This window comes from Pipistrellus kuhlii, unplaced genomic scaffold (assembly GCF_014108245.1).
Source record: "Pipistrellus kuhlii isolate mPipKuh1 unplaced genomic scaffold, mPipKuh1.p scaffold_m20_p_5, whole genome shotgun sequence".
Taxonomy (NCBI): Eukaryota; Metazoa; Chordata; class Mammalia; order Chiroptera; family Vespertilionidae; genus Pipistrellus; species Pipistrellus kuhlii.
Genome location: NW_023425551.1, coordinates 25,877,545 through 25,949,633, shown reverse-complemented (window position 1 = coordinate 25,949,633; position 72,089 = coordinate 25,877,545). Strand labels below are relative to the sequence as shown.

Here is a 72,089-nt window from a genome sequence, read left to right as displayed (position 1 = left end):
GGAAAGAAATATCAGCGTTGAACACTGACATGTCAGACATGTTCTGGAAACATGTTTGGACCGGTTCTTTCACTAGTTAAAAATATCAGGCTCATTCTGGAAAAAGAGAAAAATACAAATAATATAGTGAGTCCCCCCCCACCCCCAACTCTGACAAATTCTAGAATTCATGCCTTACATGAACATTTTTAAAGTGAAGTGACAGATTAATTGCCACTTTTATAATTTTAGAAACTTCATTTCATTTCAAATGTTTTGGCAGGCAAAACTATTTGGTGCCTAAAACAGCATGGTCAGTTTCCTCTGCCTTAAATGCGAACCTGCCTTCACTCCTCTTGTCTCCTCACTGCCTTCTTCTCTTCATAGCAAGGCTTCTTTCAAGAAATCTATTATTCTCTCCTTTCTATTCACTTCTCAACTTGTAGCAACTTGGCGCTCTTTGCCACAACTGCATGAAAGTCACCAACCCTAGTCCTGTCCATTATGAGGAACACTTGGAGCCATTTGTCATGTGGCTACTGGCTCTTTACAACTCCTCCTCTGCCTTCTGTGACACCCCTCACTATGGCTGCCATCCCTGCTGGTTCTCCTCTTACTCCACTAAACACACCTCCCTTTACTGACAATTCTCCTTCTGCTCTCTCTTTACAAGTCTGCTCCCCAAGGTCCATCCTCAGCCCTTGTGTTTCTAATTCCAACACAGTCATGTTGGTGAGTTCAAATGGGTCCACAGCCTCAACCACAGCCCAGGGCTTTTTCTTCCCGCTGGTCCCCTTTCCCACCTTTATGCAACTGGGACACACCTCAAGACAAACAGTGTTGATTTCTACATATTAGATACAGGGTAAGGACCAAGGATGGATGGATGGATGGGTGGATGGATGGATGCACATATCTGATATACAGAAGAGGTTGTTTTGTTCTTAACTCTGCTTGGGATCAAAGGCTGGGTTCCTGAAGAGAAGCCTGAATTACATTCAGTCTTTGAAATGCAGTATCTTCTACCCACCCTGTGAAGTCAATATTATCTTTATCCTCAGTTAAATCTATGTAGACACAAGGTGGATAAATGTTTCTAATCCAGGACTTTCGGATTATTAAATTTATGTTGTTGCTCGGTCATATGGTAACTCTATTCTTAAATTTTTGAGGAACCACCATCATGTTTTCGATAGTGGTTGTACCAGTTTAGGGTCCCACCATCAGTGAATGAGGATTCCTTCTTATTCACAACCTCTCCAACTCTTGTTATCATTTGTCTTATTGACAATAGCCATCCTAAAAGGTGTGAAGTGGTATTATACAACTGTACAATTGAAACTTATATACTGTTTTAATCAATGTCACCCCAATAAATTTAATAAAAAACAAATATAAAATTAAAAACAGACATCAAGAAATTTAAAAATTGTAAGAAGGCACATTTTTTTCTTAGAAAAATGAGAAAGGGGAATAAATTTTCACAATTGACTTAAAAAGAGGTGAATATGTGGACAGAAAGATAAAGAAAACTTTCTCTCATACATATTTCTTATATGGATAGTTTTAAGGATTGAAGTGATTCAGGTCTTAAACCAAAATACATATTTAACAAAATATTATATCAAAAAAAATCTATGTTGTTTGCTGCTATATTATATTGCCCCATACAAAGGGTGAGGGAACCATTCTTTCCCACTTTTAAAGGGAATACTCTGGAAGGGTTGTCACCCCCAAGGCTCCACGGCACCAGAGGGTGAGGCTGTGTGAAGGGCTTGTCATGACCCAGGTCTGCAGCAGAGGCAGCTAAGTAGGGCTGGGTGCTGGGGGGCCTGCAGGGGGAGAGAGGTTGGTTCTATCTCAGGAGTAGCTAGGTGACCAAAGGACAGAGAAGTTCAGCCAAGCCTGGACTACGAAGTCACATCTTAACTTACTAGACAAGACTCCCTGGGGATGCCAAGCTATCGTCACAGGAAGACTGTTCAGGGGACCTGGAGGCCCACATGAGTTTGAAGCAAAACTCAGGGAAAAAACAGTTTTCCACACAAAGTTTTGCCTTAGAAAACAGTGACTTCGGAAGAGGTCATGAAATTTATATGACTAGAAATATCGGTATAATTTTCTTGCTTTATTGAAATAAATAAATCATGTTTTAGAATGTGATGACTCCTCTCTTTTCAGCTGCAATGTTTAATTTTGTAAGTACCCTTTCCAGGGTGTTGAGAGGAAGTACAACTGAAAAGCTATTAAGATGTTATCAGACGTTATCAATTCATGACACAAAAGTATGTCACATACATGAGTGAGAAGGATAACCTGAAATAATTACAAATAGATTTTTTGCTCACAGAAAGCTCAAAACAAGCTCTTGTGACAAATGGCCTGCTTTTACTGTACAGTTGAATAAGTGAAAGGAATTAATTCATGGTCTGAAAACACATCCCAGCAGTGCTCAAGGGACGGTATCTCAATAGACATCTGGAGAAGCCACTGATTAATTAATAGACTAATTAATCAGACAGCTGTACTCTTAGGAGAGAATTTAATTGTTTGGATTAATAACCCTACTAATTAATCGTAGAAATCAACAACCTTACAGTTGAGAAAATGCTTATTTTTCTAAAGACCCATCTGTATGATAAATATCCTTCCCAAATATTCCCTGGCTAACCAGACCAGGGCATCCCAGATGCTCAGGGCCATCAGGAATCCAGGTGAGCCCAGCCAGTGTTGCTCCTGGTTGAGCATTGACTTGTGAACCAGGAAGTTACAGTTTGATTGCCTGTCAAGACACAAGCCCAGGTTGTGGGCTCGATCCCCAGTTGATGACTAGCATCATTGATATTCCTCTCTCTCTCATTATTGATGTTTTTATCACTCTCTTCCTCTCCCTTCCTCTCTGAAATCAATGAAAATATTCTTTTTTTTAAAGAATCCAGGTGAATTTTCAGATGAGCCATTCTGGCATAAAGGGGAAAGTCCTCAGATTGGGCTTTATTTGAAGCAGGTGACACCAAAATGTAAGCCATTTCCTAGAAATAAGGCTCTGAATGAATTTAAAGAAAGATCAGCACCAATTGGTGTGATTGGTCCATGTGACATTTTTCAAAATAAAATAAAAGCAGACATACCCTTCTTCCATATGATCTATCTAACAGATAAAGCAGAAATGTACAAATATTAGTAAATGGTCATGTTTGTGAAGTGAATAAGACAATTTATAATTTAAAAAATGTTATTTTATAAAATGTAAGTGATTATAGTAAATCTAAGTGATGTTTATAAATCATTTTTATAACATTTAGGTGTTTTGGATAATAGCTTAATAATTGGGGAATGGGCAAAAACTGATTATTCAAAAAGAAGTTTTAAATGACATTCTTAGAGCAAATGATAATTCCATTTTTTTTTTCCTGGAAAATGCATGTTTAGAGAATGAACATTCATTTCCAAGAGTCACTTGCACACAAACCAAAATTTTGCCAAAGCAGCACCTATGGTCATAATCAAATAATAGTAAGTTTAATAACTAGGCAACTAGAAATATACTTTGTATTAATGTTTAAAGTTATGTTAAGTTATATAATAAAAGGCTAATGTGCAAATTGTCCCCTCAACCAGGAGTTCCACAGGAAGTTCGACCAGTGGGCGGGGCCAACCAGCCAGCCAACTGCCCAAGCCCCTCCCCTAACCCCTCCCCACCCCCAGCCCAGCCTGATCAGCCCAATCAGTGTGAGCCGGCTGGACCCCACCCATGCACAAACTCATGCACTGGGCCTCTGGAACAAGTGCCGCCTTGGGTGGAAGAGGGGGCCTTTAAACATGGTTGCTGCATGTTTGTCACAGCTTGTCATTTTCCAAAACTGTCACGGGGATCCTTATAACCTTATTCTAAGCACAGGAGGTCAAATTAGTAAGAATCTCCTATTTCTGCTTAATAAAAAGCCCCTTTTCCATGGAAAGGTAGCAACACATTACCCAGATAGATGACTGAATTGAGTATGTGCTATTATAGAATGCTGATTGCTATACTTTGAACTGTAAAATGTAAGCTGGTCACAAACAGTGTGTCCAAACTTTGCATTAGAGTCACTCCATGAGCTCAAATAGACTTCCTATTTCTGAATTTTGTTCTTGGTAAAGAAGAATTGAACAGAAAAAACGACGACTGCGAAATCAAACAGTAGCTGGCCCCTCCAAAGGGGTGTGACCCCCCCCCCCCCCCCCCCCCCGCCCCCAGTTCAGCAAACTCTGAGCTCTGGCCAGTGCTAGGCCCACGCCAGGCCCACCCAGGCAGGAGCTCACATTCTGTGGAGCTACACCGCCCCACCCAAAGAATGTTAAAGAAACAACCCCCCCCCCCCCCCCCTTCATATGAGGAAATAGCTAACGGCCATTTAAGAGATAAGTGTAATCTCCCACTCCTGGAAAATCCTAACGAGATATTTAGGACCATTAAGCCATCACGATTCTGGCTTCAACTTCAAATAAACAGGATAAATAAACCCTCCCTTCTCTGCATTTTTAATTTAGCAAAGCCTTTATACACCCTCTCAGAGCAAGTGAATCTCACATTTGCATCTTATTTGAAATGTGCTGGCATTCTGCTTGATTTTTTAACTGCAGTTTGGCAGCCCTGAACCATCTATATATTTGGAAATGGAAGCAATATCTGCTCTGAGTTTCTAATTCCGGGCCCACATACACATACATATGTATGCACACATTTAAAGTATCTGATGAATATATTATTGCTGGGATTAGTCAGGGGTAGGAGCCCGAGACAATGCCAGGTCAGTATCCAGTAATATCACTAGTTCTCATTTACTGAGCGCTGTGTTTTAGGCACTGGCATTTATAGCATATTTAATTCCCAGAGCACTAATAACAATTGCTAACATCTACTTAGCACTTTCCCTGTGCCTGGCTTTATTTTCAGAATTGTGATACTGTATACTGCACATCAAGTCTTATTATAATACGCTGTAGCAGCTCTGGAACTCATACCCAGGTAGCTGGGCATCAATGTCTAAGGCTTGTAACTGCTACACTTACCTGCCCTTCTAAGAAGTGCTACTGTTACCCCAGGCACCGATGGGGGCCGGGGGCTTGGAGAGACTGGCTAGCTGGCCCACGTTCACACAGTGCACAACCGGCCAAGCCGGGCTCAGACCCGGGTCATGTGGCTCCGGCTCCCAATCCTTTATGCCTCGTGGTATAATGGCCACACTAGATGTGTCTCCATGGCATATGTGAGAAAGGAAAGCTTGGTCTTAGAGAAGCGAAGATGGAGAAAAGTGGGAAATGTTCAGAGTATGAGGATCATATTATCAAAGTCCTTTGATGATATGAATAAGTTACTGCCCAAAATTTTCAAGTGGGTACTGTTACTACTAATGTCAAGGTAATAGGAACAAAACAGAAGGTGTGATCAGCCACCCAACAGGGCTCTCAGAGAATCATGCCTGTATTTCCATGAATTGACTTACTAGATGAAATGAGCATAAAGACATCTAAGGATAAAACACCCACATGCCACATTCTGTAAGTTAAGTGATTGATCCTTACAAGTAACCGAAGTATATTATCTTGATAAACAAACTATAGATCTTCCAAAATCTGTTTCAAAATCACATCACAGAATAAGACTACATGACATTTTATTAAGGGAACTGAAATGATTGCCTGAAACCAATGTTATTCACGTTGTATATTTATCCAAAATAACTGAAAGCAAATTACATACCTATGTTCCAAGTCCTACCAAGATTTATTAATTAGCATATAACGATGCCTCTTAATAGACGAGGGAAATGTAAAGCAACTTGATTCTGGCCTTTGCTCCTCATCTTCTATTTCCTCACATTATTTTTATGTCACCTTAATTTCTTTGCTTCTGTTTATAAACCCTATATAAGCCCAAGTACCTCCTATTGTAAGAAATCTATAGAGACAGGTTTAAACTTAAAGGCTGGAAAAAGCAGACCCACAATTTATTTTGAAAAAGACAAAGCTTCAAACTTTGAAAGTTTCCAGGTAGTAGAGCATCCTTCGGGGAGATGAAGCCTCAGGGTCCAGCTCTATTTGTCACTATAACGTTAGAGGTAAAACAGAGGCGGGATAAGTTCTAGGAACTTAAAGAACAAAATAAGTACCGTATTTTTCGGACCATAAGACGCTCCGGACCATAAGACGCACCAGTTTTTAGAGAAGGGAAATGAAGAAAAAAAGATTCTGAAACAAATAGTGTCCTAAAATATTTTATGTGCATTAAAACCCAACATCACAGTCATAAACACATGTAATCAACCCTGTAAAGTAAACAGCAGCATTTAGAACCATTTTAGAGCCGGGCAAGCACACAGAGACCACACAGAGCCGGGCAAGTAAAAAAACTTTTTTTTTAAAGTATATGTGTAGGCTATATTTGGACCATAAGACGCAGGGACTTTTTCCCCCCACTTCTGGGGGGAAAAAAGTGCGTCTTATGGTCCGAAAAATACGGTAATTGCTCTGGTGCATGGGGAAGGACAAACTATGTCAGACAGTGGAAGGTCAAACCAAAAGAGGAAAAGTCCTACCGAGTTTATAAAGTGCTACCATAGAAAAAGTACCAACTGTACATAAATTCAGTGGCCTGTAGATGTACTGCTGTTGGTATAGAAATATATTCATTGTGACATGAGTGCCAACCATCTCCTAACTCAACTTATTTTATAAAATTTTAGATGTATTATACTGCATGACATTTTCCCAGAGCAGTATATCTTCAAGAGTTATTAAAAAATATTTTTAGCAAGAATTTGGGTTGCTGCAGGCGCTGAGAATACAGTGGTGAAAAAGACAGGAGCCTTACCTTTCTGAAGCTCACCGTCTAGCAGGGAAGACAAGCATTAAACAAGTAAATGCACAAACAGATAAACACTCTAAAACTCCTTGACTAAATCTAGAACAAGAATAACATTCATTTTATCAGCATTAACTTTACAATCAGCTTTGCAGGAAAGCAGTTATTCTCAAAGTTTATAATAACATATAAAGCTGCAGGTGAAAAGATAAAAACTATGAACAACAAATACATAACTATCAACAAGTGAATCTAAAAACCAAGGAAATTAAAAAAAAATCTGATGAACAATATTTACTGTTGAATATAATAGAATCAGAGATATGGAAGGGAAGTGAACTGACGATTCTCGGGGAAGAGACTGAACATAAAGTGTGCACCTATGGATGAGGACAACTAGGGGTGAGGAAAGGGCAGAGGGTGGGGTGGGAACCTGGTGGAGGGGAGCAATGGGGGGTGGGGGGAGAGGAACATTTGTAATAATATGAACAATAAAGATTTATTTAAAAAAAAAAAGCTGCAGGTGAAAAGCCATGGAGTTGTGTCAACAAAATTTATGTACTAATAATTGATTATTAGTTCTCAACCTTTTGATTTTTTTTCTTACAACCTATAAGGGAAATGGAAAGGCAAGGAGCAAAAAAAAATGGCAAAATGCTAATGTATTTCTTCATTTTGGCTTTTATTTCATTAGTTTTGTTGCTGTAGGTTCTTTTCTATACCCCTTGTATCATTTTATTTATCTCATTTACCTATTTATATTATTATAATATAAATTATAAAAGCTAATATTTTATATATATATATACATATACATGTGTATATGTGTGTATATATACATATATGTGTATATATACATATGTATGTGTATATATATATGCGCGCGCGCACACACACACACACACACACACACACACACACACATATATATATATATATATATATATATATATATATATATATATAATTGATTTCAGAGAGAAAGGGAGAGGGAGAGATATTGTAGAAACATCAATGATGAGAGAGGATCATTGATTGGCTGCCTCCAACATGTCCCCTACTAGGGATCAGGCACATGACACTGTCTTGCCCCCTGACCAGGAATGGAACCATGGCTTCCTGGTTCATAGTTCAATATTCAACCACTGAACTTCACAGGCCAGGCTAATAGCAAAAATGTTAGCCACCATTATTATCAGAGTATGGAGGAAATTACTTTTTAGAAATCAGGCAGAAATATTTTAACAATTCCATTCCTCAATCTCTGTACACAGTCACAGAACTACCACCATTAACAAAGGTATTTCTTCTCTAGTTGGTTTCCCTTGTGAAAGGCATAAGAATTTTTATTAAATATTTACCTAACAGTGAAATTTCACAAGATTTGATCATTTTGAATGTATGTCCACAAGAGCTTTCCTCCACTCTTTTACGATAAGTAAAATATTTTTGTTTCCAAAGCTTTCCAAATACACTCATGCTGACAAGTTGGTTTGTGATGAGATGAGACTAGGCAGTTTGCCCGTAATTGGAGACATTTTGCCAACAAGTGAGAGGCTGCCAGAAGAAGAGGCGACAGTGCTCTGAGTAGGAGCGTATGATCCCTATGTAAATATCGTCGCTTTCTGCCCTTTCCAAGGCGTGATGCAAGCCCACATGACTGGCAGATGCCTTAATTAACCCTGGCGCCCATGATGGCCATCCTTAAGGACGGCTGCGACCTCAGCTCCGAGCTAATCTCTTCCCACCGTGTTCTTCGAGGTGACCCATTTCTTTTTGCCATGAACACATTGTTCAGGATTGAGACGGCAAGAAAATTTGACTTAAATCACCTTTCTTCTTATAGTCCTTTGACAGGATTTATGTCAACACTGAATGTTTACTTTTTCATGAGCCGATCTTAGCATCCATGGTGTGAACATGTATACATGTATATGTTCAAACTGAGATAGCCTTAGGATTTAAGAAAATCAAAGTTCTCAAGGGAAACAGAAGAAAAAATAAACAAATTAGTCTACATCAAATGAAAAAGTGGTGTAACAAAATAAAAGACAACCCACTTAACAGGAAGACATATTAGCCAATGATACATCTGATAAGAGGTTCATACCCAAGATTTACAAATAACTTACACAACTCAACACCAAAACAAACAAACAATCCATTTAAAAAGTGGGCAAAGGACCTGAGTGACACTTCTCCAAAGAGGACATACAGAGGGCCAATCCTACCTAATAAGGAGGGAATATGCTAATTGACTGCCCCACCCTCAAAGATAGCAGTGCCCACAGCCACAAGATGGCGGTGCCCAGTCCCCTCAGCCCCATTGGGGTAGTAGGCATGCAGTCTTGTTGTGTGCCTGCTTCCAGAATCTCCCCAGTTCCCTCAGTCCCCCCAGCCACCCACGGCTGGCCTGACATGCAGGCAAGCCTTATATGGTGGCTGTCCAGCCACCCAGCGCCACCCAGGACTGCCCAAGGCTCAGGTAACCAGGGCCAGCTGAGGCTTGAGTTGCCGACAGTGGCAGCAGCAGAGGTGTGATGGGGTGTCACCTTCCCCTCATCGCCGGGTCACCTTCTGCCCTTGAGGGCTCCCAGACTGTGAGAGGGGACAGACCGAGCTGATGGATCCCACATCTAGTGCATGAATTTTCATGCACCAGGCTTCTAGTAGACATATAAAAAACAACAACAACAAAAAAAAAAACTGTTCAGCTGAGATAGGTTTGGCTCAGTGGATAGAGCATCGGTCTGCGGACTGAGGGGTCCCAGGTTCAATTCCGGGCAAGGGCATGTACATTGGTTGTGGGCACATCCCCAGTGGGGGGTGTGCAGGAGGCAGCTGGTCGATGTTTCTCACTCATTGACATTTCTAGCCCTCTATCACTCTCTCTTCCTCTCTGTGGAAAATAAATAAAATATATTTAAAAAACAAACAAGCAAACAAAAAAACCTGTTCATTATCACTAATTATCAGAGAAATGCAAATTAAAGCCACAATGAGATATCAAGTCACACCTGTCAGAATGGGTGTCATCAGTTAATCAACAAATAACTGTTAGAAAGAATATGGAGCAAAGGAAAACTTCCTGAACTGCTGGTACAGCTGATTGGTGCAGCCACTATGGAAAACAGTATGGAGGCCCCTCAAAAAAATTAAAAAATGGAACTGCTGTTATAACCCAGCAATTCCACTTGTGGGAATATATCTTAAAAATCCTGAAACATTAATTCAAATGAATATATGCATCCCTATGTTCAGTGCAGCATTATTTAGCCAAGATGTGGAAGCAGTCCCAGTGCCCATCAGTAGCTGAGTGAATAAAAACACTTTGGTATATTTACACAATGGACTATTACTTGGCCATAAAAAAAGAAGAAAATCTTACCATTTGGGACAACATGGTTGGACCTGGAGAGTATTATGCTAAGCAAAATGAGCCAGTCGGAGAAAAACAAGTATCACATGCTCTCTTATGTGTGGAATCTAATGAACAAAATAAACTGATGAACAAAATAGATCCAAAGATATAGAAGCATGGAACAGACTGGAATCTCAGAGTAAATGCAGGAAAGGGAGGTGGGTGAGAAGTGATCAACCAAAGAACTTGTATGCATATATGCATATAAACCATGACAGAGACAACAGGGTAGTGAAGGCATGTGGCAAGGGGCAGGGGCAGGCCAGAAGGGGTCAATGGGGAAAATAGGGGGACATATGTAATACTTCCAACAATAAAGATTTAAAAAGAGATAACACACAAGTTACATTTTGTTAGGCCCTAACATGGCTAATCTAATTAGTTGTCTGACACACTCCAAGTGAAAAAAAAATGTGTCCTCATTTACTTATTCCAAGAAGGTATATTGCACTAACATATTATGTATATAATTGTAATGCATGTAGTAATTCATCAGTGATAAGATTCTGTATAGAATCAGGAGAACAAATACCAGACAAAGATGTTCTCACATTGCCTGGCATGGTCATTAGCCAGCAATAAGGCTCATTGTCCAGCAATAAGGAGAGGAGTGTGGGCCAGGCCCCTGGTAAATCAAGGCTCAGGCAGCTTCTGGCTAGGGGACCACTGTCTAAGACTAGTGCATCTTCCGATAAGAAACATGAACTGTGAAGAGTTAAAGATGCAGTGGATCAAATTACATAGTTTAAAAAATTCCTTTATCAATATAACTTAAAAACAAAGAACAATTCTTGAATAAACAAAAGGAAATACTCAGAAATGTCTTATGATGCCCTCCATAAAAGTGTGCTGAAACACTTCAGGGGTTTGAGGTGGGTTGTGTCTTAGTAATCATGGAAGTAATACATGCTCAGTATTAATATTCACTAATAAGAGAAAAAATAATAAAAATGCCTAGAATCACACCAAGAAGAATTTCCCTAGATGTATACACTGTATAAATTTTCACTAACATTATTTACTCCTTGACATATTTTAGAGTATTTTTAAGATTTTTTTTAACTTGGGAAAATAATTGAACATATAAGAGGCTTATCTTTTATTTGTCAAAAAAAAAATCAACTAGACTTTTCTCTAATAAATTTCTTTCTGGTAAATTGCCAATGTTCTGTGGATTTTTTTAAAATTCCACTTTCTTACATAATTATCAGGTAGCTCATTGGAATCCTTCCATAGATTTCCCCTGCTCTTCATTTTACCACTCTGCAGTGCAGAATGGCAATAGGTTATGAACTATTTTATGAGCAGGTTTTTATTTCAGTATAGAGCCGATGGTTCCTGCATAAAAATGACCTGTAACCTTTGGGGCCTATCTCCCAAGTCATTATGCATGTGATTTAATGTGCTGGCCCGGCATATTAGAGTCAGCTAAATACATGGACTGTGTGTGTGTCAGCTCTTTCTCATAAACACTAATGTTGGACTTCCGCTTTCAATGCAATTGGCCTACAATGACAACTGATTGTAGGGAAAACAAAGAGGGATTTCTTGTGATGGATCCTTAATAGGTTTTAAATAATAAAAATCAGAACGGGAGAAGCACAAAAGCATAGCAATTCCATTCCCCTTGTTTAGAATATAACCAGAATTCTCACATTAATTCTATGTTCTGTGTTTAAATTTTAGTTCATTGAGCCTTACTGATTAGACCAGAGACTCCTTGTAGTAATTCTTTCAATATCTAACTAACTATATCATTGGATGTAGAAACCATTCCTTTCAGAGCCCTGTGGAGGCATCTGGAGAAACAGCTGCTCAGCTTCACGTTGGAGAAATATTCATGTAATGAAATGTTTATGTTTAAAACTAGATATCAATTTTATACATCCTGTTTTTAGTTAATGAATGGGTATGTTACTTTAAGAAATCATTAAGTATTTTAATGTTTACTCATATTTTCATTTTGCATAACAAGATTTTCTCAGAGGCGGGTACCGCCCAGATCCCAGCGCACCTCATCCGCCTGCAGCAACGGGGTTTCCTAGCACCTGCCACAACAGCGGTGCAGCTGCACACACCAGCGCCGCAGGCAGCGGGCACCAGGACCCTTTCCCACAGACAGCTGCTGCTGCTGCTGGGCCTTTGGACGCAGCGCTGATCCAATCCGAAGCCTCACTCCCAGGTTAGGGCTCTGCACCTTAGACGTTCGAGGATGCACTTTCATAGTTTTAAAAATTAAAACTATACACTTGCCATACCAACTGCAGAGAGGAGAAGCCAGAATGATTGCTGTGCTCACTCCTGCTTTTAGTTTAGTCCAGGGGGGCACCTACGGATGCTCTTCTTTTTTACTTATTATTATTTTTAAATATATTTTTATTTACTTCAGAGATGAAGGGAGAGGGAGGGAGAGAGAGGGAGGGGGGGGGGAGAGAGAGAGAGAGAGAGAGAGAGAGAGAGAGAGAGAGAGAGAGAGAGAGAGAGAAATCAGTGATGAGAGAGAATCATTGACAGGCTGTCTCCTACACGTCCACACTTGAGATCGAGCCTGCAACTCCCTATTAGTGGTTAAGGTTACACTATGGTTCTTGCTATAAAAATATTAAGAACTAGGTACTAGATTTACATATATATTCAGTTACTACAATACATGCTTTTTAAAAAATAATTCATCAAGATCAAATACAACCTTCCTATTTTTCTTACTGAAAATGACTACTATGAGTCATATTAATGATGTATCTAGGGATTTTAAATGTAAATATAGACTTAATTTTTCATTCAAAATCACTTTTTTGTCAACCCTTTCCTTACTGGGAATCAAACTGTGCCCTGACTGGGAATCAAACTGTGACCTCCTGGTTCCCAGGCCGATGCTCAACCACTGAGCCACACCAGCTGGGCTCCTCTTCTTTATAGAGCATTGCAGCTGCTTGCTGCTGAGAGGTCCTGGGGAGGACAGAAGACCAGGCACTTTGCTAAAACCCTATACCACCTTCAGAATCACAGCTGATTGGGCCTGTGGCAATTTTTGTGAGCATGTTTCTATGTGCTCAGTGCATATATAAAGGTCACATTAGAATCTTAGACATAAAACTAACTTTGGCCAACTCAGCACTCAGACAGGACCTCTCTCAGCTCCCACCCACTGAGCCTACTCACTTAACTGCAACCACACAGCTCCTTTCCTTAAACTAAAAGTCATCTCTCTCTTTCTGCCTCAGGTCGATGTCTCTCCCTCCACCTGTTCTTGGGCCCCATCCATCCCCCTTTCTCAGGAGTCTCTTCTCTGGAGGATCTATCTGCTCATTCCTTCTCCCACATCCTATCTTCAGCCCTCTACTTGATCCAAACGTAACCTGCCTTCAAAAGAAAATGAGACTCCCCAGTAGGGGGCATGCAGGAGGCAGCCGCTCAAAATTCTCACCATTGATGTTCTATATCTCTATCCTTCTCCCTTCCTCTCTCTCTAAAAATCAGTTTTTAAAAATATAAAGCAGACGAGCAATGAACTTCTTCTGATGTTCAATAAACTAAGTGCACAGCACTCTCCTGTCCTTCCTTATTCTCTCAGCTGTACATGACTCCATGAAACAGGCTTTGTCAATGTCTTCCAACTTCTCTTCATTGTATGACACTGTCGGAGGCTTTGCCTTACATTGATTTAACAGAGCTATTATTCTGCTAGATTGGACTTCTGTCATAGTGTATGTGATGCCAGAACAGAACCCTCATCCGTTTATTCTTTCTCTATTATTGGTTAAGGTTACACTATGGTTCTTGCTATAAAAATATTAAGAACTAGATACTAGATTTACATATATATTCAGTTACTACATGCTTTTTAAAAAATAATTCATCAAGATCAAATACAACCTTCCTATTTTTCTTACTGAAAATGACTACTATGAGTCATATTAATGATGTATCTAGGGATTTTAAATGTAAATATAGACTTAATTTTTCATTCAAAATCACTTTTTTGTCAACCCTTTCCTTACACCTCCAAAATCCAGGAAATGTGCCAAGATTTTCATAACACATATTTACTTATTCTGCAAATGTACTTGGAAGAAGATTAAAGTCTAGGAAAATAAAAGCAGATGAGTAGGACTTGTGGGCTAAAAGAGATATATATTCGATTCGTTTTATTGTCAGTTCCAAGAAAGGGAGAGAGAAAAAGGAAGGAAGGAATAAAGAAGGAAGGGAAGAAGAGAGGAAGGGAAATATAGATCAATAATTTGAGGTAATGATTTTAATGTTTCTCAAAACTATGCCATAATCAATTATATCTAACAAATTATTAAATGACCTTCTTTGTCTTAGCATGTATATAAATACTACCTTATTTTGTATTTGGTAGGGACAATGAAATAATTTTCTACAGGAAATATTTCTAATAAAGACATTGAAATTTAATCAAGATAAGAACTATTGAAAGTTATAGTTTGTTATGTATCTGAGTTTGGTTATTGATTCATTAAATGTATACAATATATTAGATTATCTCACCCAAATGTCTACTATAAAAGGTATTTGACCCCTGAATTCCTCAACTTAGATGTCATGGAGAATATTCATAGTCAGTAGTAAGCCCTGTAAATTGATATGATGCTATCTATTGGATTTTCTAATTTAAAAAATTTTTAAGTTTATCAATTACTTAAGACAAGAAGAATCAATTTATGCAATAAAGATTATTTTAATTGGGTTCAAAAATCTCAAAATGTTAATTTTTCTCTCAGAATCTATAAGGTGATTTCAAGTGATAATTTTAATATTCTTTATAGAACAAAAGCAATTAAAATCAGTGTAATAAAATGTTTGCAGTAAAGCACCTAATATGTGTGGTGTGCTTAATATGTGGTACCACTAAGACTCACAACAAATCATTTTATAAACCTAAGGACACCAGGATAACAGAGGTGAAGTGAATTTCCTAAGGTACTCCAATTCCTTGAGCCTTGGTTTCCTTGCCTGTAAATAAATCAGCAACAGCAATTACTTTATTGGTTTATGATAAGGATAAAATGGAATCTGAATATAATGTGCTCCCACCATTTGGTATTTTTTTTATCAAGCCCATCTAGTAATGAGAAGTTTGGGGGGGTCCCTTCTCCCTAACCCCAAGGTCACCCTCTCTCTGGTGTACCACACATACTTGCCTCACAAGAAATGGGAGCCTTAAAAGCCCCCAAAGACATTTAGAAACTCCAAATGCTATAACAGAGTTCTAATATTTAAAGGCCAAATAGAAAATTTTGAGTTGATACTTGGAATTCTAATTACAATATGTAATATCTCTTATGTCAGTGAGAACAAACACTTGCTTCCAAGACTAGGCAGATGTATTGGTATTTTTTAATTAGAAAATTTGTTAAAAATTAAAGTACTCAGCCCTGGCTGGTGTGGCTCAGTTGGCTGAGCATCGTCCAATGGACCAAGAGGCTGCTAGTTCAATTCCAGGTCAGGGCACATGCCTAGGTTTAGGACTTGATTCCCAGTAGGTAGCTAATGTTTCTCGCTCCCTCTCCATTCCCCCCTCTCTCTAAAATCAATAAAAACATATGTTTAAAAATTCAAATGCCCAAATAAATTATCATTTCATAAGAGAAAGTGTTAAGTAATATTTAAATCATGTTAATAGTATTTTATAGAATTAATTCAATCTTCATGAGTCAGAAATATCCATGTTACATAGAAAACTGTAAGCTAACCATAAGCAATTTGTATTGTGTGATTACGGGGAAAATTATGTCAGAAACCACTCTCCAGTAGAAAATAATGTTGCCACAGCCTTAACTAGGAAGAGAATTAAAAGGAACTCTTACTCTGAGTCCAAGGAAGCTACAGGTAAAATTACTAAGACATAGTTATCAACAAAGTAGAGGACAGAAGGTGATATGAGATGGGCTGTTGAAACTTCCTTGTAATTCCATAGGCAAGCATATTTCATGGAACCAAATGCATGCATTTTCATATTCAATCATGTGTGAAGTCAGGGTGGAGGACAACAGATGGAGAACTATAGTCAATTCTGATTGGCAGCCAGATGTGCCATTGCCACCATGTGCACACGAGCTAATGTGGTGCCCATTCCTGGGTGGCGCACTTGCAGAGTGTGAGCCCAGGACATTTCAGCTAGCAAACCACTTAAGATGCATTCAAAGAAGAAATGAGCCACCTTCTGCAGACAACTGCAAGCAAGGTCAGAAAATACCAGCATCCAAATGTGTAGCACAGTTTCCGGAGATGAGCAAGGAGCTCTCAGGTGGGCTATTTTTTAGTAGTGAGGATGATGGGCACTGGAGGATCCGGATTGAGAAGTAATTCAGAAAAGTCTGCCTAGAGAACTGTGGTAGAAGGAAGGTGTGTTGGGAGTGTCGGTGAAGGGGTTGAGCAAAATAAAAAAAGGGAGGAAAAGAGAGACAACTCATGGACATGGACAACAGTGTGGTGATCGCTGGGGTTGGGGTTGGGAGTGGAGGTGGAAGAGGGCATAGAGAGAATGGTGATGGGAAAAATAAAATAATAAAATAAAATTAAAATGTCCGCCTAAAAAAAGTTGAAAGTTTACCTTGTATTTACTTAGTTTTATTTTTATGTGTAAAAATAAATCTTGAATATCTATATATAAAAAGTCTAAGACAGCTGTCAATAAGTTGAAAATAAACATCTTAGTTAAAAAGAGTATTTTACAATAGTCACACTGGCCACATACTGGTGTCTTGCAGTGGTCGGCAAACTCAGTCAAGAGAGCCAAATGTCAACAGTACAACAATTGAAGTTTCTTTTGAGAGCCAAATTTTTTAAACTTAAACTTCTTCTAACACCACTTCTTCAAAATAGACTCGCCCCAGGTCATGGTATTTTGTGGAAGAGTCACACTCAAGGGGCCAAAGAGTCACATGTGGCTCGAGAGCCGCAGTTTGCCGACCACAGCCCTAGAGCATCTTAGACTTGATGGAATGCTATTGTATATGGTTAAAACCTAGTCTCCTGACCCTCAAGTATCCCCTCTTTCATCATAAACCCCACTCTCATTAATCTGCTGCTCTCATTTCTTAATTTACGCTCATTTTATTTGGTCCTGTGTTCAATTTGCCCCCATAAAATATAAAGGTTAACAAGACTATTAAAAGACATACTGCTGAGATTCAAATTCCAGCTTTTCTGGTGACTAGTTGTGTGGCTTGGGGTAAATTACCAAAAATCTGTCTTTCCCTCAGTGTCCTTATCTGTGGAATGAGCACAATGACCACACCTGCCTCGCAGGGTTGTTGTGAAGATTAAATACATGTAATGTGCTTTCAACAGTGCTTGCCATGTATGGATATACTTTTTAGTGTTGTTCTAGAATCAATTCAATAATGTAAGCTTTTTTTTCTTAACATATCTTGAAAACAATTTTAGTTCATGAGTCACAAATCTCTCTTCACATTTTATCCCTACCTACCAATGCTGCCTAATTGATATGTAGTAAGAACTCCTGTTCCTCCAACACAAGCTCCTCCTCTAGGGTTATCTTACATGTTATTTTGTTCAGTTCCCACAAGACCTCTGGGAGAGGGTATTATTAACCTGAATTTTCAGGTGGCAAAACAAAGAATTTTGTAACCAGCCTAGAGTCACTCACTCAGCCAGGTGTGGGGTGCTGAGATTGCATCCAGGTTTTTGTTGCTCCTAAACTTAAATGTTCTTCCCTCTTATCCACATAATTCACACACATCAGGAGATGAAAATCATATAATCACTGTACAGTTGCAAGTTTCCTCTTAGGTCAAGCAACTATAATTCTCAGCAGCTCTGTGGGATTCAAACCTGGGTCTGAACAAATTTTATTTTTTAACTACTCTACTTTTTTTTTTTTTTTTTTTTGCCTTTCTATTGCTAGAAGGTAGAAATAAACTTCAGGAAAGAAGTAATTATTTCCAGGGACAAAATCCGGGGTCACATATTTACTTTAATATATCTAAAAGGAAGTTTGTGTAAAATACAATCTAAGAGGGAAGTTAATGTTTGTATACGTCAGGCTTTCAAAATATCTTTGAATTTCATCTAACAGTACCCCATATGCTAGCATCTATGTGATAAATACATTAATCACAACTTGATTAGTTTTAATTGCAGAAATAGATTGATCTTTTCTTAACTTTATCACAGGAATAGATGGTATGCCTCTTACAATTCATATTAAGAAAATATGACCAAAACAAAATCGCAATTCAAATAGTGTGTCATTTGAGTATTTTGGTGTGCCTTCACAAATTACAATGTTCAATACATTTATGCCAAAGAAAACCTAAAGGAATATGTAAATTTATCTTATAAATTATTTACATTTATGGCTTTATATAAAAGAAAACAGCAGAGAGTACCTAAGTAACAAAGAAAACCACACCCCAATGTGAACTTCTGATAAAGAAAAGCTTGGTTTCCCGGGTCTTGGGGTGAAAGGCCTGCTCTCTCCTCCACAAGGTCACAGCGGTCCTGCACGTCCCCTGAAACCAGGAAATGACCTGGAAGAGCCCACTCTGCCGCTTTCAGCGTGTAGGCTCCTTCGGTGTGTGAGAACTTCTATCCAATCCTTCATTCAAGGTGAACCAAAGATAGGTTTATAGTTACTCATGTGGAAAATATCACAATAAATAATAATATAAGAAAAAACTGTGTTTTGCATACTCACAACTGTACATCTACTTTTGCCTCACCTTGTATTATTGAGCCCCCACAAAGTGTCAGAAAATATACAAGGAACCATAGAAGACATGTGGGAACCAATACCAGTGGGGAGGAGGGACAAACCATGTGGATTCATAGTTTCCTGCAGGTCACAGTACAAAAACTAGACAATGTCACTGACTTACTTCTAAACAACATGAGGTTCTCCAAATACTGCCTGTTTCCCAGGGTGTGTTCGGTCCTGCTGTTCTCTGGACACTTTTATAGAGGAGAGAGTAAAGGTGTAAAACAAAAGTGGCTTAGCTACTCACCAGGAAAACCAAGGCTGGATTCAGGGCTTCTGATTGAGAAGTCAAGATTTAGAAAAAGTCAAATGCATATTCTTCACTCAAAATGGTTATTTTTGCAAATGCTCTTATGTAGATTAATTTCTAAAATAAGGTTAAATTGAGCACAATGGATGTTTAAAAAAAAAAAAAGCACACTGAATATATACAATTCACAATCGGCACTCTTTATTCAAACGAGAAACAGATGAGATTCCACAGACATCCTGTTAAAGATACATGGATATATTTTAAAGTAGAGGAGGTTGGCCAAAAAAGTGTCCATAATTACATGAATGCACTCTGTCCTCAGAGTAACGCTAGAAGAGGGAAGAGTAATTTTTTCATTTAAACTTGTTCAAGATTCCTCTTTTAAATTAAAAAAATCCTCAGTGGGAAAGCATATGGCCTGGAATGAGACTAGAAGGTATTCATTTGCCAGGTTCAGATGAAAGACTTTTCAAAAGCTGCCTTATGTGATTTTACTAATGATCTTTTATCATCCTATTCTTTATCACACTAACACTCCTTAGCTGGAGTCTCTACTGCATTCATTGCATTTCACCATTTTAAAAAATACATTTCAGCCCTGGCCGGGTGGCTCAGCTGGTTGGAGCATCATCCCTTATATCAAAAGCTTGTATTCCATCCCCAGTAGAGGCACATATGGGAAGCAACAAATCTATGTTTCTCACATCAGTGTCTGTCTGTCTGTCTGTCTGTCTCTCTCTCTCTCTCCCCCCACCCCTTCCTCTCTTTAAAATTAATAAAAACATATCCTCCAGCGAGGATTAGAAAAAACAAACACATTTTAGTACTACCCACCAATCACTAACTTTTCTAAATATGCTTGACAGATCAAGGAAGACTTTAAGACTTTTTTATTCAAATATAGTTGGTATACAATATTATATTAGTTTCAGCTGTACAATATAATGATTTGACATTTATATACCATACAATGTGATCATCACACTGTCTATTAATCATCTGTTACCATGCCAACTTGTCACAATGTTACTTCCTATATTCACCGTTAGCACCCATCCTCCAAACCCTTTCCTTTGGGAACCATGAGTTTAATCTTTGATATGAGTCTGTTTTGTTTTGTTTTGTTTGTTCATTAGTTTCTTGGTTTAATATAAATTAAACCAAATAGTATTTGTCTTCCTCTGTCTTATTTCATTTAGCATATCGTCTAGACCCATCCATGTTGTTGCAAATAGCAAGATTTCTTTTATGTTGTTGTTGCTGAGTAGTATTCTTTTGTATGTATGCACCACATCTTCTTCATCCATTTATTGATGGACACGAGTTGCTTCCATATCATGGCTATTATAAATAATGGTGAAATGAATATAGGAACACAGGAACATATAGTCTTTACAAATTAGTGTTTTTCATTCTCTTTAAATATATACCCAGGAGTGGAATTGCTGGGTGGTATGGTAGTTCTACTTTTAGTTCTTTTAGGAATCTCCATACTGCTCCCCATAGTAGCAGTTCCACCAGCGGTGCACAAAGATTCCCTTTTCTCCATATCCTGATCAACACTTAGTTCTTGTCTTTTCTATAACAGCCATTCTGACTGGTGTGAGGTGGTATCTCATCCTGGTTCTGATTTGCATTTCTCTGATGATTGGTGATAGGGAATATCTTTTCATTTGTCTATTGACCATCTATATGACTTCTTTGGAGAAGTGTCTCTTCATGTCCTCAGCCCATTTTTTTGCAGATCAAGGAAGACTTGAAGCCTAAGCTTTTAGAGCTGAAAGATTGGGTTTTTAGCTCCAGCAGAGCCCTGCAGTTGCTGGGGGCTTTTGTTTATGAGCAAAAGTGTTCTAACACTACATCTAGGAAAATCATGGATCTAAGGTGAAATCAAGGCCAGCCTAGAAGATATGGGTTTTTTGAAGATGCCACAGATACCTTTAGGTATACTTTCTAGGATCTGATATCGGACAAAAATATTATCGTGAACATGTCACAATCTCTTGGCTCCTTGGTACCTTACCTACTTACTTTCTGAGTCAGATGTGCTTATTCTCAGGTCCCTTTTCATTTCTAAAATTCAAATTTTTGCATATTTCTTTATAATACTTATTCTACATTTCCTTGCTTTAAATGTACTTTCCTCTCGTCTTTAGTGGGAATAAAATCAGCCATTCATAATCACTGAAACATATCACAATGCCATTTTTACATCACCCAAAACACTAATATAGAACTTTTTTTTAGAATATATTTTATTAATTTTTTACAGAAGAAGGTAGAGGGATAATAGTTAGAAACATCAATGAGAGAGAGACATCAATCAGCTGCCTCCTGCACACCCCCCACTGGGGATGTGCCTGCAACCAAGGTATATGCCTTTGACAGGAATTGAACCTGAGACCTATCAGTCTGCAGGCAGATGCTCTATCCACTGAGCCAAACTGGTTTTGGCATATAAAACTTCTTTAAAAGTAATGTTTTTGGGCTGCTTATCAAGTGCTAATTATTTTACTAAGCATTTATAATAATTATTCCTTTTGCTGAAGGTCCTAAAGCCAGAAAGTGGTAAGGCTGGGACTGACTCTAGTAGACCCTGGATCTAATGACTCCTGAGATGGAGAATCGGGGGCTGAGGAACCACAGCAGCACTGCATGTGGAGAAACTCCGCCTATGACCCTGCCTACCACCTAATACTAGTACTAGTATATCCACACACACACACACACACACCCACTGTGGTGGGCCAGGATTACTGGTACAGAATCTCATACTATCGATATCACCCTCAGGTACTCTTTTAGTCGGAAGTGGGGTGGAGGGAAGAGGGAGAAAGCCACAACATATACATATGTAACCATCACATAAAAGCATCTAAGTACACATCATAATGATTTATTTGGATTCTGCAAGCAGTGTGGGAAGTCTTGTATTTTCCTTTCTTTTGAGTTAGAACCTTAATTTCCCAGGCTAACCATAATGCTACAGAGCTGTAAACATTTATATATCATCCACTTAAACAACGCACAGGCTGTACCCCATTCATCCAATGTAAACGATCACAAAAGAGGCCAAGGTGGAACCGCTGTGAACGCCGTAACATTTATTGAAGAATGAACATGTTTGCCAGTCACAGGGCTGCACGGGCACACATTGCATGGTCCATAATGCTGTTCCAATTAGGCTTTTCAGAGTGCCTTCTCATACAATCCTTTTCAAAACAATAACCGAAGGGGGGCGGGAGGGTCCATTGTAATTGCATTTACAAAATCAAACCTGCAGTTTTCACTAGGAATGACTCTGTGCTGGGCTACTTGGATGTACACGTGTTGGTTATACAGGGCCATGCACACATTTCTGTATAGGCAGAAATGCTCAAGGAATAATGGTTTTACAAACCCAAAAAGGATCTTAAATACTGTCAAGCTTAGGGGACAGGGTGACAACTGCAATGAACAGTAGAATTCCTAACATTTGTCCCAATCAAATACTACCTTGCCCATAACACATGCAATACAGCATTTCATTTTTGAAATAATAAGGGAAAATTTGTCATGTTACAGAATACATCGAGAAAAAACATTTGTCATCTTAAGTGATGCTTAAAAAGTGACTTCTTTTTGTTCCAATGAAAGAAATGCTGGTCAACTTGTCAAAAAAAAAAATACCACCCAGCTCACACATGTAAAATTTAACCCCCCATTTTCCTCTAAAAGTTATCTTTTAACAACAACAAATAAATATTTATTTTCAGGAATTAAAAACATTTAAAAGAAACATCTATTTTAATAACTGAAAATGTTACGTTGTTCATGTTTCTAAACTACTTTTTTTTTTCTTTTAAGGAAATATCTACTATAATGATCATGGAGTAGAAAGTTATTTGATTTTTTTTCTCCTTAGAAGTAAATATAAAGCTGAATGGGATTTTATAATCAAAGAATCTGAACAGTGTAAAATATCTGTGTAGGAATGTCTAATTGATGATCATTGAGGCTGCATAGAGTAAAATTAGAAATTCTAAAAGAGAAAGAAAGCCTAGTTGATTTGCTCTGCTCTGCAAAATCTATTTTGTGTCATTTAATACAGCAACTACATGGCTCTATTCTAAGCACAGGGTGTCAGCTAATCTCTCCTAAGGATTCCCTGTTACTTGGCCCTTGGTCTGAATGGAGAACTGGTGATGTAAGGTCAGGCTTAGCTCATTTCTGTGTATCTCTCTGGATATTATATGCTACTCTTTATTCCTTTTTTATTTACTTTGAAATTCAGAACTCTTCCACCAACATGGTGTTATGGCACCTAATCAAGTATTACTGGTACAAAGTTACATAAACCAAATATTCTGTCCAAAATGTAATGTTCTTGAATCTCTCCTTTTGTTCTTCCTCAGCACCCAGGCAAGGGACCTGTTTCCGGCAGTGAGACTCTCACGAGAGAACCATCTCGGTTTCTGGCAGGTGCTTCCCAGGCCCTGGCACATCTGGTTTCTCTTCACATAGAAGCGTTTGCTGTTTATCATCATCTGCTTCATATCTTGACTGACTTTAGCCAGAAGCAGTGATTGGGGGCTTCCCCTTTGCACCCCTAATTTGTAAATCAAGTCACAAAAAATCACAGGGAAATGCATATCTACTATTCACTAATTTGCACACCAGACTTATAAGTCTAAAGCTGTTTTAAAAAGAGGAAGATTAGCTAAATACTTTCATATGTGTCTATGTGACTATCTCCCAGACTTGACAAGGGCGGGCCGCATGAATTCTTTCATACAATCAGTAAACATTTACAAAACTCCTACTGTGAAGGGCCACTGTAACTTTTTCTTTTATCCTCCTAAAAGAAAGCAAAGGGGCCTTATCCAGGGGGTTTGAGGCAGCAATAATTACAGGTCAATTTATATTTGAGTTTTCTGGTCCGTTTTAAGGTAACTGGTAGCAAAGAAGGAAAGAGAGAGAGGCACTCAGCACCTACCATGTGCTACAAGCTGAGCAAAGGACTGTGTGAGTGTAGGCTGCAGAACTTTAAGCCTCTTAAGCTCTACAGGATGTATTTATTTTTCCCATTTTACGGACAAGCATAAAAGGCTGTGATGAATTTAATAATTGTTCAAGATCATTCCTTGCTATCTACAGTTTATGTTCTTGGATCCACCACAGACAAAACAGCTATGAATGTGATCTTGACTTTGAACTAAGACCTGAGGAATTCCAAAGTAAAAACCCAATTCTTACTGTTCTTGTTGCTTTCACAACACCAGGGTGCTATGCATCTCCCTGGACTGAGAAACTGCTTGAGTGCATCTATTCTACACTGCTGAAAAGTCCTTTGGTAACTATGCATTCCCTAGACCAAGAAAAAAATCTTTCTGAATAAAATCTTTCTTCCCTCCCCCAACAAACTTGGTTCTAAAATGAACTTGAAGTGAACTTTGCCATACTCCTCCAAATTCCTCAGTATTATGATGTAAAAGTCAGTAATTAATCTCCCTTGATGTTCTAGGAAAAAATAAATTAAGATAACCCTTTAGTTTTGATAACACTTGTCCCTCAGCTACTTTTTTTACATAAAAAAAATTTAAGGGCATCATAAATGTTAAATTTAAAAGAAAAACACTGGTGGTGGGAGGGGAGAATAACTCCTCCTAAGAGCAATTATTGCCAGATACAATTCATGGCAAGGTGACTACCCTTCTTTGACCTTCTCTTACCTCATCTTGATTTAATGCAAAGGAATTAATGAAATACTGCTCTGCTTAAAGTCTTCTTCCTCTGGTTTTAGGTAAAAAACAATCTTTAAAATCTATCAGCTATTTCACGTTCTAAGTTGTGAGTCTTAAATTAGGTAGAGGACTGTTATTTTCAAACTCTAATAGCAAACACACAGAGAAGACTTAAATTTGTCAAGATAAGTGAGGTTGGACATCACACAAATAGAAGAAAAACAAAAACAAAAACTTGAAAAGTCCCATTTTTGGTTGCATTACGTTGGACCATAATGCCCACAGTGAAAACAATAGATTTTTCAAAAATTAGGGCCCTTTTTAGCATCAGTTCAGCAAACGCATGTAAATGTATGTCTGTGAAATAAATCCGCCACAGGTGCTGCACCTGGAAATGAGGTCTCCAACAGGAAGCCATTTATTATCATAATAAATTATATCTGTGACCTGCAGAGATCCCCTGACACACTCCTTTTGAAGTATAGCTTGTTGCCCTGGCCAGTGCAAGTAGTCCCAAGCACCAAAAGGTCACCAGTTCAATTCCTGGTCAGGGCACACACCCAGGTTGCAGGTTTGATCCCAGGTCGGGGTGTGTGTGGGAAGCCAATGATAGATGTTCTTCTCTCAAATTGATATTTCTCTCTCTCTTTCTCTCCCCCCCACCCTTTCCTTTCTTCTCTCTCTAAAATCAATTTTTAAAAATAGCTTGTTAATCTTAAAGACTCTAGTTCACTTGAAGAACAATGACTGAAGTTTGGAGTATAATTCTTATAAAACTGCAAGCTATGTATGTTTAAAAGAAAATTTGGACATACATTTAGAGCTTAATTTCCTGAAATTTGTAGTGAAGAATGAGACTGAATTTATCTAGTATCTAAATTAATCTCTAGAAGTAGCTAGACCATGTAAACCTTCTATTTTTTAAAGCAGTACTGTGATGGAATCTCCCTTCCCTGCCCACCCCATTCCTCGGGACCAGATGCATACCAGGAAGAAATGAATGTAGGTTTCTTTCCCTTTGCGTGTTTCCAGCTCTGGAGCATCACCACCCTGCTGCAAACCTGCATCTCACTTTTCAGTAGGAAGGTTCTGCTCAGCTCCTCTCAAGAGCTGCCTGACTTGAGAGCTTGTTGCATGTCTATATCTTTTTTAAATTATTGGTCCTACCAACGTGGAAAATAAAACTGCCAATATCCAAAGGCAAGAACAAAAGGAATAAAAAAAAACAACAACACCCAGAGCCATCTTAATTTCCTCCTCCCACCTCATCCTGCTCTCCATCTTGGCTGCAGACAGGGTTCTTAACTCCCACCTCCTTGCCCCCACAGACCTGAGGTCAGACCCCGGGGGCGCAGGGTGAGGTGAGACAAGGCACCGGTCGTGGCAGTGTCCACTGAATGAAGAGAACCAGCCACCAAGGCCAGAGCTGGTCTTGCTCAGTGAGTGTCAGAGTAGGGCAGTCTATTGGCCCTAAATCTGAACTTCAGCCAGGTTAAAAATTTTTTTAAAAGTTAGAAAACATCGGCTTCCTTTGGTGATGTGCCTTAATTAGTCAGCTTTATAAATGTACCTCTATATATGAAATGACCATAGAAAGTACCTTAAAATAAGAATTCCTTCACCAAACTATCCTATATAGAATTTATAAGCATCCTAACCTATAAAAACATGGTCCTATATAAAATGGGGGGGGGGGGGAGTATGTTAAAATACAAAATTAAAGCTACTATTCTCAAGTTACAGGTTAATTTCAAAATGATGTAATTACTAGCGAATGCCAGAAACCTGCTTCTTGTCTAGTGTTACACTTAAAATTAATTCCCCAAAACCTTAGCCAAACTAATTTATTTTCATCAAGAGCTCATAGAATAGAGGGAAGATTCCAAAATATGCATAAGACTGTATCTCACAATGATGTGTCCTTTACAAATGAACTTGGCACTTCTTAATGTGTGATCTTTCACTGCCTCATGTCTAGCTATTTGTAGGTTAGTTACCCAGTGTACTGATTATTCCAGAATTTTTCCAAACAAAATTTAAGCTGATGAGTGTTTCCAGGGTCATCATCCATTTCCCTTTTTGAAAGAAGTTCCTAAATATGCCCTTTTCCAGTCTTCAGGCACCTCATCAGTCCTCCACGAGTTCCCAAAAATGATATCTAGCGGTTCTGTGATGACTTCGGCCAATTCATTAAGTACTCTAGGATGCCAGCCAATGGGACCTGTGGATTTGAACATAGGGGGGTTATTTGAAGTTCTCCTTTACCCATTCTTCCCCTAGTTCAGCATGGATTCCTGCTCCTATTTTTAAGCCATACTAATCCTTTTCTGGTTACCACCTGGACTTTTTTGAAAAACAGCTCTAAGGTCTGCTTTTTCTCTACGCATTTTCTCTTTGAAGCTAATCAACAAAAAAATATATTTTATTCTGTTCAAGCCCATTTTTCTCGAGTTTTGTTTTCGAGAGGTCTGTTCCTTTTTCCTTTTAGGTTGCTTGTCAGACAAAATAGTAACACAAAATTACATAAACTTGTATCTTGCCTTCCTAAACCAGCACTCAATGCTATACCTCAGCATCCTCACTAATCGAGTAACAGTCAACACGCTGTGAAACCTGCTAAAGGCTACTCGCCTCGGGCTCAGAGGGTGCATATCAATTAACCTGTACCTGCAAGTGCTAATTCAAAATGCACCTTCCAAAATGAAACCAACTCACAATCATCTTTTATCATAATCACATGGATTATGCAGAAACAGTAACTTTTTCACATATGCATTTAAAAAGCATGGTTGCACAAGTGCTGGGAAAAGATTAAGAAGGATTTCTTCCAAAGCAGAACCTTGTAGAATGCAACCTTGTGTGGTCATCTGTGTCAGTGTTCTGGGATTGAGATTACACTAATTGTCGGCAAACTCTGATAGGTGTTGACCATGTTAACCCCTTCACTGTCACAATGATTCCTCTGAAAGCGAAAGACAGCAACAGATTAGAGTTTCCTGCCCATCTGTCACAGCCATGCCCCATGCCAAGACGCCCCTGACAGCTCTGACATGGACAAAGGAGAGGAAGAAAGGAGAGGATGAAGGAAGAGAGGACACCCGAGTCTTTCCCAAGATTCTGACAGGACAAGCAAATTGTGCTGGTAGATTCAACTGTTCTCTCTCTGGGTTTTTGTTTTTATTTTTAATTGGAAATGCTTTTGGAAAAGGTGGGACCAATTTTGCTTTCTTTTGTTTTTCTAGCCTGCATCTTTCCTACCTGCCACCAGTTTTGTGCTTTATAAAAATAACTCGTATTCCAGGCATCAGTACAAAGATTCTTTAAAACACACACACACACACACACACACACACACACACACACACATACACACACACAATTGTATACATTTCTCAAGGGCACAGCCATTTGTTTGAGCACATGCCATTTTCACCTCTGCTCAGATAGCCACCTGCTGATGGCAATATGTTAACTAATATGTCATCATTAATTAGTTTGGGTAACATTATCCGGCAATTGCATCTATATGGAAAGTATTACTAACCATGGACAGAAAGTTTCTTTCTCCAGAGAACCAAACTATTTTCAGGCGTTTTTTGTGTGTTTTGTTTTTATTTTTCCTGTAATACTAAGTAATAATAATTTATTACGAACTAATCTATTCAAGTAGTCACTCAAAGAAACCATGGCCACGCCAAAACATCTATTCAGATTACCTCCTGTTACACACTTTGAAAACGTGATGTTCCATCTTTCTTGACAAAACTAAGGTTTTCTTGGTGGGGAGTGAGGGCAAGTTCAGCTTACTATAAAGAAGGCAAAACTGTTTGGTTTTGAATGCACTAATAATAAATAAATGAAAAGGTATTACCAAACTCTATGGTTACTCTAGAGTAGAGTGCAAGATAACTTGTTGTTTCTATAAGAAAAACAAACGAACAACAGAAAGAGCCATAGTTTCCAACATCAGCAGTTACTAAGGGAAAGACCAGGATCACCACAGGAGGAGGCAGCATGTTGAGGACATTCTTATTAGCACAAAAGATGCTCAGATGTCACCATGCTAGATATAGCTCTGCCGGAAGCCAGGAAGATGGCCTCGCCTGCCATTAAAGGTAGGAGCCTATAAAAATAAAGAAAAATGCCTTTGGACCGGTTATCATCCAGCAAGTGCAGACACACCCTTTGGACTTATCTAAAGATGAGGACATGGAGTCATTCACAAATCTAGCATCAAGTTTACAGCCTCAGAAACCTTGCTTCCTTGGCTCAACAAAAACAAATCGCATTCATTAAACAAGCCCAGCCTTGCAAGTTACTGTTTTTCATTCTTTGGGCCAGAGGGTGGGAGGCAGACAAACAGGATTTCTGTGGTTGGGCCATTCAAGAGGTGAGAGCAGTGGCAGAGAACAGTAATTAGCTGGGCACATGTTGCTTCATGACCATAGAAACGCTGGTAATTCCCCTGTTACACATGGTCCCCCTTGCTCTGATGGCTCACCTGCTCCTACTAGGTCCCATTCCTGGTCAAGTGGGATAGGAATGAGCAGAAGCTCAAAATTCTGACAAATGTGAAGGAGCTAACTGATGAAAGTAAGTCTTCTGGGCATACAGGCACGGCCACAGCCCAGCCTGGTTTTACACAGCCACTCCTCCCAGCACACATTATCTGGCATACTCCCACAAAGAAAAAAAAGTTCTTTCTGCATGCCACCAAAGCAATAATAATACTCTATTTATAGGTGTGTATAGTCTTCTCTGGATGTAGCAGGAGGCTGACTTAAAAATCATGAAAGCAATGGCCTCAAATCTGGTCCTTTCTCAAACTTCCTGAAAGCCAACCTCTGGGACAATAAACAGCAAGTTCTACTTGTGGCTCTGTTAATGCTCCTGAAGTTTTGCTATTTTCATAGCCAGTTTGTAAACGAATGCCAGCAGTTTGTAATGTTATCTCCCTATTTCTAGGAAACGTTACCAAAAGGCCTATACTCTGGCTGATCTAATTCTCCCCTTACCTGCCTTGGAGACCTCTCTCAGTCACAGAGTTCTTGTGTTAGGGCCACACAAACCTAACTCTTGGGCTGAGCTGGGTGACTTTCTCAGTCTAATTTGTTTTGGGTGATTATGGGGGATGGAAAGGGTGGGAGGAAAGGCTCTCATTTCATAGATATTTGGCAATTCTCCTAATCCATGTGAGAGTTCCAAACAGAAAAATAGGTGGGGCAGAAAACGTTATTTAATGAATAAAGAAACTATAATTCTATGGCTAAAAATTAAGATTTAGAAGGTTATATTTTTTTCTCCTTTTATTATGTTGATTTTTAACTGTTTTCAAATCTGATATGTAACTCTTTTTAGCTTGTGATTTGCCCCTAAATAAAGGCAATCAGAATGTTATGTGGACTAACCCATTTCAAAGTTATTTCTCTATTGTGATATTATTCTAAGGATGTAGCTCCATTGCAGATATAGAACCAACAAACATAAATTCTCCAAATTTGGTTGCTGGGATAAAAAATAAAACTGGTGCTTGGCAGGCCTGGCTCAGCAGTTGAGCATCCACCTCTGAACCAGGAGATCGTGGTTCGAATCCCAGTCAGGGCACATGCCTGGGTTTAGAGCTCCATCCCCAGGATGGGGCATGCAGGAGGCATAGATCTATGATTCTCTCTCATCATTGATGTTTCTATCTCTCTCCTTCTCCCTTTCTCTCTGAAACCAATAAAAATATATTTGTTAAGTAAAAAATAAATAAAGCTGGGTGACTATACACTGACAGTCCATGCAATTTCTTTACAATTGGGCGCAAATGTCTTGTAGGAAAAGAATTAATTAGGAATGACAGTACAAATGTTGCCTCCTCCCTTCCTAGATGGCAAGAAAGGGCACTAAGCAGAGCCTCTGGGTGCTTGGTGACAGGACATGTTTCCACCAATGACTTTCTCATGGTGAGTTGACCAACATTCAACCATGGCACACGGCCTATCCTTATTGGACAAAGGAAGGCTGGGAATCTGCTTGGAGAGAGGGAGCTTCCATATAGCCTCCTTTTCATTATAAACTCCTCCAAGGGCAGAAGCCACATTTTATACTTCTTCATGTCTCCCTCGGGGACATTATCTATAATGTCACATACTACTATTGCTGGTTGATTAATTTGTCCACACTATAATTTCTACATAGAATTTCTCAGTCATCTAAGATCCTATTGGGACATTTTAGACAAGCAAGTCAGAAAGGTGTATAAATTCCTTTGCCTATACGGCGGAGAGAAAGTTATCAATATACCAGTATGTCCACTAAGCTCATATGTATCTTAATGGCCATCTCTCAATTCCATAAAAGCCTCAGAGGGTTCTTTTCTAAACTGCTGGACTGGGGAGACCCCGGCTGCCTCCCAGACCCCAACAGGCTGAAGGATGCCTTCTGTTAGATAGCTAGCTGGATGCAGGTCCCATTTTCTGCTAGAGGAGTCTTAAGGGTAGATTTCTTAGGGGCTCTGCAGACTAAAAAAAATGTTTGATTTCCTCCAGAATAATCTACATGTATACTTTTTTTTTTTTTTTATCCTCACTCAGGATATTTTTTCCATTGATTTTTAGAGAGAGTGGAAGGGAGAAGGGAAGATGTGAGAGAGATCCATCCATCGATTGATTGCCTCTTGCATGAACTGACCGGGGACAGGGAATGTACCCAAAACCCAGGTACTTCCCTGACCAGGAATCAAATCCGAGACACTCCAGTGCTTGGGCTGATGTTCTAACCAGTTAGCAACCCAGGCCAGGGCTACATATATACTTTTATTTTACTTTACGCACAAATATCTAAATGCTATGCACACTTTATGGACTAACATCCTGTCTTCACCTATGGTGTGTCCTTGGCAAATAATGACTTACTGCCTACTTCCTGGAACATAGTAAGTGAGTTTTAATAAAGGCACTGCTTCTCACTACCTCCTCGTAACCCACATGGTTCTAATCTTCACTCAGGACTTATCCACAGGTTTTCAGTAAATGCAAAGTATACTGGAGAAGCTGGAAATTTTCCTACCTGCTTGTCATTCAGAAAACTCTCAGAAACAAATTCAGGGGGTTCAAAGATAAAAAGCACCTTTGCTTATGCTATCCTCAGGGCATTGACTGATTTGATAATTCTTCCCAACTAAACTGCTATGCAAATCCGATTTCTTAAAAGCATTTTGTTATAATCATCACTGAGTACTCTGAACCTGCTAACTTCCCACGCAGGGGTTGTGGCCTGCACGTGGTGGCAAGCTCTGGGAGACCGGGCTCTCAGAGGCCAGGACTTCCTCACTGCCATGCAGTGACAGCCGTGTCTTATCTCTACCAGGAAGAAGATTAACTGTTGGGATTTCTAGACTGTGCTTTCAATAATTCTGTAATAATTAACAGCTTGTCACAACATGAAGCTGGGGCTAGGTCACTACTCTTTCCAAAAGTTTAAAGTACAATCAAGGAGACAAAATGGTAGCTGGTGGGGCCAGTGCCTTCAGGAACCAAAAGGGAACGTATAGAGGGAGTGGAAGGACTCTATGGAGAGAAACTAAGTGCAAGACAATAAAGGGATACTTATGGACCATAATTATTTCTTGGGCCAACAGTAAATATGAGGGGAGGGATTAGTAATTCCTCATCCAAAATAGAGGCAAAAGAGAGCAGATGGGCGAAGATGCCAACACATTTTGAGATGAAGGAGAGAGGGAGCCAAAGCTATTTGAAGAAGAGTTGTTGAGAGGCGCAGGTTGGAAGTGGTGGACAGAGTCTGAAATAGCCACTAAGGGAAGTTGCATGGAGTCACTTTGACAGCTGCAAGAGGGCATATTAGCTGGATTGGACTGCATGGAATTACAGTGAAATGGCTTTTAGAATTCCCCTGTATTATGCTTCAGTGTCTCTAAATACCACCCCAAATAGTGATCAAGACAGACATAGGCCTATAAACATGTAACACAAATCCAGAACCAAGATAACGATAAATGCTAGTGAATTCTGAACACCAGGGTTCTGTCCTCCCCTGGAACTCCTCAATAAAATATATTTGGTAAGTCTTTTGATGAAAAAATCCTATTGATGACTGCTCAGGCTGCTATAACAGAATACCATGGATCAGGTGGGTTGTAAACAACAGAAACTCATTTCTCATATTTCTGGAGGCTGGAGAGTCCAAGATCAAAGTGTCCACAGATTCAGTGTCTGGGGAGGGCCTCTTCCTGGTTCATGGATACCATCTTCTCAAGGTATCTTCACATAGCAGAAGGAAGCTCTCTAGGGCCTCTTTTCTAAGGGCACTAATCCCATTTATGAGGACTCCACCCTCATGATCTAATCAACTCCCAAAGGCCCCACTTCCAAATACCATCACATTGAGGATCAGGTTTCACCTTAGGAGTTTGAGGCGAACACAAACATTTAGCCTATAGCAATGTATGTCTCTAAACATAGCTCAGTGACTATTCACTTAATATTCTCATCTCCGTGTCCTTCCCTGTATCCCTTTGTCTCTCTCTCATCTACCTACTCACAGTAAAACCATCATTAGGTGCTAGTGCACTTTGAAATCACCATTAACACTAACTCTTATTATGATTATCTCCAATAAACTTGCCATTTAACTGTATTAATGAATTATAATATTATAATTATAGTACATATTGTGATTGTTATTACCTACCTAACCTGGCAAGAGTAGAAACTACTAATATTTATTGAGAGACCTTCCTCTGCATCAGGCACTGTGCTGAGAACATTGTATATTTTTATACATAATCCCCTTACTTCTCACAAGCCAATGTAATGGGTATCATGAAACCCAGTTTTATTGATGAGAAATCTGAGGCTTTCAAGTACAAATTACCTGATAGAGTGCTTGTGTCCAACAGTAAAGTCCAACTTTGTAAAAGTATGTCTGCATTCCTAATCATTTTTGACTGGGAACATGCTAGTAGTACTTTTGTCACACCAGCCCTCCGAAACTAATACAGATCCCTTTCGTATAAATACATCATTTCTCAAATGATCTTAGAAGTAGTTTTAATCACCTCATTTTGTTTTTACTCAGAATATTAAATGTGCAAAATGATTACTTAGATATACTATGATATTTAATGTAATTCATAATGCATAAGAACTATTTTGACTATTACCTATTAAATTAATGGCACAAACTGTTTAAATTGATTATGTAAGAAAAATAGGATTTAAAATACATTAAAACCTATTCACTGTGTTTATACATGGACTCCATGAATATTAAAATGCAGAATGATATTTAACTATGTATTACGAGATCAAAAATAGAAAATCAGCATGTGAAAGGATTGGTTTTCTTTTGCTTATGATCTACTGGCTTATTTATTATTTACTTAAATATTTATGATTTTTTTTAAATTGTAAGACAGAGATTTCAAAACTATTTACAAGCATTTTTCTACAAATAACACACTAGACATGTGGCTGTTTTTATTTGCAATAAATTAGGACTGAATATAATTGCCAGTATTTTCCTGTTTTGATATCAGTTACTGAAGAATGAGGAAGAGTTTACTATGCAGTGTAGTTATATTTGAGCTCTGTGAGTGTTTCATTTTAAAGAGGAAAACATTTAAATAATTCTTATTGAGTTATTTAAAGATATATAATTAAATAATTACTATTCCCAACCTGGACAACTTTTTTAATTCGTCTAACAGTTCAGAAACCTCCAGCTGGCAAACACTTCACTATTCTATTTTAGTGTTCTCAAACTTTCAGTTCAAGGAGCCATTAGCATTTTCAAAAAGCATTGAGGATTCCAAAGAGCTTCTGTTTATGTGGGTTATAACTATTTATATTTACTATATTTGAAATTAAAACTAAAAAAAATTTAAAATATTAAATTCATTTAAAATATAAAATACTAAATGCCTTATATGTTAGCATATATAATATATCTTTATGTAAAATAAATATATTCCCCTCCTAAAGAATTAATAAGAAGGATGGCATTGTTTTGCATTTTTGCATATCTCTTTACTTGATAGACAACTGGATTTTCTTTTCTTTTTTTTTAATATATATTTTATTGATTTTTTACAGAGAGGAGGAGAGAGGGATAGAGAGCTAGAAACGTTGATGAGAGAGAAACATCGACCAACTGCCTCTTGCACACCCCCTACCAGGGATGTGCCCGCAACCAATGTACATGCCCTTGACCGGAATCGAACCTGGGACCTTTCAGTCTGCAGACCGATGCTCTACCACTGAGCCAAACCGGTTTCGGCGACAACTGGATTTTCACATCTTTCACACTTGTTCTATGGCAACATGTTTTTTTAGATGAAATATATGAAGGAAATCTGGCCTCCATAGATGTATCATTTGAAAAAAAAATTAATAGCTTTTTTAAAGAGGTAATTATAGATATGCTTTTTGATACCATAACAAAACTTGACAACAGATAGTGTCTTAAAAGTCATTTGCAATGTGAGATCTGAAACCATACCAATGAGCTATTTCTATTACATAAAAACATTGGCCCATCTTCCATTCTTAATGGATCTCTTCCCATCCTGATTTGGTAACATCATGCATTGGTCATTTGAAAAATATGTGTTCCTGAGTTATGCAGATCTTCCAAATGTTAACCCATATTAGTATTCAATGTAAAAAAAACAACATTTATTAATATCACCGCGTCTCTCATCAAAGAAAGCCTTTAAGTCTATTATTGACTAACTGTCTTAACAAATATAGCCAATTGTTTTTCTTAAAATATTAGGTCCACTTTATTCATCTTTGAGAAATTATCTGCCAAATGCCCAAGTCTAATTATGGCATGTTCTTCGGTTGTTCTTTCAAGTGAAAATGGTGTTCCATGAATAAAGCTGCTAATTCAGCTAGCAACTTAAACAACAGCAGAAGTGGTTTGCAAGGAGACCAGGTACACACACTCTTCCATTTACAACAGAAGTCTTTATGAATAGTTTCATTTTATGGCACAGAATTTTTTTAAAAAAAACAACTTATGCATAGGTTGAACTTCAATAAACTTACAAATTTCCACTACTTCATCAAGGATATTTTTAGACAAGTGGCTCTTTTTGGCATGTGTACAGATAAAGACTACAATAGGCGCTGATATGGTTTGGTGCCACTGCCTTGATTGGCACTAAAGTGTCAACACTTTCAACCACGTTGCTTTTGTGCTTCCAGTGCAAGAGTCCACAAGGTGAAAGGGGCCAATAATGTCATAGCATTGCTATGAATCAATTATGACCACGCAGACCCCCTAAAAGGATCTCTGAGACCCCCAATGATGTGAGGACCACACTTTGAAAGCCTTTGCCCAACACCACTTCCAGATGGAGAGTCAAGGCAAAGGTCACAAAATAAGCACAGCAAGCCTCAGATCAACTCACTCGTCTGCAATGAAAGTCTATGCTTTGAAATGAGAGCTCTTCCTAACAATTGCTCTGTATTCACCCTCCTGGCCCCCCATCTGTCCCGGCCCCATGCAAAGTCTGGAGGCTTTCCCCCATGAAGGTGAGTTGATTTCCTTCACCTGTCTGGTGAGAAGGGTTGCAAAAACAGCTGGCCGGGGGGGGGGGGGGGGGGGGGGACCCTCTCTAAGGGATTCTACTTGCCAACCTTGACAATAACAACAGCTTTTGAAAGGACTTGGGCAATTCTGAGAACAGCTAGCCTGCAGCATCAATATAATTCTCGGTCCAGTTCCAGTTTCTCAATCACTGGAGCAGGGCCTCCACTGGGCTTTGACTTCACCTGCCAAATTAGAATGGGCAGAGAAGCAAGACTATGACCATATCCTCCTCAGCAATTCCTTGGAAAGCACATTTGCATGTTTATTGGCAGCCAGTGAAGGACTATCTAGAGTGTCTATGTTGTTTTCTATCATCCCACCTCTTCTCTGGTTTTGGCAGGGGAAGGAAGGGCACTTGCAAATGTCTCAGGAAAGTAACATGCTCTGACACCATCATTCTGGGATTCAAGGACCCGTAGCTAATTCTTTTAAAGGCATAGTACCTATAAAGTCATCTGAGTAATCCTCAAGATGCTGGCCTTGTCCAAATGAACTCTGAGGACATGTAAATGGGTTACCTGAAACAGCAAAATAGGCAAATAGGACCGAGTCCCATTATATACTGGAGTTTTTACCAAAGACTTTACATAGTTGCTGTTCTGAAGTGACAGTTCTACAGGTTTGGGAGCAGAGCCCAGATCAAAGGGCACTGCAGTTACACCAGGGTAGCCTAATGTCACAGTGTCCAGGGTAGTGAGTGTGTGTGTGTGTGTGTGTGTGTGTGTGTGTACATGCACTATATGTTAGGGCTGGGTGGGAAGTGGAGGACATGTGGGCACATACCATACCCATCCAAACCAGCCTATCCTCCAGGTATTCCTCAGCAGCCACTGAATCCCTTCCTGCCAGGAGAGAAACAAAGTCGCCTGCACAAACAGTACAGAGATCACTGCTCAGACTGAAACGAACCCAGTTTCCTTCTTCTTGGATGGGTAGCTTTGAGCATATTACTTAACCTAATGGTTCTATACTTCAGTTTCCCATCTAAAAAATGGAACCAACAATTGTACCTACATCTATCAGAGGGTTGTTGTGAGGCATAACACTTTTTAGGACAGTATTTGACACAGTGTACATCTGTCTGTCTATCTATCTATCTATCTATCTATCTATCTATCTATCATCTATCTATCTATCTCTACCCCAGGCTGGGCTGAGGAGACCCCCTCCGAAATTCATTTTCGGGGTGGGGGAGGGGGTTTTTCCCTCAGCCCAGCCTGGACCCCCTCCAATCTGGGACCCGTCGGGGTATGTCCAACTGCCGGTTTCGGCCCGATCCCAGGGATTGGGCCAAAACCAGCAGTCGGACATCTCTCTCACAATCCAGGACCACTGGCTCCTAACGGCTCACCTGCCTGCCTGATCACCCCTAACTGCTCACCTGCCTGCCTGATCACCCCTAACTGCCTCTGCCTGCCTGCCTGATCACCCCTAACTGCTCACCTGCCTGCCTGATCACCCCTAACTGCCTCTGCCTGCCTGCCTGATCACCCCTAACTGCCCACCCTGCCAGCCTGGTCACCCCTAACTGCCCCCCTCTGCTGGCCTGTTTGCCTCCAACTGCCCCCCCACCCAGCCGGCTTGGTTGCTGCCCTCAACTGCCACCCGCCGATGGCCTGGTCACTCCCAACTGTCCCCTCTGCAGGCCTGGTAGCCCCTCACTGCCCACCCCCTCGCCAGCCTGGTTGCCCCACACAGCCTGCTGGTGTGGTCATCTCTCGCTAACCCCCCTGCCGGCCTGGTCATCCCATGCAGCCTGCTGGTCAGTCATTTGGTTGTCCATCAGTAACCCCCCTGATGGCCTAGTCATCCCTCACTAACCCACTGCCAGTCTTGCTGGCCCACACAGCCTGCTGTTCAGTTGTTACTGGGAAGGTGCCGTGACCAATTTGCATATTACCCCTTTATTAGTCTAGATAAGTATCCAGATGATTGTTTAAGCTCTTCCCCATAAAAGGCATGGAATTATATTGCCTAGTTAAATCAGAGTGATATAAACCCACCCTGTAAGAGGCATAGATATGTAGTCACATCTCCAAGATAAAACATAACAAATGTGTTGCAGCATTAAGTTAGTCATCCACAAAAGTTATTAGAATAAATCATGAATGTGTATGCGTTAAGCACTGTCTAGCCATTAACTTTTAAAAACTTCACTTAGTTTTGTGAAGCATATCCTATAGAACATAACCACCATAGTAGCAGTTCTCAGTTTGTGCAAGCATGAAGACCTCTTTAATTCTTTAAAAACATAGACCTTCCCCACATGTGCATGTGTGTGCATGCACACACATTAAGGAAAAAGTAAATTTCTTATTCTATTTTTCTTACTTTCCTGCTACCCTTTGATGGAGAAAAAGTATTGGTTTACAAGTGACTAAGAACTTAAGAACACCTTTAAGTAAATGTATACAAAACAGTAACTATTAGATATCCACTCACAATTGTTGGTACCAAATAGTTTCTAGGAGCCTTCCATTAATTCCTTAAGGGTCCCTGCTTCTTGAATTAGGAGCCACTTTCACAATCTTGAAAAAATTCAAATACATTCAAATAAAAACTGGTTCACCAAGTGAAAAATCAGACCCCAGCATCCTGACGCCAATATAATACTGAGTAGTCATAGCTACAAGCTGGCACTGGTTAGTGTATGACAACCAAGACATCAGAGCAGTGTTTCAAGAAGCTAACGGCCAACATTTTTTCTGTCTTCAATCAGAATAGCTGTCTTTTCTCTCCACATCATCTTCCAGTTGGGCCTTAAAATTTGTCTTTTTTTTCTCCTTCAGGAACCCAACCCACTACAGCAACGACGTCAAATGGGGAAACTGAGAATCCCATGCAGTTTCTGCAGGAACCATGCCTGGCTCCAGAGGTAATAGGAAGGACCCCGATTTCCTAGAACTAACACAGATCCATGGAAACATCCACAGGCAAAAACACAGAAGCTCAACGGATTGGATATTTTTCAGAAATTCAAAGCCAGCATCACAAGGGATTTTAACCCCCCTTCCGTTGACAGGAGCGTCTCCTGTATGGCACAGAATGCAATCCCAATAGCTGACTTTTGTCTCTCAGATAAAACAGAATTTAAAATGGTACATACATCTGCTGAAATCACATTTAGAAACAAGTTCCTCAGTTCTTTTCTTCTGTTTTTCTCATTCCCTTGGAGAACAAATGTAAAATAACCTTTCACATTATTGCACTTTACTATCACTTTCAAGGAGAAGTTGTTTTTATTTCAGGACATAATGTGCAAAGTCATGCTATTTAACACTACATTATGTTCACAGATTATGCAAGTTAAATAAAGACACCTTGCTGATTTCTTAATATACAATAGATTCAGCTAAGATTAGTTATGCATCTGCCACCTTAACATTCAGATTGGGGGTGGGGTGCGGGAAGAAGCCTTAGTTAAAAATCACACTTGCATTGTGAGTGCTTAGAATTTTGTGGCTCATTTAAGAGCATCACAATCAAGAATGTAATTATGTAAAACACACACACATACACACACACACACACACACACACAAAACCACGATATCTTCTTATAGATTACCTCCCCTTCAATTTCTTTCCCTGCCCCCCTCCTCTTGCCCCCCAAGCTGATCATTTTCCTTAACATCTGTGGACTTGTTTTCTGATCTATGAAACAGGGGTTTGGTTAGATGATCTTAAGACACCCTCCAGTTCTATCATGCTGTGATTTTAAGATTTCTAGGGAATAGAATGATAAGGAGGCAGAGGAGAAACAGCCAAGATGCTATGGAAATGGAACCAATTCAGTTCCTAAACAAGGCATCGCCCATGATGCCTGACAAACATCCCACATGGCACTGCCAGTGCCTGGCAGCTCAGAGCTAAAGGGCAACAAGGTACCACAGAACGACAGATCTACCACAGCCTCTGTTGTGCTGTAACAAGGAAACAGTTGTTTAACAACATGCTATCCAACAAACCACTAAATCTTGAAAACATGAGTTCTTCCCAACCAACAACTGTGGACCAAAACTAATGACAGATTACTCTGTGTGTGTGGGAGTGGGGAGGTCTTATTTTTGGATCAGCAAATCTAACAATAACTTCCAGGCTGAGTGGCAAAGTGTCTATGCTTGCAAGTTTCTATAAATGCACAGTATAATTCTTTCCACTGCCAAATTTTATAAGTAATTCATTCTGGTGGTGGATAATGCTCTGATTGGATCATTTAAATAAGGTTCTAATTAGTGACAGTCACGTTCCCCTACCAAGCAGAGCCTGAGACAAGGATTTATGTGCAGGCAGATTATTTAGGGGCTGGGGAGAGTAAAATAAATCAGGGAAAGCCAACATGCGGATGTTTATGGAGTTTGCCACTTGGTGATATGCTGTTCAATTTTGCAAGACTTCAGAGGAGCCTTAAGAAATTCATCTCAGAACTGTGCATGTAAGAGAAGAAAGAGGGAAACATTTGTACCTCAGCATCTATTACCCATTTGTCAAGATTTGCCTCCTGGGCATCAGTCTCCCCGCACTTCCTATTTACACAGGTGTGAATGCCTACTCAGCTCCCATAGGAGTGCATGACAAAATCAGAGGTGTGTTTGGACATAAAGCAAAAGGAAGAAGCTTCAGCCAATGAGCTGTCAGGCTGTGAGTTGAAGCCTGTGCAGAATTGCTTGTTTATCAGTGGCTGGAATGGTTTAAGGCCAAGATGATTTAAACTGGTGCACCAAGTATCAGGCATGTGTATCAGTCAGGATGGGCCAGTTACACTGCAGTAACAAATGGCCCACCATTTCAATGCCTTACAACAACAAAGGTTTATTTTTCTCTCTTTCTATAAATCCAAAATGAATCTACTATAGTTCTGTGCCATTTTATTCACCCCAGGACCAAAGGTAACAAAATAGTCTCAGTCAAGAACATTGCCAGTCATTGTGACTTCAGGGAAAAGATTAAATTTGTGAACCAATCACAATTTTGTAAAGTTTATGCTTGGAAGAGATCCACATCACTGTTCTCACCTTTCACTGACCAAAGCATGCCATGTGTCTATTTTAGTTTAGAGGGAAAGGACACAGAACCCTACAGAAAGGCACAATGAGAAAGAGTGATTTAGAGCCCATTAATCCAATTTATCATACCATGCCTTCATTTTCATGGGAGAAAAACCAAAGGTCACTGTATATTACAAAGCCTTTAAAAGAAAATTCATCCTCTCTCCTCACCAATCCCAACCACTCTCTCTTCCTCTACACACATCTAATTGTTGTACAAAGAAATATTTCCCTTCAAATATGTATTTGGGGAAAAAATACAGGTTCCACTAAACAAAAACTTCCTTTCTAACCTATCCTAGGCAGAAACACATACAGGAGGCAGAATTCTAAGAATGAGCCCAACCCCTTCTCTTTTGAGCATAGATATAACCTGTTAATAATATATGATGAGATGTCATTCTTGTGACTAGGTTAAATTATATGACAAACAAACAAACAAACAAACACCAAAACAGATTCTTTGGATTAGTATAATCAAATTCTAATCCTCTAAAAGCATAGTGTTTCTTGGGCTAGAAGACAGAAGATCAGTGAGATTGGGAGCATGAGAAGGACTTGACCCATGTTCCTGGTTAGGAGATGGAGGTGCTACATGAGAAGGAATTCAGTCAGCTTCAAGATGCAGGCAGTGGCCCACTGCTAACAGCCAACAAAGATATGGGGGCCTCAGACCTACAACTCTCAGGAACTGGATTCTCCCAAAGCCTAAATGAGCTTTGAAGCAGATCCACCCCCAAATCCTCCAGATCTGAAACCAGGCTGACTGTGGCCTTATAAGACCTTGAACAGATAACCCAGTCCAGCTTGCCTAGCCCAGTGGTCGGCAAACTCATTAGTCAACAGAGCCAAGTATCAACAGTACAACGACTGAAATTTCTTTTGAGAGCCAGATTTTTTAAACTTAAACTTCTAATGCCACTTCTTCAAAATAGACTTGCCCAGGCCGTGGTATTTTATGGAAGACCCACACTCAAGGGGCCAAAGAGCCTCATGTGGCTCGTGAGCAGCAGTTTGACGACCATGGGCTAAGACTATTGACCTCCTTAACTATGAGATAATAAATGGGTGTTATTTTTTGCTATTACGTTCACAGTAATTTGTCATACAGCAACAGAAAACTAATCCAACATGTAACCAGACTTATCGGCTGAAGTGTTCTGTTAAACAGCTAAATAATGACTCTTTCTAACCTTCAGAATGTGTGACATTAATTCTAATGAAAGGGAAGGACTTCCCAGGAGGAATAGGGGAGAAGGGTCAGTGATGGAAAAGCAGGACAGAAGGTGGGACAGACTGGCAGGAAACACTGTGGCATTTACCTGCCCGGTGGCTGTGTGATGCCTGCGTGTGGCCACCAACCTCACTAAAGGAAAGGAAGAGCCAGAGTGACTGGTAACTAAGAGTTACCAAGTCGCAAGTGAGAGGAATTTGGGCACAACCAACTGATTTTCCTTCCAATTCTTGGTATGTAGGCTGAAATAGAGAGGGGAGATGACAAAATTGTTTAAAAGATGTCATGCCTCTTTGGCATTTTCCCAATTATAAATTCACATGATTACATGCAGAGCATTCAGAAGCATTTATGTGCTGCAGGAGAGGAAACACTGGGTGTTCATCTAATTCCCTTTTATTTCCTTTTCCTTGGCATCTCAAGCTCCCCTATAAATGGGTTGGGGAGATTTGATGAAGTTCTGGCCAATCAGATGCAAGTAGAAATAACAGAAGTCATTTGCAGGCCACACTCTTAAAAAATATCCTGAGCTGATCTGTGGTTCTCTTGCCAGAAAGAGGCCATGTGTTCAGGTGACAGCACCCTAGAAGGAGGGAGCCTCGATCTCTGAGTCACTAGATGGAAGAAAGCCTCTACCGACATACACTGGATTCGGCAGGAGCCAGAAATAAGTATTTGTTTATTGAGGTTGTGAGATCAGGATAGGGGGGAGGGGGAGTAAGGGGTGGTATATTCTTATCACAGCATAGCTTAATAATACTGTATTATCCAGAATAATGTACATATATTTTCTCACTTGAATTGATTTGACAGGTTTAGGCAGAATTTCTTTATCTGTGACTTTTTTGAATGTAGTATAACATTCAAGCATCACATAAGAACATTAACACAGTAATTAAATTTGAATATCAAATTTAATTACTGTTACAGGAATTCACATTCTTACACATCTGATATTTACACTGGATTTCTGTCTTACATAAAACAACAAGGAGAATATAAATCTTAAAATACACACATACACACCTATATCTATGTAAATTTACACATACATACATAGTAATAATAGGAATAATGACAAACTAAAGTTACTGCAATGCCAATTTAAAATGTACTTATCATTAACTCCTTTCCCATCCCCCATTACCCTGACTTTCAAATCACAAAAAGGGTCTAACTCCCTGATGTTTTGAGCTTAATTTAAGCAATGCCAACCTGCAACAAGGACAAATTTAAAATGAAAACTAGCATTTGTTTAACACAGAGAAGTACTCACAATGAAAAGTGAAATTATTTTCCTGAATATTTGGAAAAGATGTTAACTATTTATAAACCAGACTGTTTAACCCATTTTCCCATTTATCTGAAATGAATTTCCAAAGCCCTAAGAAGAGACAAAGGCTGATATGTATCCTTTAATGTACAAGATTATAATTAACCTAATGCCTGTTTCAAATTTACTATTATCTATTAAAGAATAAATTATTTTACAGCCTTCTAATGTAGCTCTTAAGCTTTAAATCACTGACCATAACTAATAAGCAGCTTAACAGCAAGAATACCCTAAATAGAGCCACGGATCGCAATTTCTACTAAGTGTGAATCATTATCATTTTTAATGCAAAGGCAATAGTGAATCTCTATAATTACTGGGTGAATTTGGAATCACTTTTATTATTACTGCACTGGCCCTATTTTAAAAAATCCAAAACAATGAACTGCATATAAAACTGGGCTTACGATACCCTATAAAGTCTAATTGAAATCCATAAATTTTCTACTAGTATTCAGAATTATCTTGTTGCCAAAGAATTTCAGCTATTCAAAATTACCTTTGAAAGCACTTGCTTTGTCAAGAACAATAAAGAGCATTTTACATTGCCAACTTTGGGGAGTGGATTCTGGAGCAAAATTATGTGGCTGGTTTCCTATTCATTCGGGATGTGACATCTCTACAGTGAACTGTTAATATGCAGAAAAAATAAATACAATGAAAAAGTTAAATTGAATATACCACCCACGAAGGCTATGAAAATAGTGCATATCTTTCCAAACCTCTGCCACACCCACCTTCACCCAGAGGATGTAATTCGGACCACAGTAGATCCTCCAACATCAGTATTAAATCTCCTTATTAAAAATGACAAAGATATGTTGCCAAATTACAAAAGGGGAACCATGAAAACTTTCTTACTTGTGTCTATGAGAACTGAATACAGGATGGGCCCTCCAAGCCATTCTAAGGAATGGCAGTACGATGAGCATAACTTTCTGTGTACGTTTCACAGTGAATGGTTTAATAACTGCCTCTTAAAAATATTCTGTAATCACTGGAATTCACATGAGCATATGTATGTCGATAAAATATGTATTACATCACATGGCTGAGCATGCAGTGTAATTATCCTATTAAAGTCAAAGTTTCTATATACTTACTATGACTAATTTGCCTGATGTCCACAACAGAGGCTACAATATTGTGAAACCAACAATCTATAATAATATCTATAATAATAAAAGGGTAATATGCTTATTAGACTGGATGTCCTTCCAGATATCATTCTGGACGAAGCCGGGGCCGGAGGGAAGCCAGCCAGGGTCCTGGGTGCGGGAGGGAAGCTGGTACTGGCAGCCAGGGGAAGGAAGGCCGACTCTTGCAGGAATTTTCATGCATCGGGCCTCTAGTTGCCTTACAATAGGACTGTGCCACTATAAGAAGTCTTTTTATAAGTTATATACATTATAAATTTCTATGCAGCCTAAAATGACACCTTTAGGGCATTAGTGTCCTGTGAGTATCTTTATAATTTTACATAGTATATCTTTTCTACTATCTTTAAAGAGAGAGTGTCCTTCTCTCCTTGGAACATTCTTTCCTACTCTCCACGTCTGCTTGTGTTTTACAGTCTCCTGGAATGCCTCCACTCCCCCTCCTCCCAACCCAGATCCAAACCGGACTCAAATGCCATTCTTTAGGCTATAAATTCCCAGATCACCCCATCCGGAAGAATTCATTTTTCTTATTTTAAACTCTTGGTTCATTTAAAAACTATCATGATTTTCCATTTTTGCTGCCTTAAGTTACCACTTACCTTATGCATTTAATATTTCATAAATCTCTGTCCTTATCAACCACTAGAAGTTCATCAAGAAAGACCATAGATATGTATTGGAAGTATTTAAAAAAAAATTGACCATAATTCTAAATGCTTAACATTTGCTTAATTTTAGAACTAGGTGTTCTTTCTCAAGTTATTTAGACCTCAATACTGTATATTTTGATCATTATATCCAATGTGGCTCCAGGCAATTCAAGCATACAAACACCAACAAAAAGACTCCATAAATTTTTTAAAAAATTAAATTTTTGTACACCTGTAGAAGTTCAATTAAATTATAGAATTCTGACTTTGTTCCCATTAGAATTTTCTCCAGCAGAGGAGTCATATCTGTCATGGTGCTCTCATGTGGAATTGTCAAAACATACATGCATTTAAGCAAATCAATACCAGCAAACACATATTTCAACAGAAAAAAAAAAAAAAGAATTTTGCAACTAGAAGGATAATGACTTCAAATCTTGCTTTTATCATTCTATAATCTCAGGGCATTGGTTTAGTGGTTTAAAAAACCAGGATGAGGAAGTAGGGTTAGAATGACAAGGGATCAGTGATTCTCAATCCATGATCCTCAGAGTTACCCAGCTTCGGAGGGTGGAGGAGTAGAGGGGGAAGTTCCTGTTCCTTGCCCCAAGAACTCATACATACAAGCTACTTTTGACGCTCTTTTTGGCTTTGGGGTTTCTTATGAGATTTTGCCTTAAAAAGGGTTCTACAAGGAAAAAAAAAAAAAAACCACTGCAAATCCTAGTCCTTTCACCTCTGACATGGCACATATCTACAAATGCTCTCATTTCATATAGTAGAAAACTCAGGCTGGAACGGTGAAGAGCTGGCCTCCCTCGGAGCCCGAATCTAAAGTAGCCAATGACAGAACAGGGATCTGATCACCACATTCACTTGCAACCATGCTCCCCAATTCCAGGTGCTGCCGGCCATCTCCACACTATGGCCGGTGGAGATCTGCCCTCCTAGCCCTTGTGCTGGTGCAGGCCAACAACCGGCCTTGGGCTCTGTGATGGTTCATGTGTCTACTTGGCTTGGCTATGGTGCCTGGCATAGATGTTGCTGCCAGGTATCTTTCAGATGTGATTAACATTTAAATCAGTAGACTTTGAATAAAGTAGATTACCTTGCATAAGTATATGGGTGGGCCTCTTCCAACCTGTCAAAGACCATAAAAGTCTAACCCCCCATCCACACCCCCAAGAAGGAATTCTGCCTCCAGATTACTTTTGGGTACAGGCTGCAACATCAACTCTTCTCTGGGTCTCCAGCCTGCACTGCAGATTTCAGACTCATCAGCTCCTATAATTGTGCAAGTCAATTTTTTTAAATCTCCTCTCTCTCTCTCTCTCTCTCTCTCTCTCTCTCTCTCTCTCTCTCTCTCTCTCACACACACACACACACACACACACATACACACACACACACACACACACACACACACACACACCCTTTTGTTCTCTTTCTCTCAGATGGGGCTCTTCCTGGTAGACCTGGAGTGACTCTGTCTTTGGCCACCCCTTCTGTTCTTGGGAATCCTGTAGTCTCCCTTCCCAATGTCAGCCTGAGAGCCCGCTTGATCTCTTAAATGTTCCCTTTGCTTGATCAAAGCATCAAGCAGACTGTCAAATTACAGCGGGGAGGGTAGGGAGATCTGGGGGAGATAAGAGATCAACCGAAGGACTTGTATACATGCATATAAGTACAACCAATGGACACAAAACTCTGGGGAGGGAGGGTATGTCTAGAGGGGGGGGCCCAATGTTAAAATATGTACACAGATAATAATTTAATATAAATAAATAAATAAATACATAAATAAATAAATAAATGGCAGGTCTACCATGAAGTTGAAGCCTCAGGGCTACTTACCTGAGTTTTCTCAGGCCTTTTACCTAGTAATTGTATATTCTGTTCCTTAAAAAAAAGACCCTCTTCAATTTTAAAAGCTTCATGCCTCATAAAACCTGGCTCCACCCTTGGGCTCAGTAGATTAGTCTGGGCGCTGCACTGGAGGATGAACTCTAAATGTGCTGACCTTGCCAATGTCAGCGCTGCCAGACTCCTTCCCTACCCAATGCCTGACCGTTCCTGGGCCATGATGCACCATACGGCTGTATACCATGGGACGCCAAATATAACTGTTCCTTCAATCTTGGCCCAGAAGAACTTCAGTTAGCCTTTACTACCCAAAATTATAGAAGTTATCATAATAGGAAGACTTCAGTGTGATGCTGCTAAACATTTAATAGCTGGCTCTCCAAGGGGTCATGGGGTAGAAATATATGTAGACAAATATTTATTATAAATTTGACTGCCATGAAGAATATGTAGCATACCACTTACAAAAGGATAATAAACTCTATAATATGCCTTATTGTAAATTCCACTTTCCGATTGCCTCGCACAGAATGCTTCTGCTGACATGGACTAAATTCTTCTATTGGAAGCCACTCTATACAACCTATCTATGAATATAAAAGCCCAAGTGACCGACCAACCGAACAACTGAACAACCGGTTGCTATGATGCACACTGATCACCAGGGGGCAGATACTCAACACAGGAGCTGCCCTCTGAGGAGCATAGCTGCAGCAGCACAAGCCTCTTAGCAGCACTACCAAGGGGTGGCAGCAGTGGGAGCAGGGGGGCTGGGGTGAGGGGGAGGGGGAGGGCTCCTCCCTGGCCGCCTGCTGCTTCATGCACTATTACATCCCTTGGGGGATGCTGAACCGCCAGTTTGACCTGCGGGGATTGGGCCTAAACTGGCAGGCCGATATCCCCTGAGGGGTCCCAAATTATGAGAGGGCACAGGCCAACCTGAGGGACCCCATTATAATTGAATTATAATAATGAATATAGTTCTGACATGAATGGTGGTTGATACATTTGTATACATTAGTGAATAAGACACAAATGGAGGCAAGTGTCCTTTTGGTGAGCATTCCATTCAGGGCAACATTGCCTGGGTGTGGGGCCTTGGGGCTAAAGAGCTGAGTATCACATGGGCCGGCCTTCACATATTATGGAACTAAGCAGGTCAAACAGCAATTATCGTGCTAATAACATGAAATTATAATTAAATACTGCAGTTTCCGGCAGAATATTTTAAATGCCTTGCCAAATTCACTCCTACAAGGTACATAATCATAACTGACTATTATGACTTTAATGTAGATTTCCCATGTGGACTGGACTTTACTCACATAAACAAAATTAAAGTGTTTTCCAAAATATTAGGAGAAAAATTAATTGAGCATTTAGAGCCCAAAGAACCTCTTTAATCCCTAAATTTTTTTAACACAGGGAGGAAAAATGATTCTTTTTAAAATCTTTGAAAGTTTAAATTTCGTGGGATAATTGAAATATATATTCTGGTTTTGTTATATAGATTTCTCAAGCAAGGAAGGATCCACAGTAGGGAAAAAATAAATAAAAGGCAGAGGTTTTATAAACAGAACAGTCTTTAACAGGGCTGTAGTCAAAGATGGTAGTTTACAATTTTAAATAAGGCTAGTTGTGAAGGAAAGTAGGTCAAGTTCAGGCAGGGGTTAACTTGGAGATGTGTACCATGGTTTTGTAGTTCTCAGAATAACACATCAAGACATTAAACAGCAGAAATTGCAAAGAAGGCTGATTATGCAAAATGCCCAGAGCTCAGAACCCAGAGCATGACTCTGCTTCCAGTGTTTGGGAAGTACTGGCCAGGGCCACACATCTCACTAACTCTTCAACCCTAGCCCCAGCCACTTTCCACGCCCACTCCCTTCCTTTCAGTTGGTGATGCTTAGCATTTACAACAAGTTCTTTGTCTGCAAGGTCTGCATCTCACAGGTTGCTCTGCTTATTAAATCAGTTGCACAATCCTCAACACTAACCACAAAGATTAAAAAACCAAACGAAACAAAAACAAAACCACAAGCCAGTTGTGGCTGAGGAGGCAGGGGCTGGGGCTACATGGCATGTCTCCAAGATGCCAAGTGAAAGAAGGAGTTGGAAGGCTCCAGAGGGCACTGCGGGCTGCTTCACTCCATACTTCTCCACCGAAAGGAAATGAGAACTGACATGCCTATCACTTAGGAAGCTGTCTGCACCTGCCTCCTGCACACTGCACACAGCCCTGCTCCAAGGTAAATGCCAACAAGTACAATGTACGTGTGTGTGCTCATATTAATGTGATTCCTGCCCATGTCACCTCTCTGTGTAGTTAAAAATACAAAATCAATTCTTACTAAAGTGAAATCTCAAACATAGTCAACAGTTTCCCTTCTCGTGGCAAAGACTCTCAATATGTTTGTTGGACGATTCTGTTTGTCTTTTTTTTTTTTTTTTTTTTTTTTTTTTTTTTTAAGCAGAACCTAAATGTCAGAAAAATATCTTTCTGTATATGGTAAAAACTAACTCACTTTTTCTTTAAGTCTTTAAAGAAAAGACTGCCATAAGAAAAAATTCTGAAGATTCCCAACTGTATAGAGAATTTTTACTTTTATTGATTATTTAGAGAGAAGAAGGGGGAGAAAGAGAGAGAAACGTCGATCTGTTGCCTCCTGCATGTGCCCTTACTGGGAATCAAACCTGCAACCGAGTACATACCCTGACTAGGAATTGAATCAGCCATCTCATGGTGTATAAAGCAACAAACTGAGCCACCCGGCCAGGACTGATATTTTTAAATGTCCTCTCAACCCATCTCTAGAACTAATAAACCTTTTTTACTAATGTTATTCTTTTAAACACCCAATATAAATCATAAGTATCTCTGTTACCATTTTCATTGTATAAACTGGGAAAACCCTGAAAGAATTACTTTATGATAATATTCAAAACCACTTTACATTACAAAGCATTTATAAGTTCCCAACTTACTTTTGTTGGCTATTTTTAAATGTTCTAAGATGAGCATAGTAAGTGAAATGAAAAACATTAACATCACTTTTACTCTGTGGTGGAGACAAAGTAGGCAGGAAGCACAAAAGGTCCAATAAAGTCATGACTAATGAGTGTATCCAGCATTTTCTGAGTACTACCTTGGCTTTACGCAAAACTCCTGAAACCTTCCCACGATGTTATCTACAATGAAGCAATAATGACATCCAATGTTTCTGTGTATCTTACCATCACAGAGAAATAACTTACTGTGTGCATACCTCATAGCTAAGACACTTCGAGTTTATACTACTAGTAGAATCAAATGTTCAATTCCAGAAGCTGCATCTACCTTAGATGTAAATTGGTATTCATCAAATTATTGGAATAAAGTTAAGAAAAGTCAGTCATCAATAATAGTATAATACAAGAATAAGTAGTTCACTTTATTTGGTAATGTTACAAAAATAATACTCATGATATTTTTAAAACACATGATTGCCAACTTAAAAAAAATTATTTGTTCACTTTGCATAAATATGGCTGCAAAAAACTAATATTTTGCTAACAATTCTATTGCTAGCATGCCTGTGAACAGATCTATCATTTTCATCTTTAATAACTGCTAACATGGAATACATATTTGATTAACTTATTGAGTGCTTACTACATACATATCAAGGACTCTGCTAAGTGCTTGACATACATTTTTCTCATTTAATCCTAAGAACAATCTTATGATGTAGGAAACATTATCTTCCCACTAGAGATAAGGAAAGAGTGGCTGACAAAGGTTAAGCCATCTGCCTGAGCTCATACAGATCAAAAGGGAGAGAGCCTTGTGCATCTGGCCTGGGATCCTTTTAACTGAACGGTTTAGCACTTGTTTCGTTTGTTATTCTCTAGTAAATGTTATACAATGATGCTATGGATTTATGGTCACGGTTTCCAAAATTCCTTAAAATGACTATTAAGGACTGCTCCTAGATTTGCTAGAGACTGAGCTCTTCACTAGGGACCACTTCCACTAGGCAACAATCTAGTTCCATCAGCTTCTAAGCAATTAGCCACCTCAAATCTTAGACCTAGGCTCAGTTTCCAACCACGTGATCCGGATTGACTTAAGCCCCAACAACATGACTTTTTGTTGGGTGGTACAGCATGGATAGAGCTCCTTAGGTCAGGGTTATGGGCTGAATTGTGTCCCTTCCAAAATTGTTATGTTGAAATCCTACCCTAATACAGTGTCTTGGAAGGTGACTGCATTAAAGACATGGTGTTTAGCCCAGGCAGTGTGGCTCAGTGGTTGAGCATTGTCCCATGAATCAGGAGGTCAGGGTCGGATTCCAGGTCAGGCACATGCAGGATTGCAGACTCAATTCCCAGCAGGGAGCATGCAGGAGGCAGTCAATCAATGATTCTGTCTCATCATGGACGTTTCTATCCCTCTTTCCATACCGTTTTTCACAGTGGCTGCACTAGTCTGCATTCCCACCAACAGTACACTAGGGTTCCCTTTCCTCCACATCCTCACCAGCACTTGTTGTTTGTTGACTTATTGATAGTGGCCTTTCTGACAGGTGTGAGGTGATACCTCATGTAGTTTTTATTTGCATCTCTCTGATGATTAGTGACATTGAAGATTTTCTCCTATGTGTATTGGCCATCTGTATGTCCCCTTTGAAGAAGTGTCTATTCAGGTCCTCTGCTCATTTTTTAATTGGATTGTGTGTTTTCCTGGTGTTGAGTTGTATAACTTCTTTATATTTTTTTTAATTAACCCCTTATTGTATGTATCACTGGCGAATATGCTTTCCCATTCAGTGTGTTCTTTTTCCAATTCTGGGAATATATCCTAAGAATCCCTAAACACCAAACAGAAAGAATATCTGCATTCCTATGTTTATAACAGAACTAGAAGCTCGGTGCCTGAAATTCATGTATCTAGGCCTGGCTGACAATGGAATCTTGAGCATCTGGCATGGTAGGGCAGGTCCCAGATGACCTCTGGGCCCTGGGCAGCACCTGAGCCCCCAGGACCCAATGCACCCCCCTCTGTCTGAGTCATGGTGCCCAAATCCCTATGTGGAGATGCAGTGAGCACGGCCAGACACCATGGGCCAAGATGCAGCGTGGGCCTCTGGGCCACCCAGCGGTGCTGCACAAAAGCCTCTCTCTCCTGGGCCAGCCCCACAGACCAGCTCCTGAGCAAACCCATGGGAGCCCAACTGGCCCCTGCAGTCTGGTGGAGAGGTTGCACTGGTGGCATCCAGGGGAGGGAAGTAGGGGGAGTGAGAGCAAGCTCGGCGGACACCCTGCATTCTCACTGCACCTCCATCCCCGTCACACCTACCCCAGGTAGCTGGTGAGAGAGATCATATGGGGTCACTAATGGCTGCCATATTCTGTACCATCCCCTGGTGGTCAGCACATGTCATAGAGAGTGGTTGAATGCCTTAGTCGAGGGGACAATTCATATATGAGGCCTTTTTATATAGGATTATTTACAAAAGCCAGGATCTGGAAACAGCCCAAGTGATGTTTTTATCTCTATCTCTGTCTAGTTTTTTCTCTATCTCCATATTCTGAGCATGCGTGTGTGCACACACACAAATACATCCATAGATTCATTTAAAATCTCTAGGAATTCACCCACTCCCTCTCCCACAACTATTTTTCACCACTGAAGGACAGACAAATCCCTTTACACAATGTTTTCAGGCAGAATTGCATGTGATGGGCCCAATGGGCTCCGGGGTCAGTACCCCTGGATTGTAAAGGAGATGTGCTATCTGTGTGGCTTTGGACAAGCTACTTAATCTCTTTGAGCTTCATTTTCCTAATTTATTAAACCGGGATGGCAAAAATAGCACCTCCCTCTGAGGGCTGTTCTGAGAATTGAGTGAAATAATGTGGCCAAGCAGTCAACAAGTAATATAAACTGTTACCACTATTATTCTTCTACATCTTTCAAAGCTGTTTTCTTAGGTGATATGTGAAGAGGCCTCCAACAGTAGGAAGCAAGTCAAACTAAAAATAAGTAAATGTGGGTGGGAATGGAAAATAATATTTTATCTTTCAAAACTCTACAGGGAGGGCACGGGAGATGGTACAAGCAGGAAGAGGAGTCCCCTCCGGCTTTGAAGAGGAATATCAAACATCCCTAAGTAATTAGCATCTGGTTGGATTAAAATAAGCCTAATTTTCACCATTAATGAAATCAAAGCTCAACGAAAGGTTTTCGGGGTACAGGTTGAGCTCGCTGTTCTAGGAGCCCTGGCTTTTTCAAACTGCCTGTTTCCAAAGGACACCATCACTCTCCCTTTCCCCCCCACGAATCACTTTAAAATACATGTTATTTAGCAAGTGAATCTCAAAACTGCGATGTGTTGTTGTTTTTTGGGGGGAAGAGGGGAAAGCTACACAGAACAGGACTAATATGGTTCAGCAGTTCAAGCATGTTACTGTCAGTATTTTAATAAACAACCATGAGAAGATCAGAAGATTCCATCCAACACTGTTTTCAAGGTAAGTCTATCAATAGAAGGGATCAGATTCATACACTGGCTCAAGCTGCGATGCCAAGAAAGTGGCAGTAAAATCTCTGATTTAAGGTGACACAGCAATAAAACTCAGAGTGAATGGCATCCACCTAACCTCAGCTCTCCATCACCTCGCAGTAATGAGGTAGATCTCAAAAGAGTAATTACTTTGCATACCCTCTGGCTCAACTCTAATCTATAATGGATACAATATGCATATCCTGAATTTTTTCCTTCTGTACAAGCCTCAACAAGCCAGAGGTAGAGTGAGTTTGTGTGATTCCCCACTTGCAACGAATTCCACCCTTCCTTTAGGTGCCTTATGAACCGCGGTGACTAGAGCACAGACCTTGGATGCAATGAACAGTTTACCAAAATGATGACTTTTTCTCTCACCTTTAGGTAGAGTGACTTTCCACCTTAACCAGATCCTGTAGGAAGTGAGTTCCAACATTGCTCGCTGGTTTTTTTAACATAAAATATATTTTCTCTTCACAAAGATGAACCGTGGTTTTATGACATCCTGGCTATGAAAATATTGCTGCTACTTAATGCAGTGCGGACTTTTGTCAATCAGGAGTTTCCCCGAGGAGCGCTTCATAATCCAGCAATGCCCCATTCCTGTTGATACATGGTCCCTGTAAGTGGCTACATCTTTACTGCATGATTGATGGCTAGCTTGGGGAACTGTGGATGCCTCCATTTCTGCCAACTCAGCTGAATTCAGCACCTGCTGTGGGTATGTGCTCCAGCCATGTACCATTCCTGTACCCCATCTTTAATCCTGCGTCAGTGACCTTTAAAAACACTGTTCCATTTGACCTGTTAGCAAATGTGTAAATGTAAATTAAAAATCTGTTATAATTATATTTCAACAGAGGCCTTCAGTTCTATGTGTGTTGCACATGGGGCTGTTGTTGCTATGCAAAGCCAGGCCTTCAAATTAAGATGAATGCCACTTCCATTTCTTTTATAAATAAAGGTTTTGAACTCAGCATGGCATCCAGCAAGCAGCCCCATCTGTATTTTCCACTAAAAGACCTGGGAAGGGGCGGGAGCAGGAGGGAGCAGATGAGAGATGGCGAGTGGGGGGCAGGGAGCAGTGAATGGAAGGAAGAGTGGGAGGACGCTATGAAAACAGTAAAATCAATAGGGATTCAAACTAACCTCACCCCCTTCAGAGTCTCTGCCCTCTGGTTCAAAACCAAAATGTCTACACAAACCAGAACACTATAAACTGTGACCCACAACTACGTGGCCTTTGCCTTTTGAGCAGCAAGGCTGTAACACATCACAGTGGTCACTGCCTCTGAGTCAACTGTAATACACAGGGGTGGGCAAAGGTGGGTATATTAGCAGCCGTTATTACCTAAAAGATAAGTCATAAGAAAGAATACAAAATAATAAGAAGATAAGTAATAGAAATAAAAATAGAATCATTAATAAGTAAATAACATAAGAAATCGTTTTTGGTAATCACAACTGTAAACCTATTTTTGCCAACATATATATATTGTTGTTTGACAATTGTCAAAGTGGTTACCAAACATAATGTCAGACATTACTCGTGAAAGAAAGAACATGGAATGTAAAAGAATGTCAGGATGATCTGGGAGCAAGATTACAAAATTCCTCCTTTCACTTCTAAAGACATCATTTCATTGTTTACTTCACCTCAGCTATGTAAGGAAGGTTTACTAGTAGAAAATCTCTTAATGTGAAACATAACAATGCAATGCCCAGTAAGAAGGAAACTCGATTATTTTTAGTTGCTAAAAAGACATTTAGTAGCATCAAATATTCCCAATAAAAATGCCTAAAAATTAGGAAAACAAAGATGCAAGCAGCAAGAACAGACAATCTATAATAATAAAAGCATAATATGCTAATTAGGCAGGACATCCTTCCAGATGACCTTCCAGATGGACCTGGAGCTGTTTGGGTGCCAGGTGCCTGCTAGCAGCTGGAGGGAAGCTGGTGCCAGTAGCTGGGAAAAGGAAGGCCTATTCTTGCACGAATTTCATGCATCAGGCTTCTCCTACATAAATACAAAAAGGCACAGATATGAAATTATCTCAACTGGTACTCTAAGAAAACTAATTTGAAGAATGATAAAAAATACTATTTCTCAAACACAACGTTTTCAAATATAAAGTATGTGGCTAATATGCAAACTGTCCCCTCAGGAGTTCGACCAGGAGACTGGGAGTTCGATTGCTAGCTATAACATGTACTGATCACCAGGGGGTGGCGTGGAATGAAGGAAGGCTCTGGCTGGTGGCAGGCAGCAGGGGAAGGAAGGCCCCAGCCAGCAGCCGGAAGGCCCCAATCAGCCCTGATTGCCAGCCAGGCCTAGTACCCTACTTGTGCACAAATTTCATACACCGGGCCGCTAGTAATCAATAATACCATGAGTAAGGTTTCAACCCAACAAAATAATTAAATTAATTATGGCACTAAACTAATTATCTGCCAAAATAGGAATAGCCATCCCTCATCCACTTACAGTGTAAAGCAGATCTGTGTAAATGTACAAGACAGATATCCTTACATAAAAGTGGTTTTATAGAAATATAGTGTAGTGTTAGAAATTATGATACAGACTTTTTTAATTCCTAATTTATCTGTTTCATTGTTCTCCAAATTTTCTCAATTCAGTGTTACTTTTCAATCGAAATATTTTCAATTTTTTATTACATAAAAATGTAATGATTTGTTCATTAAATAAGAACACCTTAAATCAATAACATTATTTTAGAATTTACAAAGCAACTTCATAAACATTAATCCACTTAATTCATACTACAACACTTTAAAATAAATACTGGCACCATTTTATAGAAGAAATAACTTCTCTTGAATTAATATGATCACACTTCTTAAGTCCTCCAAAGACAAGACAGAGGGAAGGGTTCACCCCAGTTGCAGATAGGAAAGAGGTCCTCACAAAACTAAAATAAAATTTTAAGGCCTGAGCATGGCCAACAGACAACTCTGTCAATAATAAAATACTCCTCCCTGAAAACAATCTTTCTCTGGCTTCAATTCTCATTGCCACAGTTACTGTTGAGTTTTGATAGTATGTGTGTGTTTTTGCTTCAAATTAGCATCTTTTTATCGCCTGTCCTTGAATAAGCATGGAGTTCTACAGGGGAATTAATTCAGAAAACTCCTAGTTATACAGTTGGATCAACCCACAGACTTGGTGACAACAGTCCTTTTCAAGAACAAGTTTGTAAAAGTGGTCATGTCTCCTCCATGGTATTACATATTCCTAAGTTTAACAGCCGATGTGAAGTAAACAATACCAGCACCATGACTTGACAAAGCAATGAGACAAAACTCTAGTTACATAAATTCTATTATTCTTATGCGACCATATGGAGTTTTTATTTGTGTTGAAAATTCAAGACAGTGAAATAATACAAGTGAAAGGTGTACTGTTTTACTTTTATTAAGTGCAAATTCTATTTCATAGGTGAAATATTTTTATTTAATTTAAATGCTTTAAAGTTGAAATATATTCTTTATTTTAATTGTTCATTGCTTTAAAACTAAAGAAGATATAAAGAAAATAATTACTGTGTATTGTTCCTTGACTATTATTTAAAATAATTATGTCAAGTAGAGATGGGTGCTAGGAAAGGATACATTCTTGGTGTCAGATACAGTGGACACATTTCTAATCTTTCTTAAAACATACTTTATTGATTTTTTACAGAGAGGAAGGAAAAGGGATAGAGAGTTAGAAACATCGATGAGAAAGAAACATTGATCAGCTGCCTCCTGCACACCCCCTTCTGGGGATGTGCCCACAACCAAGGTACATGCCCTTGACCGGAATGGAATCTGGGACCCTTCAGTTTGCAGGCTGACGCTCTATCCACTGAGCCAAACCGGTTAGGGCTACACTTCTAATCTTTCTATAAATGTATCCTGTGTTCTAAGGAAAACACCTTATAACTTGGGAAATCTGCTCTTTATGATTTTGGTAAACAAAGAATATATATAAATTATTTTTCTTATCTTTCTGGCATGTTCCAAATGAAATGTATCTATTTTTTAGATTTATAACTTTACAGAAACATAACAGTAAGGTTATTAGAGCTCATTAGACCATTTATTTCAATTAGAAGCAGTGATGAAAACTCTTTAAACTATTAGATGTCACTTAGTCTCAACATAAGAGAGATTGTATGCGAAATTCCTCTTGGCATGATCCACAGTTATTTGCCCTTAATCATTTTTATATTGACTGAAAACAAGGATTCCCTTCCTCCTCTTCCCAGGCCTCTCCAAGTCCAAATCAGTGGTTGATCTGAAATAGCATTTTTTTTCCCCATAGCATTTAGAAAATAGCTGTCAAAAGCCTTTCAACAAAAGTGCTAAGAGTAGTAATAATAAGCCTTAATTATAGCCAATGACTCGATGGTGTTTCCAGCTCTACAAACATCATGACCTTGAGAAGCTATGACTACCATGGTTCCTGGTGAATTGCCCCTCACCACAAGCCATGTCCTTCCACATATCTTAGAATACTCCTTATTTATGTCAAGGGCCAGCCCTGGTCAAGTCCATGTCATCTGAGTCACCTTCCTTCTTGAAAATTCATTTCTTGACCTGAGCACTTATATCATCCAAAAAAAATTTTTTTAATCAAAATCGTCCAGACAGCATGGCTCAATGGTTGAAGGCCAACCTATGAATGAGAAGGTCAGGGATAGATTCCTAGTCGGGGCTCATGCCTGGGTTGTGGCTCCCCATCCCACCCACCCCCCTGCAGTAGGACATCGTTAGGGCTGTCGAGGAGGTAGGAGAGGCTCCTGCCATCGCCACCACCACTGTCAGCCCCGAGTGGCTGAGCAGAGCTCCTTTTGTGGGAGTGCACTGACCTCCAGGGGGCAGCTCCTGTGTTGAGAGTCTGCTCCCTGGTGGTCAGTGCACATCATAGTGACCAGTCATTGCTGGCCAATCTGCTGTTAGGGTCAATTTGCATATTACCCTTTTATTATATAGGATATATGATAGGTTTGGCAATTAATGGAGGTAGAAAGCTATTGTTCCAGGAACTGGAATGTATGACCGGACCTGCCCTGACTTCAGAAGACCTGATGCAATTCAACTTTTGTGCCCCAGAGGACTGCAAGTGACCATGACAGTATCTGAGTCATTTTGCTCCAGGGAAAGGACATCTCTGCCCAGGATGCAGAGAAAGAAGCCAAGTTCCTTAAGGGCAAGGCTTCACCGGTCAGCAGGTGAAGGGTGCTCAGAAATTCATAGGACTGCAGCTTTTATCTGATTGACCTTTCCCTGAATTGCAAATCTCTTACCTACTTTTTTCCTGAATTCCAAACCCTTCACCTACACTTTTCTTTTATTTTTTTTTTACAAAGAGTTGGCTTGAGATAAGATGTAAGATGGTCTTTTAAGGGTATGTAACATGCTGTCCTCTTAGATGGCCAGCAATCTGAATAAAGTGCCCATAAAGATTCAATCCTTATCTCTACTTATTGGTTCCAGTAGTGACTGGTCGCAAGAACACTAGCTTTTCCAGTTTCAGGTTGATCCATTGTCATAAATGTATCACTATGGTGGGGGATGCTGATAATGAGGGAGACTATTCATGTGTGGGGAAGACGGTATATAGTAACTCTCTGTACCTTCCTCTCAATTTGCTGTGAACCTAAAACTGCTCAAAAAAAAAAAGTCTTACAAGCACCAAAAAAAATTATCTGTGTTCCCTGTTCCTACTTCCTCTTACTGTTCCATCACTTAAACCAATAGCACCATTGCTACTTCCTATGAGTTGTTGTCCTACTGGACCATGAAGTGCCCTCTTGACCACTCCCTTCTCCTTTCAGCCTCACTGTTTGCATCGGCTCCCAGAACACCATATTTACAACCTCTCCACTCGCTCTCTGCGCCTCCCTGGGTTCTTCTTCAACTTCATCTCCTAAATCCTAGGGTTTCCCAGCATCCTGTCCTGGTCCTTTCTCTCTTCTCCCTCAACAGCCCATTCATATTCATGGTTACAATGTGCTGATGACTCCCAACCCTAGACCTTCCACCCCAGGATCTTTCCTCTGCTCAGCTCCAAGTTTCCAACTGCCACCTATACAACTATGTTCTTCTATTCCACAGGCAGGGAGTATATGTTTAAAACTGAAAGCAATATCTTTCTTCTATCTGCTCTTTTGCTCCCCTACCTCAGGGAATGGCATTGCAATCCTAAACCAGAAATCTGCAAGTCATCCTCACCTCTCTCCCCTCTGACCCCTGACATCTAAACAATCATCAGGTTCTGTCCATTCTGTCATTCAATTACCTCCATTGTTCCTCTCCCACTGTTACCACACAGTCCAGGCCTTGGGCAAATTTCTCCTGACTCTTCAGTGACTTCTTAAGCATTCACCCTGCCTCTGGCCAGGATCCATCAATAGCTCCCTTTCTTGGATACACTCCAATCTCCTAACTCAGACAGGGCCATCCAAGATCAGCCACTGTCTGTCTATCCATCTCTTGTCACTTCCTCCCAGCATTTTGTGCTCTAGCCAGGCTAAATTTCTTTAAATTCCTGTTGCATGCTATCGGGTCTAGTAATAATTAATGTCGTTTACAAATTAATTTTTATTGTACATTATCTAATAAACCCATTGTTCCATATGTCACAGGAAGTAGTAGGCCCTTTTTTAAAGGTATATCGGGTCTAGTAATAATTAATGTCGTTTTTTAACATTCGTTTAAAATCTTGCTTGGCGTTGACTTGTATTGACATAACCTTCAAACACGTGGTATCTACAGAACGTGTGAAGTGCAATTAACAAGTTTTGCTTGAAAAAGTTTGTGTTTGGTTTGGTTTTTGTTGCAAAACTAGGGCTAAGAAGATGGCGGATGAAGAGCATATTCGGCACTGCATGCTTTACAAGTTCCAATTAGGAAGAAAAGCAAGTGAGGCTGCAAAAAACATCTGTAGTGCTCTTGGTCAAGATGCAGTTAGCACCAGAAAATGCCAGCGTTGGTTTGAGAAATTTCGCGAGGGAAATTTTTCGTTAGATGACAAGAGTGGTCGAGGCCGTGTGTCCAATTTTGATCAAGAAGCTCTTCAAGCTCTTTTGGTGCAAAATCCTCAAATTACCCAACAAGAGCTTGCGACAACTTTAAATTGGTCACAAAAAACAATTTCCAATCAATTGCGTGCACTTGGCAAAGTCCAAAAGTTTGGAAAATGGGTTCCTCATGAGTTGACCAACAACAACCATAATCAAAGAGTCACGATTTGCAGTTCGCTCCTCTCTCGTCAAAACCATTTGCCGTTTTTAGAGCAAATTGTTACCGGAGATGAAAAATAGGTGCTGTATGTTAATTTGAAAAGGCGGCCTCAATGGTTGGACAAAAATGAGGCTCCGCAGCCCACGCCAAAACCTGACTTGCATGGGGAAAAAGTGATGTTGTGTGTTTGGTGGAATTTTAAAGGAATTCTTCATTATGAACTTTTACCATCTAACCAAACCATTACAAGTGCAGTGTCTAGTGCCCAATTGGAAAGGTTAGCCCAAGCTTTAAGAGAAAAAGAACCCGCGCTGATTAATCGGAAGGGCGTAATTCTTCACCACGATAACGCACGACCACATACTGCAAGAATCACTGCTGAAAAACTGCGCCAGTTGGAATGGGAAGTTCTCCCTCAACCTGCGTATTCTCCTGATATTGCCCCTTCCGATTACCATTTGTTTTGTTCTTTGCAAAACTTTCTTCTTGGAAAAAAATTTAATAATGAAGAATGCCTCAAAAATGCATTGACCGAATTTTTTGCATCAAAATCACAAGAATTTTACAACAGAGGGATTAAAATGCTTCCTGTGCGTTGGGCACAAGTAGTAGAAAACAACGGCAACTATATTGTTGATTAAATTTTGTTGTATTGTTTAAATAAATTCTATTTAAAAAAGTATTAGAAAACGACATTAATTATTACTAGACCTAATACACTCCCTCCCTTTTTGGCTTTTGTCCCTTCTGACTAGAACATGTCTCCAAGGAACCCTCTTCTTCTTCAGACTAAACCCACACAACCTTCAGTTCTCAGATTAAGTACCAGTTCTGGAAAGTCTCCCTTGACCTCATCTTCCTGCACACGAGGCTAGATGCACGTGTCCATGGTAGCATGTTCCCCATCAAAGCAGTCATTCCCTTTGTGTCTTTCTTGCAAGAACCCAAGTCCTCGAGAACCAGGCTTCTGCACCCTGCCAACCACAGTAAGCTGGAGCCTCGCAGAAGGCTTTGGCAGAGAGAAGCTTGGTAAAGTAATGCACTGATGTATGGAAAGCTTTGCCTAATTCCCCTAATCCCCGCACTGTGAAAACACTTTATCCTCATCTCACTGAGGGCTCAATCTCGGCAGGCAGAGTAGTTAAATACAGAGCAGGAGAGGGACTGGAGTCCAGGCGCTATTCCCCAGCTCCTGGTTTTCAGACTTCCTTTGTATAACCGAGCAAGACTAACTTTAAACTCACCCCAGAGGGGGCAGTGGCAACTGGAGATAAGAATTAAGAAACATACCACTATAGCACAGGAATGCCACCATAGCAAATCCTAAATCCTACAGTCTTGGGAAAAATCTCTCAACTTTCTTTCCTCTGAAAGATTCGCTGTTCCTGCCTTGGTTGCCCTTTGTATAATCCACATTCAAGCCATCTAGTATGCTCATGAAGTACAAAAAATCACAGGGATCAAGATGCAAATGCCCATAAAGGAAAGAAAGGAAAGGTGAGGCCCTCTCTAACAAGTAGAATCCCAAATGCATATAACGAACTCAACACATTCAGATCCTGACAGAGCCAAGGAATCTGGAGAAATGATAACATAGGTCACATTTTAAAGATATCCTAGCATCGTTTGCAAAAACATAAGCTGCATGAGAAAACAAATTCTGAAAGAAAAATGCAAAACTTAAGCAAATTCAGAATGACCAATATGATCTGATACTGTCCATGTGCATGCTCAGTTCGGGTACATTAATCATATTTTAGTTTCAATGTCAGTGTTTTTCTTATAGCAAATGTGTAAACATGCACTAAGGATATTTTTTACAATAAAATTTGTCAGCTTCATATTTTTGGGTCCCCCTTACATACATACAGGGCATGAATGGGAGTCTATCTTTATTTTTCTATTTTATTTTATTGATTTTGTACAGAGAGGAAAGGACAGAGATAGAGAGTCAGAAACATCGACAAGAGAGAGAGTCATCTATCAGCTGCCTCTTGCACCACCCCCTACTGGGGATATGCCCGCAACCAAGGTACATGCCCTTGACCGGAATCGAACCCGGGACCTTTCAGTCCCCAAGCCGACGCTCTATCCATTGAGCCAAACTGGTCCCGGCCTATCTTTATTTTTCAAACATTATTGTTATGGGATTTGTATAGATGCTAACTGAAACAATTACGTATTTACATGTAGAGTAGATGGCATCGCAATGCGAGGTGAAGTTTTCTCTATAAATTGCACTCACTCAAATGCATGGCCATATTAAGCATTGATCTGGGCAGGAGTCCACAGTCCACTGTCTGTGCCCAGATAGTTCATGTCCTTGGACTCAATCTTCTTCCACTGAGGAATCTTTTTCAGTTTCTATGTTTGCCTTTTTAAGTATCATTATCCAAATGTGTCATTTTCAATACACCACTCTCACCTCCACCACCATTGCTGCATCCTTTGCCTTCCCAGTCCCATTACTCATTTATTTTCCTGAAAAATAAGTCCTATTGACACCCCTTGTTATCTGCCTCCCTGTCTGGCCAGAATTTGAACTTACAATGATCCCAGGTACCTACATTCTCTCAACCTAAGCCTACCTCACCTCCTGGGCTAGAAGTCACAATAGTCTGACCTTGAACTTCTTTGACCTGCTGACTCCAGAAATGAGCTGTTACACTGATGGCCAAGTCCCTCCACATTTAGACATAACTCTAACTCTACCAGTCTGGAAAGTTATGGTGGGCAACTGGAACATGGGTTTAATTTGAGGCAAACTGTCCTCCAAACCTTCCTTCTATATAGTTTTTATAAAACAAATTTATACACAAGCAGGTTATCTGAATTGTCTATCTGTTTTTGCAAAATAACATATGAATAATGTTAAATCCTTTATGTAAGTCCACCCTACATACTGTTACCTACTTTTTACAAAGTTTTTGCTTGAACTTCCTTAAATCCCAGACAGTACTACCTTTACTCATGACTATAAAAGAGCAGCGTGTGTGCCCAGGATGAGCACACAATGGAATTATCAGCGTTTTCCCTGGGAGGGAGCTGTGTAAGATCTCCCCAGAGAGGGGGAGGGCAGCTCTCTCTGCCTTGATTTTCCAGCTGAGGTGCCTTATCCTGGGTAACACCTGGCAGGCTGGATCACCTGTGCTGTCTCTACCTTTTAAGTCAGAACCCTCTACCTAGAGGGCTGGAGAAAGCTAAGTGGAACAGATTCCACTGGAGGCAGAACTCTTGTGTGAAATAGGACCTTCTATTACTTAACTATTCAACGCCAAATCCACATTTCTGCCTTCCTTCCGCACAGAGCTGCTGCCAATACTTCAAGTCCCTTCCCCAGGCTCCCTGCCAGGGAATTCCTCGCTGGGTCCTGAAATCACACCTCCTTGTGCTGTGTCCTTATCTGGCAAATGCAAGGCCACTCAGACTTTCTACAAGTCGCAGTTGGACCTACTGCATCTTTTCAGGATTGGCACTACACCAAACTGGTGACTGGGGCACAGACGTTGGCCATACATTCTTGGTGGCCCGAGGCCATCCGGTCTTAGACCTCCCTGTGCTTAAACTGAAGACATCTACTCCAAGTGGACAGACATGTGTTCTGTGAACTTTTCCACCAGAACATCCAGGTCCCTGTTCACTTTTCAAAATGTGCAGCAGTGCTGGGATTTGGTTTTATGAGAATGAGAACAACAGAGCATGATTCCTCACTCTTCAAGGAAAGAAGTGCGCCAATTTGCCTTGGGAGTGTCTCAAAAAGGTGAGGAAAAGGCAGAGGAAGAAAGCAAGGCGGGAAATAAGGTCCATGTTCACCGTACTCCTGGCCCCCTTCAGACACAAACTCTACAACAGGATATCAGGATTGCCTTGTGCTTCTGGAGAAGCACCCTGAGTCCAGTTCCCGGCAGGTGAGCACATGGGAGACCACACGGAGACGTGGCCCTAGTTTAGAATGAACACCTGGGCCCAAGATCTAGTCTTAACACTGGGTCCAAGATCTAGTCTTAACCCGCTAGGCACCAGAGGGAAGGAATAAAGAGCAGCGAATACAGAAAGAACGTAGACGAGAACCCCACATACCCAAAGCACGCTTGCCTCCCCACAGTCACCTGGAGTGGGCTGCGCGCCCAGAGCCACCGGGCGGGCGGCGACTCCTTACCTTGCGGGAGTAGGGAGGCTTGCTCAGGTGGATGCTGTCACGGACCAGCTTATCCCTGATCATGATCTTGAGCTTCAGCTTGGGATAGCTCACCAGCTCCCTGCCGCGGGGGGCGGTGGTCTGGCCGCGGGGGTCCCCGCGGGTGCCCTGGGCTGGGCCGCCGCCGCACGGCTCCCCCCGGCGGCCGGTGGGGAAGGCGGCGGCGGGCGGGGGCTGCGGCTGGGGCTCCAGGGTGAAGTAGAGGCCGGCGGCCGCGGCGTCCTGCTCCCGCAGCCGGCGCACGGCCTCCAGGATGCGGCGGCGGTGCGCGGGCGCCAGCACCCCGATGGCGTCCAGGTCCGGGTCTCCGATCTGCTTGCACACCTCCAGGTCATCGTAGCCGTTGTCCACGAAGGACTCGGCGTACTGCGGGAGCTGCAGCGCCCTCAGCCACTCGTAAACTATGTTGGTGCACATGATGGGAGTGGAGCCCCCGCCGCCGAACACCCGTCCCGGCGCCCGAGCCGCACCAGTTCTGGGAACTTTTAATCCTCTCCTCCAAGGACAGGGGGAAACGGCAGTAAAGTTTTCCTTTTAAAAGAACGGAGAGGGCCAGAGGCAGAGAGCCATCAAGAAGAATCCCGGGGAACCTAGGAGCGTAAAAGCGGCGAAGTGAATTCCCCAAGCAGCCTGGAGCTCGCCGGCACCGGCGGTTGGGCGAGCCGCTCCGCGCCGCCCCGGCCAGCGCCGCCGCCGCCGCGGGGAGGGGAGGGGAGGGGAGGGGCGCGGCGGCCGCGGGAGTGGGCGGGGGCGGGCGGGGCCCGGCACACCCCTCCTCGGACCCGCGCGGGGTCAGCGGCCCGCGGCGCCGCCCCGGAGCCTCCCCGACAGGGGCCGTCCCAGGGCTGCGCGGCGCATCCCGGTTCCTGGCGGCGGCGGCGGCGGCGGGGTCTGAGCGCGCGCCCCGAGCCGGGGAGGCGGCCACCTCCGCGCAGCCCCACGGCCGCCCAGCGCGCTTCGTCTCCGCGAGTGCGTGTCACTGTCGTCGTCCCGGTGGGGAGGGGTGTCTTCTAAACCGCCAGGCTCCCGCGGCTGCTGGGATTGCTTTCCGTTTCCTTTGGATCCAATGTCTCCAGCCCGCGGAGATCTCTGCGCGCACTTCCTCCGGAGCCTCCCCGACTCCAGCCGCGCGCCCTCGGGCTGCCCAAGGGCACGTCCTGGGAGCCCCACCTGGCTGGGCGCGGCTGGGAGGTCAAGTTCCCTTCTCCGCTCCCCCAGTCCGCGTTGGACACCCCACCCCCACCCCCCTTCCTCGCAGCCTGCGCGCAGGTGGGAGCCCCCAGGTCTGGCGGCTCGCGTGGACGGCGCTCGCTGCCTGGGAGTGGCAGGTGCTTCTGCCCGGTTCGCCTGCCTAGGCCCGCGGGGCTGTGAAAGTTTGGGGTGCGTTGTGCTGTTCTCTCTGCTGACATTCCGCACGGCCCTCCCCCGGACTTTCTGCCGGGTCCTCTAACCCTCGCCTCCACGGTGCTTCCCCTTCAGTCCCCCCGCCCCACATTCTGCCTGGTGGCTCTGCCCACCCCTGGACACTTTGGGGCGTTTAGTCCTGCAGCCTGGGGCGCAGATGTCTCTCTTCCTGCCCCCTGAGGGGTGTGAACACGGATCCCAAGGCGAGCCCACTTTTCCTTAGAGAATAACAAAAATCACCCAGTGCAATGCCTGAGCCAGCGCCTGGGGGTGGGGACAGGAGCTGCAGATGGAACCTCGTGTAAATTTCCCGGAACATCTGACCTCTTCGGGGGGCAAAGAGGATTTTGGTCTAGGTACTCGGTTGGGCAGATTCACTGTCTCCTCCTCCCTTTGCGCAGAAAGGCTGCTCAGCTTCTCACCTGAACTATTCCAGAACCTGACCTGGACTTCTCCGGAAGGAGTCTGCGTGGGATGTGCCAGCCGCTGGCTAGCCCCAACCTTGAGCATTTTCCTAGCCCTGAGCATTTGGCCCTTGGCAGGGAGGTCCCTCTTTCCCTAAATCGAAAGACGTTAACCCCTTGGGGGGCACAGATCCCCTAAAGATCAGATGACAGCTTGTTTCCTTTTGCCCAGGACCACACCAGATATAAGCGCACCAAATATACTCCCTACAGTTCCGGTGGCATGGAGTGGGCAGGGGGTGCGGGGGTGGGGGGGTGAGGGCTGCCTGGGTTCCCAAGTCCTGGACTCACGAATCCCAGGTTAAGAACAGCTGGCAGGAGGAACCTGGTGAGGGGGGTGAGGGCAAAAAGGTGTGGGGCCACCATGGCCTTGCCTCCCTCCCCCAGCCACGCAGACCTCTCTTTGGGAACCCGAGGCAGGATCGCTGCCCCCCGCAGGCAGGCGGGTGGGTAGGTAAGTGCTGGAGGCTGGAAGCCCAGCGCAGCTCCCTCTCTCCCTGGCCAAAGCAGACTCACAGTGCCCCCTCGCGGTCGTGCGAGCACATTTTAAAAGGCGGTGTCCAAGGACCACAGAGGACTCAGCCCAAGGAAGTGAGTGAGCTTCAAGGCATTACATTAGTTTACCGGCCCCCCCCCCCCCCCCCGCCCTTCTTCTTCTTTCGTGTTTTTATGGCATTCATTGGGGTGACATTGATTTTCAAAACCATACAGGTTTCAAGTGTACAACTCCATTAGATTTCATCTGCACCCGCTATGTATAGCATATATAATATATATGACATGTAGTAGTATTATCCAGTATCTTGCAGAATAAGGAATTAAGGAACCCAAACACTAATTTTGTCCCCAAGATGTCACTGTGCAAGGTGCTTCAAGGGTCGAACTCTGGCAGAATAAAGGTAGTGCCTGGCTTGCGGCTCCTAACCTCCCAGTCTCCAGCCTGTGCTGTAGAGCAAATGCCATAGAAACTGGGCTGGTACTAAGAAGGTGCTCTTCTTTTTTCTTTTCTTTTCTTTTTTAAGTAGGAATCTTAGAGCTCCAGGTTTTATTGTGTTGTTTTCTCTCCCAAGTTGTATGAAAAGTCCAACACTGCTACTTCACAGTTCCTAGCTTGCTTTTAAACAGGCTTTTCCCCTCTGGGAGCTTAGACATTCACCTTGTCTCATTAATCCCCAGTCAAGGCAGCACGTATTTTTATTTCCATTTTATAATTAGGGGAACTGGTTTGGGGGAAGATGAATGACTTGCCCAAGGTCATCCAGTAAATCAAGACAGAGAGGAGAACCAGCCTGCCATGTCCACGTGTCGTCCCAGCGGGCAGCACTGATTCTCCTTTATTTATGTGCAGTGTCACTGTCCCATTAGGCTCTCTTCGGGAGCCTTTTATAAATTCATCAGCTGTTCATTGGTCATAAACAAAACTTGGTCTCTGCAACATCCTGCTATCCCTGGGCTTCACTGGTGTGAGCTCTGGAAACACGTCTGCCAGCCGTCCCTCTGCTTCTCTGTCTCCCACACTCGTTCAAACCCTCAGGCGTCTGTCTTTCCACAACTTGCCTTTGCATAGCGGGCCTTTTAATAGGTTTAGTTCTGGAGGCTACACCAGGTAATCAAGTGAGATTGTAGAAGTTTTATAGCCGAAATGTGTCTCTGTCCATGGCGCAAATCCAAAGTAACACTGGCAAGGGCACTTGGCTAATTTTAAGATTCAGAACTAGAGTCTTAGAGCTAGAAGGCCATCCATTGAGATCATTTCAAGCACCTGCCTTACCTGGAAGATGCTGAGGCTCAGGAGGGTTGGGATTTCTTTAATGTCACACAGCCAGTTCCTGGCAGAACTGGGGCAGAACCAGATCAGGTTCCTCACTCGCTCTTCACAATGCACTGCATTGCCTCGTTTTTGCTCTAAGTGCCCGGCTGCTGTCAAAATCATTCATTTACTCATCAAATGTTTATTAAGTAGGCACTTCAGTGCCAGGCACTGAAGCAAAAAGAGTTTTTTCTGCATTCATTGGAACTGGAAAAATCTCAGCATGTTAAATAAGTAGAGAATAAACTGATTGCTTTGTATATTAGTTCATGAAGTAGGAAGATGACAAAGATGATATTTTCTTCTATCTTTAATTAGTTATCCAAATTGTGTGAACCATAACATTAGGCAAAATGTATAATGAAGCTATATTTTACATCCAGACAAAGTGTACTTTTAGAAACAAGTTGCTTTTATACTCCTAGGCACAGCCTTAAAATACAAATTAATTTACTCAGCACACATTGTCAAGTACCTATACTATTACAAGTATATTTTAGTTGTGTTGTTTTATTAGAGTTGTTTCTTTTTATATAAATATTCAAAACAAGTATTCTGCTGATTATTATTTAATATGTTTGAGGCCATTTATTTTTTTTTCCTGAGAGGGGACTTCTTGCCTATTGAAAATGAATGATTTTCTTCAGGCATCATTTCAGGAATGTTTTGTAGTGGTACTAACTCTGGCAAAATGCCTGCTGATACTTTCAGTGTAACACATTAATGATAATTACATTCAGGTTTTAAAATCGAAATATTAAAAAAAAAAACAGCTTTTCTACTTTGCTCAAACTTTGATTTAAGGCTATAGATTGGAAAATAATTTGTTTTGAAATTTTCTTGTTGCCATTTTATTTCGAAGATAAATGTTCGAACATAGGGTGTATAAAAATTAAATTCCGTTAACATCTATTAAACATCAGTTTCCAGAGTGCCTAGCTTTGTAAAAGTCAAAGATATACAATATTAATCTTACAATGTAGAATATGTCTTGCTTCTGTTTACCATGAGCTACAAAAGCATCTAGAAGGAACATATGCCAGAGGGAGAAGTGAGAATAATGGATCTGAGTGATGGACCAGGCACTGTGCTCTCCGGTGACTGGGCAGGAGGCATGGGGTTGGCAATGTGATTGGGAGCAGGCTGGGTGGGGTGCCTGTTAATGTCTGAGCTGTATGCATTAAACTTGTGTGTGACAGCACGTATATGAAAGAGGGAAAGAAAAGGAACAGTAGGGAGTAGCAGCAGGATGCCAATAGATTATTCATTGCTATTACTTAGTATAATAGTCCAGTTCTTTAAGGAAAAAAAATTTTTTTTTTTAAGTTCAAAAAGTCAGAGACCTGAAGGTCATTAAAAGAAAGAGAATGAAGACTTGGCTGGGTGGCTCAGTTGGTTGGCATGCTATCCCATACACCAGAAGGTTGCAGGTTTGATTCCTGTCAAGGCACATACTTAGGTTGTGGGATCTATTCCTATATACGAGAGGCAACCGATAGATGTTTCTCTCTATATATCTATCTATCTCCATTTCTCTCTCTAAAAACCACAAATAAAAATATATCCTCAAGTGAGGAATAAAAAAAAAATCATGAGAGAGAGAGAGAGAGAGAGAGAGAGAGAGAGAGAGAGAGAGAGAGAGAGAGAGAGAGAGAGAGGAGCAAAAGCCTAATAGGGAAAGTAAAATTCTTATCCTCTTATCTCCCAAACATTCTGTATTTTTAAATGCACTCATAAAAAGGAATTAAGAATTAGTTCAGTACTTCCTAAGATAAAAATGATAGATGGGGGCGTGAGGGGGTGTTTGTTTTTTTTCTTTTACTAGTAAATCTTCATCCAAGGATATTTTTCCATTGATTTTTAGAGAAGTGGAAGGGAGGGGGAGAAACAGAGAGAAACATCAATGTGAGAGAGACACATTGATTGCTTGCCTCCTGCATGCGCCCAGACCAGAGCCAGGGGTTGAGCCTACAACTGAGGTATGTGCTCTAGACTAGACTCGAACCTGGGATCCTTCAGTCTGCAGGCCAATATTCTAACCATTAAGCAAAACCAGCTAGGGTAGTGGAGTATTTTGATTTTGTTAAATAATATTAAGCAGTTCTTAGGAGAATCACGTGAGTGTGTGTGTGTGTGAAGAGAGAGAGAGAGAGAGAAAACCTGAAGGACAGATTATGTAACCTCATACAAGTAAAGTGATATTGACAAAAGCTATTTCAGGCAAGGGCAAGTTATTTGCATAATCACAACCATGAAATCATTCAATTTATGACCAAGTATCCAAATTGAATAATAAATGTTCATTGTTCCCATCTAACAGTTTGTCTCCATTAGGTGTTAGGATAAATTATTCCTGAGATCTATTTGGCTTTTGATGGCCAAGAGGTTGAAGGTTGTTACTTTTGAATTAAGTCAATTTTATGTTTATTAAAAAAATTTTATTCCTTCTTATTTAGTTTAAATTTGCTATTGAAATATTTACTCTATTACTCTTCAAGCCTTAACTGATAAGGAACCTGAATGCCATTAGAGGTCTCATGAAAGCCCAAGGTCTTGTGCC

General features: G+C 40.8%; 1 protein-coding gene across 1 annotated transcript; it reads right to left on the bottom strand.

Annotated features, from left to right (window-relative positions):
• Positions 1-22,330: 22,330 nt before the first annotated feature.
• SAMD5 (sterile alpha motif domain containing 5) lies at positions 22,331-66,549 on the bottom strand. Its single transcript, XM_036414097.2, has 2 exons — positions 65,813-66,549; positions 22,331-27,190 (listed from the first exon to the last, which is right to left on the bottom strand). The coding sequence occupies exons 1-2, from the start codon at positions 66,266-66,268 to the stop codon at positions 27,128-27,130; spliced, it is 519 nt and encodes a 172-aa protein (XP_036269990.1). The 5' UTR covers positions 66,269-66,549; the 3' UTR covers positions 22,331-27,127.
• Between the last annotated feature and the right edge of the window lie 5,540 nt (positions 66,550-72,089).

Coding starts and splice junctions, on each gene's coding strand:
- SAMD5 (XM_036414097.2), bottom strand. CDS start 66,268: ATGTGCACCAACATAGTTTACGAGTGGCTGAGGGCGCTGCAGCTCCCG. Junction 27,191..65,812: donor AGCCTCCCTACTCCCGCAAG/GTAAGGAGTCGC, acceptor TCAAATCCACAG/GTCCCATTGGCTGGCATCCT.